This window comes from Apus apus, chromosome 10, assembly GCF_020740795.1.
Source record: "Apus apus isolate bApuApu2 chromosome 10, bApuApu2.pri.cur, whole genome shotgun sequence".
NCBI lineage: Eukaryota > Metazoa > Chordata > Aves > Apodiformes > Apodidae > Apus > Apus apus.
In genome coordinates, this window is record NC_067291.1 from 9,163,925 (window position 1) to 9,230,272 (window position 66,348).

Sequence of the window (66,348 nt, forward strand, 5' to 3'; positions counted from 1 at the left end):
TCAATTTCTGCTCAAGCAGCATTTTGTTCATAATATTTTTGTAGCTGCTGAATGAATCCTACGTCATCTTTGCAGCTTTAAAATAATGTATAATATTGACTATGTAATAATGTAGTGGGAAAACAAGAAGTGTTGATGAGAACACATTTCTCACAAATCCAGCTTTCGCTGTACATTTCTGGTTACTGTCTGCTGTTAGCAGTTAAGTAAAAACTAGGGGTAATTTAGGTATGTAGTATATTCATTCATGTGCACATTATAATGAGGTGTGATCAGTGCACACTACCAATACAGTATATATTTTGCTTTGTATTTTTCTTGATAAAAGTATAATCTGCAGAGCATGTGACTGTCTTGCATGTTGTGACAGTTCATCAAGCTAGAAAGATTAGCCACAGAGAGAGATTATCCAGCCTACAGATGTCTATATAGAATCTAAGCTGCATTAGCTAGCAGAGCAGTAGTGGGAAGCTTTGCACTGAACTAGAATGCACTCTCTCCTTCTTCTCTGTCTCTTACAGCTCTCTCAACCACAAAGATGGACCAGACCTTTTTAGCAGATGTATTTGGTCCGTGTGACAAGTGCTCCCAAGAGAAGCCCCTTAGGCCTGTTTACATCAAAGCAGAACAACTCAGCTACTGCTCACTATGTGTGGAAGTGGTATGTTATTGATTTTATCAGCCAGCATGTGGAAATATTGCAAAAAACGGGTTGGATGTGTTAATGGTCTGTTATGTTGCATTTTTCTGGACAGCAAATAAGCACTGCTAGGCCTGCAGACTGCCAAGCACACACCTCTGCAGACACCTGCTGTTCCCACGAGCCTGCAACAGAGGTGGCCCCAGGGTTCAAGGATCCTTTTTATGATACTTGATTGGAAAGCAGCCGTGAGCTTTTTCCATACGGGTACTGCATCCCTCAGCTGTGCAAATGTTATGTGCCTGTCTGAACTCTGTGGCATAGGTGTGCAAGTCTGCTTGGCCTATGGTCTGGAGTGTGCCCCATTAGCTGTAGCAGGACTTAACAAAAAAAGGTGAAACCACTGCAATAAACTCCTTCACTAGTGACTAGGGAACATGTCGATCATCCAGTCTGCCTCAGTAAAAACGAGGCACAAGTGCTGTCACAATGCCCGTGGGGCCCACATTTCATACTGAGACCGTATTATCTCATGCTTTGTGCAGAACTTGGGTGAGACCTGGGAGCAGCTACAATGAGAGCAAGGTGGGAAAAGGTTGCACAGCAGTGGAACGTCTTCTGTCACCATGTGTGGGCATCACAAGAGAAGCTGATAATGGGGGAGATTTGCAAACCTTCTAGCCTGACCAGCAGGTGCTACCAGGATACCGGCGTGATGTTGGAGGCTTTCTGATCTCCAGCAATTACTGGGGTGATGATATCCCACTCTCCTGGTAGGGAGCACTGCTCTTGAGAGGTCACAGTGGGGTTTTTTAGATGGAATACACAGCTAAGGTCATGAACCTTTGTGGCTACTGAAGAGCTGGTTTTCAAAATTGTAAACGTAACAAATTTGTTGTCCTGATTATACTCCAACTTGGACGTGTTTTGTTTTATCTTACTGAACCACTGTGTATTATCAGTTGGAAATGACATCCTGTACTGTTTCCTCCCCAGAACTGGTCTCTACCATGATTGAGTAAGGTCCAATACTTTGTTGCTTTTGAGTGTCAGATGAAATGATCTATGCAAGAATGCTACAAGGTTTAACAAGCTGTGTTTACAGAAAACATTGTATTACAGGCAGTTGAGAGCCCTGATTTGGTGGTTCTAGGTGGTGCAGTGTATACAGTTTGCTGGCTGACGCAACACACATTGTTTAGGAGGAAATTTAGATGTAATGACTGCAAGAGAAAAAACAGTCCCTTCCTGGTTTGTTTGCTCCTCCTGGCTTTGAAATTGCTGCTTTGTTCAGGTCCTTCTTGGCCAACAGCCTGTAAATAGCTATTTATCCAGTACATTTTTGCATTGCTTGATAAATGCATGCTGGAATTGCAGGAAGCTGGCTGTTTGTTATTTATAGTTCCTGCAACTTTCTCCTTATAATGCATTGTGGAAATTAGACTCCCACCAGCTAACTGAAACAGCTGCTAGGTGGAAGCAGACTGAGCCTTCAGGAAATTGTGTCAGAACCTGACAGCCTCTTAGGCTTCCTATTAGCACTGCAGGAGGATTTTGGGCTTTCTGGTAGATTGGCTTTAGCTTGCTGCTTCATGTTTATTTTGTAAAAGATTTAAAAACAAATATTCAGAACTAAAATGCATATGGGTAGAGAAATCGTATCCTTTACTTTTCTGAATTGATTTTTCAGAGCTGTGGGTGTGCTCTGGCTTGTGTCAAAATGCACAATATATCCTTGCCACACTTGTGCACGTGTTTGTGGATACATGTGCTAATGTGATGTATAGTTGGCTGATGCTTTTGCAACTTCCTGATTTGCACATGCAGCTCCTAATTTCAGTACAGCAGGTGCACACATGCATTTTCCTCAGCCAGTCTTTGTAATTTCCCTAAAATGAACGTATGCTGAGGAATAAAAGAATTAAAAAGTGCTGATTCCCAGCATTGAGATCATCCTCCTTCAATCATTTGCCTTTTAGTTTGGAGATGGGTGTGAATCAGTAGAAACTCAGTCAGTACTGGTTTGGTCTCCCCACAGAAGTATTAGTAAATTATCTTACAAATTGCAAAGAGATCAGCTGGTGAATTAGTGAGAATGAAAACTTATTTTTAAAACCTAACTTTTGAAATGGGCAATAGTTTATGACACACTGTTAGACCCTCCACTTGCCCCAGTGTCCTCATTAACAGAACAGTACCAAGTTTCTTCTGTGCATCCTCATGACTAAAATCTGGTGTATTTGCCATGTGTGGAAGGTAGGTTTAAGATTGCAGGAATGACTGTCTTTGCCACAATTCTTGGTGGTTAATGTTTCTGTAGCAGAATTCTCCATAGAATAATGCCCTATAGAAAGCTGACAGCTTTCAGAGTGGTTACTTCAAAATAGCCAAAAAATGCAGGAAGCCAAGGGTCAGCTTGCCTTGCTCCATCAGGAAGTCAGAGAAAATACTGTCTTATAAAAAGCTGTCCCTGTTGTGGGCAGGTTAGAAGCTCACTGCTGCTGAGGACACACAGCAGCCAGCCTGGAAGTGGTCAGCTTTCCAGGGAATGCTGGTAGTCAGTATGAAGCCCCAGCAACAAATACTTACGTGCCAGTTGTTACTGCACAACTAATAGATCACAGCATTACAAAGTGCAGTTCAGTCACTTGTTGCTGCTTTCCCATATATTCCGCACACTGTACCTCCTGTGCAGGATGTTTTCACAGCTTTTTGTCCTGTGCTGATGTGTTTTGAAACTCATCTGAAAACAGAGACCAGATTAAGAAGACCTATGCTTCACCCACCACTGCTGAGATCTGCCATTTCAGATTAAACATGTTTTTTGCATGGTTAGCTAACAACTGTACGGGTAGTTAATCAGCTTGGTCAGAGGAGCTAAATACTTCTCTTTTTTTTCAAAATTATTCAAACTGATGAGACATATTAGGTCACACATTTCTGTAACTCTGTTTGGTAGAGGTTTCTCTTTAACCTCACAGCTCTGCTTACCCCTGTTATCCTGGGACCAGTATGGTTCCCAAAGACTCTTACCTTCTGTGTTGTTCTTTGTAGACTTTTTAATTGCATTCCCCAAGGCAGTGAGACTGTTCACATCAGTAAGGCAAGAAAGCCTGGGTGTTTCACTGTCAGAACTGTGCCAGCTACCTGACATACAGGTGTTAGCTAAGCTAAATTCCTTAGAGCTGTTGCTTTCCTATCAAGGCAAAGGAATGTCCTGTGGTTTTTGTTGGATTTAACTTCTGGACCCCTTCACAGTGGGAAATAGAGCATTTGTCACAGACATTGTTAAAAAATTAAGTTTCTTCTTCAGAATCTTCCCCTGCATCTCTCCAGGACACAGCTGCATTATTGAGTGTAATGGAAGTAGGTTTAATATTTCAGACACAGAGCTAACGCACTAGAAGCTTCTTCTCCCTTTCGTGCTACAAGAAGCTTTTTTCTTGTTCTTTTGGTATCACTTTAAGATCGCTGAATTGTTACTTCCTTGGCATTGTCAGGGTGCTGAAAGGCATTTCCAAGGTGCTCTTTGCTCTGAGGGGCTTTGAAGCATGATCCCGTATCTGGCAGTATGTGAACTCCATAGCTTGTACTGCCTGCTTCGTTGCATTGAATGTAACTGGATCATTTCGGTCCGAGGTTCAAAATCAGGTTCCACGTTTCCCATGTGGCCATCAGGCCGGTGGGGGCCACTAGTCCCTCTGGACAGTGAGAAGACTGGAAAGACATCCAGTGTGTTTGACTCCCCAGCGAAGTAACCCAGCTCCTGCCTGCAGGGACAGTGACTAAGAGGTCTCTACCTCGAGCAGACGGGGCCTGCCTGCAGCCTCCAGCAGAGACAGCAAAGAGCTCAGCAGCTCTGCCCCTGCATCCCGGTCGGACAGTGACGCTGCTGCTAAACCCAGTGTGCGAAAGGACTTTTATTTTCTCCTGTGTCCCGGATGTGCCCAGAATCTAAACAACACCTGCAAACATGTATTTTCTTATCTCCCTTTCCAGTCTTGGCACATCTCCAGGGTGAACAATAGCCATTGGATTGTCTGTTTTCTGGCGAAAGGGAGACAATGGGAGTCAATGTGAGCAAAGTTACTTCTGTAGATCAAGGACAATGACTGTAATAGAAGAGAACGTTTTCAAGGAACTCCCCTTCCAGGGAACAAAGAGCCACAAGGCCATGTGCTACAGCTTTTTCTCTGGAAATACCAGCTGCTGCCTGTGCCCAGCACATGCTCCCAGTCTGCACCCGAGCAGGGCCTGCAGAGACATGGAGCTGTGCCCCACCAGCACCACACTGGGGGGTTCTTTGTTCCCTTTAGGGTTTTGGAAACTGGTCCCTGTCAAGGGCTGGGAAAGGCAAAGCCCCTAACGTGCTTGTCTGTGTGCAGGGAAACGAAGTAGCTGGGGGTTGGAACTAGATGACCTTTAAGGTCCCTTCCAACTCAAACTGTTCTCTGGGATTCAGGGAAGCTGTGGAAGCCCCATCCCTGAAACTATTCAAGGGCAGGTTGGATGGGGCTCTGAGCAACCTGATCTAATGGTGTGTGGTGTTCCTGCCAACACGGGGGAGTCAGATCTAGATGATCTTTAAGGTCCCTTCCAACTCAAACCATTCTGAATCAATTATGATTCTATCATTTCAGGAGTAAAAGAAAAGCAAACCTCTGTTAACACAAAATTTTAGAATGAGGAATTAAAACCATAGTAGAGAGATGGGTTCACATCACTGCATCTGTCCTGCTGGCACAAGAGCTGGGCCAGGGATCTTCTGAGTGACCGAGACTTCTAGTCACCCCTGTCCATAGGGGTATGAGGGAATGATGGAACTGAGCTGAGATTTCCTAAGCCTGGGCAGGATCTGTCTTCCCAGTCTGGTATTTTAAAATGCTGTCGGGGTGACTGATGACTTTTTTCTCTCCTTCACCCACAGAGTGTGCAACTTCTGGTACAAACGGGTTTGAGTACAAAGCTGAAACACCCTTTTGCATGGATTTCTGGGGAAAAGCAGCCTTTGGGGCAGTGAAAATGGCTTGGGCTGTACAGGCAAATATCTACTAGCTGCTGGTGGAGGCCTGTGGGTAGGAGCAGGGTGGGAGTTGAGGCCGCTGGCAGCTGCCTGCCTGGGGGCCAGTGGGGATGCTGAGCTTGCCTTGAGCTCCCGGGGGTGTTTTTACCCCCCGGTGCCTGCTCAGGTGTTGGAGGAAGGGCTGGAGGAGCGTCCACTCCACACGGGGAAGGGGAGGGAGCCTGGGCCAGCTCCGGCGCCGTTGCTGAGGCAGCAGGAGCCTCAGCAGCATCCCTGAGAGCCAGGCAGGCAAACTCCTCCTCCCTCCCGCTCTCATCTCGCCTCTCTCCCTGCTTCCTTTGCAAAGATGGCAACCGAGGGGCTGCGGGAGAACGAGACGTTGGCATCGCTGAAGAACGAGGCTGAGACCCTGAAGGGCAAGCTGGAGGAGGAACGGGCCAAGCTGCACGACGTGGAGCGTGAGTGGGGCGGGGGGCGAGGGCGGCGGGCGGGCCGGGGGCTGGCGGGGCCGGGCGGGGAGCGGGAGAAGGGGCCGCCGCTCCGGGGGGAGAGCAGTGCTGGGGCAAACCGCGCCGGGGCGGGGAGAGCCCCGCGGCGGGTTCCCACGGCGGGTTCCCACGGCAGCCGAGGCCCGGCTGGGAGCGCCCGGGACGCGGAGCCGCGCGGAACGGGGAGCGCGGGAGGCGCAGCCTCCGCGGCCGCGCAGGGACACGCGCAGGGACTCGCCCCCCCGGCCCCCCCCGGGGGCTGCTGGCCCCGCGTCCGCAGCTGCGCTTTCTGCGCTGCCTTTGGTGCGGGAGGCAGGGATGGGGAGAGGCCGTGGGAGATCCCCCCGCGGTGCCTCCCGGATTTATTGGCATCCTTTCAACGCACCGGCTTAGTGGCAAAAAGGAAAGGTTAAAGCCAGCCTCGTTGGGAAGTTGATGGGAATTCGCTTTAATGAGGCCAAGATTTCACGCCAGGTGAAAGGGCTTAAAACGGAGCGTTGTTGCCAAACCCAGCTCCTTCTTCCCCTTTTCCCCCAAGGGGACGACTTGCAGGGATCCGGTGCTGATTCAGAGGTGCGGGCTGAATCAATCAGTGCTCGGGCTGCCGGGGCCTGACGCGGTTCCCAGCTGCGGTTTCCAGATCTAACAGCAACGACATGGACAGATTTCAGCCCTGCCCTCCTTCCCCTCCACCCCCCCTTCCCTGTTCAGGGGAAAAAAAAAAGGTTAACCTTATTTTAATAGGGCATCTCACATAGTTATTCATTCATCTGGCCTGAGATGTAAACATAATTTTATTTTTATTATTTCATTTTTATAATCACAATGATACAGTAGAGTTTTAGGGGGTTTTTTTGAGAAGAACTTGTAAATTACTGTATTTGTCTGAATATAAACCAGTTTATTAGAAATATGAGTGGGTTAGTAAAACTTTTATTTCATCTGTTTTAATGCCTTAAATGTCAAAAAGGAGTCTGAGCCTGTAGGGACTGATTTATCTCTTAGCATTTGGTAAGACCGAGGGACTGGCAAACATTCTTAAATTTTAGGTGGGGGAGGGTTCAAAGATGGCTTTTTTCCTGGAGTAAATAGAGCATTTTATTGTCTAAATTAGACAATCATATGTTACATGGGTGTTCTATTAATAGGAATCATTAACCAAATGGAGATGGCCTCATTACAGAAACATTACCAGAGGTCGTCATATTCCTACTGTATAATTTCTGTGTCAGAAGTGGTGGAGCCTCTGTTTAACAGACCCCTTAAGCTTAGGCTCAAATCCACTTTTGCTCACAAAGAGTTTTATCTATGATTGCAGTGATGCTGTAACTGTGTGTGTCATCAGCAGGACATTTGGTTTTGTCATATGTAAAATCTGTAAACTTTTGTTGGAAGGCTGGGTTTGCAGAGCCATGACATGATTTCTGAGACAAAAGCCTGATGCTGCTGTAGAACAATGCTCCCTCCTGATATTTTATATAATTGATTCTGTATCAGAGCTTTTTTGCACTTACATCAGCCCTTAGCCCCAAAAACTATTTCTGCAGAGATTGTAAGTTTCAGAATAAAGCAGCTCTGCTGGTTTGGTTTTGTTTTGCTTCTAATCTGAAGTTGTATCTTTCACATGTTTTTGCTGTGATCATGACTTTCCCTCTATGGCTCCCAAAACAAACAGCTGGCTGAGCTGGGATTGCCCTTATTTGTTCAACTGGTTTGGAACAGCAGCTCTCAAAAATGTGGATGGAAAAGGAAATACCAAACGTGCATTTGATCTGAGGTCTTACCATTTTAAGGATTCAAATCTGTAGCTGAAAATTTTAGACGTAGATAAAACAGTTTGTTCTGTTTGTGCAATCCATGGATTTTAAGGCCCAAAGAGGCCATTAGGACCAACTGATTTCCAGCACAGAAAAGGTGGAAGCCCGAATGCTGTCTGCATCAAGTCTGCACCTCTTGCTCAGGCCAAACGATGTGTTTCAGAAAAATAGCCTGTTTTGTCTGGACCTTTGTAAAACCACTCGAGCTACTTACTGGCTTTAGCTGATCTACTTGCCTGAGTGGATAATTTTCAACTATCTTGAAACAATATGGGAGAAAGCATCAAAAGAATTATCTGACTCTAAAACCTGTGCTAGGCTGGTGCAGGATTATTATGGCTGTGGTTGGAGATAAGTGTCCTCAGAGAATCAGTAAGGCTAAATCAGACAATTCCACAGAATCTCAGCTGTGTTGACATACTGGAAATGCTTTGCCCATTTTCTATGAAACCTTTGTTTTTTTCAGATATGTTCTGCACACAAGCATCTTTCCAGCTGCCATGATAACCTCCTGTCCTGTGTTTTCATGTCTTTTGATTGGGTCACTTGGCAGGTTTCCATGGGCAAAAGTGGGAGGAGGCAAAACTTTTCCTCTGTGGGTTTATATGGTACTTTCTCAGAAACTTGCTTCTGACCTCCTGTTACAAATGGTATGGACAAATTGTCAGGAATGGTGGACAGCACCTGTCCCCTGGCTGGGTGAGGTTGGTCAAGCAGAGATACCAGGTGAGAACATTATTCTGGCACAGCTTGCAGGGCTGGTGGTTTTGAAAGACGACTTTTCAGAAGATAATCCACCAGAAATCAGTCTCTGCCTGCTGCAGAAAAGCAAATAGGTTTCCTCAGATCATGTTTTCTCCCAGATATGTGCAGATGTCCCCAGCATGAGGCATCAGGGTCACATGAAACACCTTTTAGTTGTGTCAGCTGCAATGAGTGAATTTTATGTCACAGTGAGTTTGCACAATTGGAAATGTAAATTTGTTGGGTTTTTTAAGAACATCAGCTGGAAGTGCTGCTATTACATGAGGTATGGAAGAACTTCCTCCTCCTCCACCAGAGAATGCTGGTCAGGAAAGTTGCTTGCCTGCTCTCTGTGTTTCTCTTTCCATAAAAGAAAAAGCTGACCCACTATTGAGTTCTTGATGACTGTAGACACTGTTGAGAAGCTGGGCAGTGCAGTCTTACAACAAACGTCAGGCTTCTCTGCTCGCTCAGAGCCGTGTCCTTGCCCTCAGTGCTCCCCTGGCCACTAAAAAGGATGACACAGCAGAGAGGTCTCCAGTGCCAAGTGGCTAGTACCTGTATCACACTGCACCACAGCTGTGGTGCTGACAGCCAACTGTGGCTGGGAGTGTCACATCCAGAACAAGTGTTTTACCATTGAAAATTTGGAAATTTGGTGCTTACCCCCTTCTTTTGTATGATTTTACTTCTAAGACACAATAGTGGCCTTCACTCCTGCTGAGTACCTTGAGGCATGTCTTAGACTGGAGGCTCTCTGAGCACTTTCAAGCCTCTGTCAAACTGAGGATTTCCCAGTAAGATGAGGCAAGGGCATAATCTATTTTCCAGTTATACTTGGGTGTGAATGTCTGGAAGAGCTTCAGCTGCTACAGCCCTGGAATCCAAGCCCTGAGTGAATTAATCTGTATCGTGATCTGGTGAATATGTTTATACAGTGCCCACCTTGGTTTTACCACCCGCCAGCTCTGAAGCAGTTTGTTGGCTTGCACCATAGACTCCAACTTCACATCTTAATTCCTTCAAGTGCTGTTACTCAGAAACATTGAGATCTGCCATGGCAGAGCTTTGATGCAGGGCTTTCTAACCATCAGCTGTTTGCAGTTCATCAGGTGGCAGAGCGTGTGGAGGCACTGGGCCAGTTTGTGATGAAGACCAGGAGGACCTTGAAAGGCCATGGAAATAAAGTTCTCTGTATGGACTGGTGCAAAGACAAGAGAAGAGTTGTGAGCTCTTCCCAGGTATGCTGTTGGGCGGGGGTTTTTCAGAACTACTGCTGGGCACCACACAAATCTTTTGGCTGTGCTGTGTGACACCCTTTGCGGGTGATGCCTGTGTCTGTTGGAAATGTTTTCAAGATGCCCTTAAAGCAGTTTGTTGCCAATGGATTTCTTCAGAGAGCATAAATCCAAGCTTCTGATCACTGCTACACCTGTTGTAGCTAATAACCCTAGTATTTCTTGTCCAGTTGTATGCAGATTTTTCCCCATATTCCCTACTAAAGTAGAAAAGAGAGAGAACTCATCTGAAGGCTACTTTTATTGCCTTGTTCTTTACAGATAAAATATTTAGTAATGATTTCAGTTTATGTGTTCAGAGAAAATAATCAGGAAAAAGGAAAGGAAGAAATGTTGATTCTTCTCAAGATTTCTGAGCACAGAAATTTATTCTGCAGTCTGGATGATTGGTGTGACCCTGAAAGCCTGAAACATCCTGCCAAAATTACTGCATGCACTTGGCCATTTTGAGAAACAATCCTAACACCTGCTCAAGACCAGTCTCATGAGCAGGAGGAGCTAATGAGATAATTACTTTCTAGATCCCCTGGTCCATCCTGAGCCCAGTATGGCAGTGAGTGAGCTTGTTGCATCTCACAGCTGTTCATTGACCTATAGGAAATCTGTCAGGGGTCTCACTTGAGGGATAAAAATAGGCAATCTGCGTTGCAAGCCACCTTCAGTAACTGAGTTTTTACCATTCATGGTGATCTCAGCAAAGAAAATAATTTTAAATAATTAATGTCACATTTTTTTTAAGTGGTTAAGCTGTCAGTGTGCAGAATAGGAAGCTGAATAGGAAAGTTGTAATGCATTTTTTTATTTTTTACTCTAAGAGCTGTAGTGAGTTCAGGTACAGCAACGATTGTTGCTCAGTAACAAACACTTTGCTTTCGTGATACAAGGAGGATAACGGTATTATGAGCATAAAGTAGCTGGCATAAGTGTAGCTGGCATGCACAAAGTGCTTGTGTTGCTCTGTGTGGAGTCTTCTCAGGATGGCTATTTACATCAGTGGATAATTTAAGGTTAAGTGTAGCGAGAAGTAAAGGGAAAATGAGGAACAGATGAATAAAGAGTGCAATGTCCATAGATAGTCCCTGTGAGTGCTGCCAGCTCGGCAAGTGATTTGTTGAACAGGCCACCTCTTGTAGTGTTAAGGCCCCATTCTGAGCCACTGACGTATCTGACCTCTGCTTGGAAGAGATCACCAGCTTTGCAGGTGGTGATCACGGGCTGGGAGAAACACATCATGGCGAAAAGGAGGCAAGCGAGGGCTTAGTACTGGTAGTTTCTTGAGGAGAGATGGTTCTATCTGTGGCATGTGCTGGAAGGGAGGGGATTTCTCATAAACCAACTAAAAAGGGAATAAAACAAACAAACAATCAGCCTTTTAGGCTGACTTCAGTCATCTCAGTGAGGAGAAGATACGCTTTTCTTTTGACCAAAAGTGTAACACACTACTGAGGAGGGTCTCCTTGGTGCTTTGCTGTGACCATTGTGCTGTTGTTAAAATGGAGGAAAAAAAATAATGACATCATGACTAGGGGATGGAAATGAGCAGCAGAGTTTTCCCCAGATCTGGGAAGCAGGCTGACAGCTGTGTTTCTGGAAGGCCTCAGTTTCTCTCTCTGTTTGTTTACTTTCATTTAGGATGGGAAGGTGATTGTGTGGGATTCCTTCACTACCAACAAGGTAAGTCAAACTTCAGCAAAAGTCAGATTTCTGTGCACAGGGCAAATGATGATGGGATGAGCTGGAGGGCTGACGGGTTCACAGGTGTCACAGGAGGCAGTGGGATGATGGGATAACATGGCAACTTTCACCAGTACCTCAAACCAAGGGGCCTAGGGCAAACCACCTCCCTTAACCTGTCTCTGAGCAAAGTCCCTGTCAGGGAACTGGGGTTTGTCATGGTCTCCAGCAGGAGGCTCTGATCCAGCCTCTTTGCTGACAGGGAGGGGTCCCAGCTGGGGGCAAAGCCCACCGAATGAAACAGAGTTCCTCTCTGGGTAACCCAGATACCAGGTGCCTTGTGTCGTCACCTGGGATCCTTCAGCCACGGTGGTCACTGTGAAATGGTGCTGCTGCTCCTCCAAGCCCTGCCAGGGCTGCCTCACAGCACCCTGCTCTACACAGCTGAGAAAAAACAGCTTGTTTGTAACTCACTTTTACACCTGCAGCAGTGGGGAACTTTTACAACACTGACTAACCCAAATAAAATGTTCTCTGTGATCACTTTGGGGTGCATGAATAAGGTGGAAAGTGTCAGGGGGGGAGCAGTGATCCTCCTGCTGCTCTGCTGGGTTCTGCAGTAAGGGCTGTCCCAGCCTTACCTGTGAGTTATGGCTGGGGAAGGCTGTGCCACAGAGATACTGAACTGGCTACTCTACACTGTTTTCCTTGCACTGACTAGAGAAAGAGTGAGACCTGGGTTTAAAGAGGTGCTGTGTTTCAGGAACACGCAGTGACGATGCCCTGTACCTGGGTGATGGCGTGTGCATATGCCCCATCTGGATGTGCCATTGCTTGTGGGTAAGTTCCCAGTTTCCACAGCTGCTTCCACAGAGAAGCTTGATCTGTAGTGGTGTCCCAGTGCCTTCAGAGGCTGACAGCTACAAGTTCATGTGCCTTTATTGTGGGTGGAAGGACTACATTCACTGCCTCTGACTGTTTCCATAATGGCTTGTACTCATCTCCACTGACTTCAGTGCAGTAACATTTGTTGTGTAAGCATGGAAAATAATCCTTTTTCAGCATTTATATCATGGGTTAGGAATTCTGCATGCATGCAACTTCTTGTTGCTGTGTGTTCCAGTTTGGTTGTGTGTGTTGGATGTATCTTCTAAGGGAGAGTGTTGTTAACCCTGTTCTTACTTTGCACTCTCTCTTCTGTGACTTAGAGAAGGTTAGTTGTTAATGATTACCAGCACATGAATAGATCTTGCCAAGACGGGGTGGGGAGAAGTAACCCCATCATTGATAATCTTCTCCAAGTTTTCTGAGGCCTCAGGTTTGAAAAAAGTTAGTTTATGCAGGGGAGAAAACAAAGAGATGAGATGTTGGCAAAACATCTTTTGAAAAGGGACTGGGTGGATCAGACAAAGTGAGCTTGGGGCAAGAAAGGAACAAAGGGAGACTTTATTGTGCATCTTGCAAATCTAGAAAGCAGCAGACTGAGACAGACAGGCAGACTCCATAAATGTGTGTGGAGAGGGAGTCTGGAAACTGTATGATTTTGAATAAAACTTGAAGAATGACAAGATAACTGTCTTCACACTTACAAGGGAGACAGGGAGGATATATGTGCATTGCACTACCTAAATCTGTATTTCTGTTGTGTTATCCATTGAGTGCTCTGCACATGATATATGGCACAGAACCAGCAGCTGGTGGTGTGCTGGGACCTCAGGGATCAGGGCAGGGCTGATTGACCCTGGCTCTGGAAAAGGATCAGACACAAGTCAGACCCTTTAGAAGTGAGTCCCACATCTGGCCAGGGAAACACAGCTTAACTGGTGCAACTGTCCAGGAGGGACACAGCAGCTACAGAGGTCAGTGATTCTGTTGCCCTTTTTCCCAAACTTTTCAAAAAGCCTTGTCTTCATATCCACAACTTGCTGTGCTGTCTCTTCCATAGGAGGTAGGTCAAATTTATTAAAGCAGATAAATAATGATGCTTAAATACTGATCCTCACCAGGACGGATATCAACAGAAAAGTGGCAGTTTGTGTGTGTGTGAAACATTAACCCTGAGGTGACTGCTGTGTCACCTCCCAGTTTGTACTTTCATGAGGTTTCATTCAGTGCCATTTATAAACTTGATGAGGGTAAAATATCCTGAGGTGCAGCTGTTGAAGCTGAGTAAAGCAGCCAAGCTGGGAGGCAGCTGGGGCTTCCCTGTGCAGGGAGATCCCGCTCCACACAATACAGGGAAGTCGGTGCTTGCAAGGGTTTGGCAGCACAGCACTGACAGGTGGTTTCCTTCTTATCACCACTCGCCTTTTGTCGTTGCAGTTTTAACCGGTTCTCCTCTCTGTTATTGCTATTATTACTCTCCGTAGCGGCCTGGATAACAAGTGTTCTGTGTACCCTCTGACATTTGAGAAAAATGAAAATATGGCTGCAAAGAAGAAGTCGGTCGCAATGCACACAAACTACTTGTCTGCCTGCAGCTTCACTAACTCAGACATGCAGGTAAATGCATCCTCTCTCTGCTGCTCCCCATCATCTCTCATGAGCTGCACTCGTGCTGCAAGGGACCTTCCTTGCACCTGGGGTGCCCAGGGCCATGTCCTGCCCCATGTAGGGGCTGCTGGAAAACCCTTCCTGAGGGCGAGGAAGGTGCTGCAAAAGCTGCTGGAAGGAAATGCTTGTCACAGCCCCATGGCAACTTGTCATGCCTGCACTCTGTCCCTTCTGCAGAGGGAGCTCGCTGGTACCTGTGTGTGCCCTGCACACTGGGTCTGTGCTGCCTTGTGCTTTTAGGAGCTCAAGCTAACACAAATAATTAAAACCCCAGCTGAAATAGGACTAGGTTGGATATGTGCTATGGCAGCTGGTGGAGACCGTCTTGTTTGCCTGCTTTGTCCTGGATGTCCAGCCAGCTTTGTTTTGCTTTCATTTGTAGTACTTTTTGTTTGTACCAAGTGAGATATTCGAGCTTGAGGATGGCCCCACAGGGCCAAACATGTTGTCTGCACATGCAGTGGTGTGTTCCCTCGAGGGAAAGGAGTGATGCTATCCCTATCTCACAGATGGGGGGTTGGAGCACAGAGGGCCACAGTGGCAGACAATGGCAAAGCCAGGAACTAACTGCAGATCTTCTGAAACCAGGCCAGCCTTCTTCTCTAGTGAATATGTCAAAGATCTCTTTCTCCAGGAACATGAAAGATGATGAAAGGAGCTAGGATAATCCTCTTGTCCTCTCTGTTTTTTTTTTAGTTTAATTGGAGCTCTGCTCAGTGCAGCTCTGCAGCAAAACAAGCAGCAGAAGGGAGGATTTTCATTGCTCTCTGTGTCAGCAGAGCTGCTGGAAAGGGAATACCTTGTCCCCTTCTTCCAGATATTTGGAGCTCTTCTGAAGGAAATAGCAGCTCTCATTGATTCTATTTCAGGACGTGAGATGCCCAAGAGTATGTTGTTGTTTGTCATTCTCTGGTTTCTGTAATGACTCTGAGGTGCTAATTTAAGTCCATTGCCATGGCAACAAGTGGTGGAGGTACCCAGTGCTCAGGCTTGCTTAGCCCTGACCTTACTGTGCAGGAGCCCTTGTAACCAGAGCAGTCTAAATTAAGTGGAATGTTTTTGATGAGATAGAAAACCAGTGTTCTCTTTTCCTGTCCATACCTATATGTATTGTGATTAAAAAATAGAAGAATAGTTGCTTATTTTTCACCAAAAAAAAGTTGGGTCTTTTATCTCCATATCAAATACAGCAAACTGCATTGATACTGAAGGTAGTGTGTTACTGTTGTTAGATAACATCGCAGTGGATTTAGGTGCTTTACATTCAGTGAGTCAGAGGTTTTTCTGAAGACTTTAGAAAGAAGTTTTCTTGTGGTTGATAAGCTTTATAGCACTGCATGTTAGTCCTGAAACAAATGCAAGTGAGTGGGCCAAGCTTCTGTTAGAACACTGATATGTAGAGACTCCTGGAGAATCCCAGATTTCTTACCTCTTTCTTTTTACATAACAGCCTCAGAATTACAATTACTCAGTAACTCTGAGGGAACTCAGTGCCACAGGACACTGCGCAAGAGCTTTCCCAGCTGCGTGTGGAGCAGCTCTGCTCTCCCAGTTCATGTCACTGAGGAATGTGGTACCTGTCCTGGAGCCCCTTAGCATGTGGTGCAGGTGTCCCCCAGCCTTGTGCCCCTGCAGCACCCACTGCTAGGTGCTGTAAGTGCTGTCTCTGCCTTGGCTGCTCTCCTACACCACAGCTCAGTTTTCCCTCAGAGGACTGAGGGACAGGGTAGGAATTCAGGAGTTGATGTGCCCATGGGCAGTGCAGTGGAAAGAGGAGATCTGAGGGTGGTCCATCATTGCATAAAGCCCCTCTCAGGCTGTGTGGGTGCAGAAGGAGGTCCTGTCCTTGCTCCTCATCATGTTTCCACCCTGGATCAGGACAAGCAGGGCTGGGCAACCCGCAGACCTCGCTCTTGGTGCTCCAAATCACTCTTGCCAGAGAGAGCCTCCCCTGCCTCAGCGCGCAGAGCCTCGATTCCTAAATTAGGTATCTGCAGCTCTGCAGTGTGATAATGCTCCCCACGTGGCAGTGCTGCATGTGTATTAATAGCAACAATTAATTGGGATCTCAAGTGTTTTGCATAGGGCAGGCAGCCATACTCCCAGTGCAGCAGGGCTGCGGGGCAGGATGAGGCCCATGGCTGTGGCAGAAGAGGCAGAGGTGAGGGTGGCCTCTCTGCCCTAGCCATGTGTGTCCTTGCTGTCCCCTGCCCTGCACAAGTGCTGCCTCATGTTGCCAGGCAAGAATCCACATCCAGCACTGCTGGAGCATTTCATGCTACAAGTCAGCATCTAATAGCAAAGATTGTCCATTTCCATCTTGGTTTGGATATTTGGAGTTGGTTTGGTTTGGTTTTCAATAGAAACACCCTGAAGCTGAATCCATAATGTTTCTCTTTAAGCATTAGCTGGAGCTCTGGATTGCCAACAAACCCCTTAAAAAACCTCTTACACCTTTAGCTACTCTTACTCTCCTCATATCTTTCTTACACACTATTACAAGAGCAAATCCTCAGGGCTGAAAGTCTTCATTCCTCAGCCAAGTACAAATATTCCTCAGAACAGAGAAGTTCATTGATCTAGGCTCAAGAGCTGGCCAGAAAGACAAGTCAGGACTTTCTTCTGCTATTATCATCTCTGAGCATTAGCGTCTGTCTACTGCAGGATTCGGAACAGTCTGTTCTGCAGCTTTACATACCTCTCTTTATGGGAGGAGTTTCTGGAGCATCTGTCAAACATGTTCAGTGTTTAACCTTTTGTAACTCTGTGAATGGTTTCATGATTTTGCTGTGATTTTCTTCTTGAAGAATATTTTCTTTTTAACTTCTAACTACCCACTGGGATCCCTTGAGTTTCCTCACTGACCACGAGGAAAACCTGTGTACAAGACTGAGAGCCCTCCTAAGGTCACCCTTGCCTCCTTCCACGCCAGTGCACAGGGACCCTTTCAACCTACAGAATCTGTGATTGCATAACAGCCCCGGGTGCCAAGGGGAAGTTTTGAACAATTGAGCATCATCAGGATTTAGCCACAATAACAAGCACTGATCACATGTGCTTTCTGCAAGCCCTGTAGCAGCTGAGGGAAGCTGGGAGCTATGGTCGGTCAGTGTCATTTCAAGCCCTTTCACACACAGATGGTTTTGGACAAGTGAGAGGCAATGGACTTATCAAACAACTGTCTAGACAGGCTTACTTCCCTTTCAGAAAATCCATGTATTAAGCCAAATTAATTGTGTTTAACCTCACTATTTCAAGCAGAAAAAAAATAATTCAGAGAGTTAAACAGGTATACTTAGCTCTAACACTTCTCCTTGCTCGGGTTGAATTCCAGCAACCTAAATATGGGTAGGGTTAAATACAGGGGCAGACAGGAATACCAGTCTGGTTCTACCTCCTTTTTGGAGGATATGGAAATTCCATCAGATCCTTCCTGCCATCAGTTCTCCAAAGGCCACTGCACAAAACTGACCGTTACTGAACCACTGGGTAGGTAGAGCTGAGTCAATACAGCTCTCCTTTCCTCTCTAACCCCTTTCCTTAAAAATGAAAAACATAAACTGTGCTTAGATTCACACTGTTTTTATGGCTTTGATTTATTGCATATTAAAGCAATATTTGTGAACTTGAAGATCATCTGCTGATTTGTGTATTGTGACTCTTCTTGCCACATCCTGTAGATCCTGACAGCAAGTGGAGATGGAACTTGTGCTCTGTGGGATGTTGAGAGTGGGCAGCTTCTACAGAGTTTCCATGGTCATGGAGCTGATGTCCTGTGCCTGGACCTTGCCCCTTCTGAAACGGGAAATACATTTGTCTCTGGGGTAAGCAGGAGCTTCCTATCGTAATATAAAATTAAGGAATGTGGAAGGGAAAAGGCAGCAAAGCAGGAGGCTTGTGATCTTGTTGAGAGAGTGCTGGAGTATGTGTTGGAAGCCCCAATGAAATCCACTCACTGCAAGCACATTTTCCAAGCTGGAGCAAATTAAACCCCTGACTGTGGGGTCAAACCCACCCAGCCAGTCTGACTGCAGTTCTGCTTACTTAGCAAATTCCACCCCACACCAAAAGCAAACCAGCCCAAGATCATAACAACGCCTCTCCCGGGAAGGGAAAGGCTCAGAGTTAGAGCAACAGGCTTGTACTGCAGCGGAGGTGTGAATCCCTGTGGACAGCAGACAACTTCCCACATTTGGCTTCTTTCTTGTGCCCAGCTCCCTGGAGCCAAACAGGCTGTGCCAGGTGGCTGCTCAGGGCATCAAAGTGGGGCTGCAAATAACGTGTGTGCTGCTGTGTCCCTCAACTGTTCCCCAAAAGCCAAGGGGTAGCTTGGACCTTGGCTAAACCCTCATACAAGTTGCAGCAGGGAGATGAGGTGTGGCCACATCTTCAGCTGTTGTTGAGTGCCCTGTGCCTTCCAGCAGTACCAGAGGCATTTAAAGCCCCCTTCATCAGTTGAACATTGTCCACTCCCTGTCCTGACCCAGAAGGACACATGAACCTCACTGAGGCTGCCAGAATGGTCTGGGAAAGTACCCGGGGCATCTTCCAAATCTTGTCCTGCTGCTGAGGGATCACTATTCCTGGGCAGCAAAGCCATTGGCATGCAGCCTGGCAGCGAGGCAAGCAAGGTGCAAAGGTGAGTAGGATGGGCCTCAGCTACTTTTTGAGGTGGTCCTGGTCTTTCCCACCTCAGAAATTGAGTGTGCAGGAGAGAGCTGACAGGAATTAAGAGATGACCTGTCTTAATGGAGGCAGGTTGCTACCAGTAATTTTGTTGAAGGTTCCTGGTTTCTAAGACCCACCAGTGCTGGCCAAGAGCTGGTCCTGTGCTTGCTGATGGAAATGGCCCTCGTGCCAGACGGTGCCAGCCATGGATTAGGGGATACCACTTGTGCTTGGAGTCATGGTCCTATCCCTACACAATAAATCTGGACCTCTTCTGTTATGGTTCTTTTGGTGAATTTGTCTGGCCCATCAGGAGCAGAGCCCAGCACACTGGCCCAGTTCGCCTGCTGCTAGCACAGCTGCTCTGAAGCGTGACTGAAAGCTAATTCCATCCAAGTGCATTGCTCCTCCTGGGCTTTCCTGTCACTGAGCTTGCTTCCCAGAAAGGATAGATTCATTCTCCCTGGGAACAGCTTAGCTTATTATAGGGCAAAGAATTGCAAGCAGCTATGCTAGTGCTAAGAGAATATGTCATACTTGTGTTGATGTAGTAGCTTGGGCATGTCCATGCTTACAGGGACTTGCTTAATTCATCACATGCACAATGCTACCTCAAGTGAAGATCAGACTCGTACCATGTCAATGCAGTTATGGCCAAAACAGTGCAACCAGAAGGTAGGGTAGGATAGAGAGATTCCCTCTGGATTGTGCCTGTGTGATACAGTAACCTTGAGCTGGAGTCACGTACATCAGTGTGTACAGTGAGTGCTGTTACATTTAATGGCTGGAAATCCCAGCCCTCCTGGATGAGCTCAGGGCAGTGTCCCAGGCTCTTGTGCTCAGTTTCCACTGAGCACAGCTCTTTGGGTCGAGTTGGGTAGCACTCGGGGGCACAACTCTGCACAGGTGGTTGCTGGTTTCTCCTTCAAAAACTTAGGAGTCAAAGCACCTGCTTGTCAGATTGGTCTTTCCCCCAAACTCCCAGAGAGGTCAGTAAGAACAGTGCACATGGAAGCAATACAAAGGGCTGGGCTTGGGCTGTGCTGGGGCTTGAGAGGGAAATATGCTGAGTCCAAAATGTCCTCTATCCTATTTGGTTTCCCCTGCACAGAAACCACAAGTTGGTACAGAGGAACTTTACCTCTTATAAATAATGACATCATTAGTAAAATAACTGGCATTTCATTCTAACCAGAGAATCCCACAAAAAAAAAGAAAAGAAAAGAAATCTGTGAATTGTGAAGAGTGTTTAATTTCACTAGCAATCATATTTGCTTAGAAATAAATACCATGTGTGGCACGGTCTGCTGCAGGATGTGCTGGCTGAGCAGAGGCAGCAGCCGCCTGGCCCTGCCCTGTGCTGCCCACCCAGCCTCAGAGAGGCTGAGCCCCATGGAGCTGAGCCTACCCATAGCCTCCCCTCAGCAGGGTCATACTAATGAAAGTCTCCTGTCAGTCTTAGAAAAAAAGCCTGTGCTCTTTTTCCTGTCACCCAGTTGTGCCAGCAGGGCAGCACTGCAGCCAGGAGCGTGGCCCTGCTGTGGCTCCTGCCCCAGGAACACTGCAGACTCCATGGGCCCAGCCCCTTGCCTGAAGCAGCTGGGTGCTGAGCACCTGGCAGCAAGCTCCAGGTGTGAAATGACCTTTCCAAGGCAGAGCTTGGGAGGGCAGGTTAGAGCTCAGCAATGAACTGAAATGCTGCCATGCTGCTTTTTTCATCCCAGTGACGCCACTGAGCACATGGGTTCAGCGCCAAGCAGGGGTTAACTCTGGCAGGAGCCCCTCCAGATGCACTCATTGCATTTGCTGTTTCAGTGTGTGAAAAGAATTAGTTATAAAACTTTAAATGCCGGGTATGAATTTTTCATACTGGGCATGTTAAGTGGTAAGGGAGCGAGTCAGTTATGCAGCCCAGTGGCCTGGTGGGACTGGGGACACAGGTACAGCAGCAGCACAGGCAGAGCAGGGCTGGGAGTGCTGCTTAGTGTGGGACTGCCCGTGCAGACCCCTGGGCTGCCTGCACCCCTGTGCTGCAGGGCAGTGCTGTGCCCTGCTGGTCTGTGGTACCAGAGGGGCTCCAGCCTTCGTGGTGTGCTCTGCTCCTGGCACCACTGCACCCATACACCTGGTCCTGGGGCTGCTTTGCTGGTTAAATCCCCTCAGAGCTGTGATGTTCAGAGCCTTTGAGTGTAGCTGGCCTTGATGATGTGTATTGGGCACGCGAAGGGTGAATGTCATAATTTGAACAACTGCAGTGAATTATTTTGTCTTCTTAGGGATGTGACAAGAAAGCCATGATCTGGGATATGCGCACTGGTCAGTGCATCCAGTCATTTGAAACCCACGATTCAGATATCAACAGTGTCAGGTCAGTATATTTCTGGGATAGGACACATTTGCGATGTTGAGCAATGTGCTGGTTCTATTTTTGAAGGCTGACCTCATCCAAGTAATGTAATGTGTTCTGGTCTTTTTTTACCCATGCACAGATATTACCCAAGTGGAGATGCTTTTGCCTCTGGCTCAGACGATGCCACGGTACGTTAATTCAGCAACCTAATGTCAGGAAACTCTCTTCCTTCCCATTTCAGATTTTCCTAAAAGACTATGTCACGTCCACAGAGGACCTTGAGTGACTAAACTGGACCTGTGACACCAAAGTTGCAGAAATAATAATGCTATAATATAATCTATGTTAAGTACTATATATAATGTGATAGGAAAATCTAGTAACATTTTGTAGGTCACCTCTACAAACATTTCTACAGGAGGTACTGTCCAAATATTCATTTCAGATTTTCTATGTTTTGAAGTTTCATGATCAAAATTAGTTGTCTTACTGGAAGAGATCTGGCCTCATACAGTTGTTGGGAAGAACAGATGAAATGCTGCAGTTTGTGTCAGAAGGAGCAGCTCAGTGTGAGCACAAAGGGAGCCTGCACATTGGTGAGCTCATCCCAGCAAGCAGAGGGGCTGTGGGCTCAGTGTGGAGCTGGGAAGACTGAGTTTGCTGTCCCCTGCAGCCCCCAGCACCCTGAGGGCAGCCCCAGGGTGGCCTTGGCCACATGCTTCTCCTTCCTGTCAGCCTGACTCACTGCCAGTGCTCTTCACTGCAATGAGTCACTGCATCCAGGTCATCCTAGATGATACAATTGCTATCACTTGATCTTCCTTATCTATGAGCAAGCTGTTAGGAAGGGCACAAGATGTACTGACAAGAAGTTTTAGTCAGCACATTGTTTGCAAAATGCCACTTAGCTCCTGGTGCCTTCAGGCCCCTGAGTGATTCGCATGGCTGGTGGCTGCAGCTGATGGGTCCCCATAGGGGACCAGGCTCTGCTTGTACCACAGCTCTGCAGGGACCAAGCTGGCAGTTAAGTGTAACTTGAGAGCAGACATTTGGGAGGCACCTGGCACCTTGTTTCTCCTGTTTATTCAAACATCACACCAAGCTGCATGAGCGTGAAGACTCTTTCTGAAGTACGCTGCTCTCAGAGCATGCTTTGAATCTGCTCCAGTACTAGCTAAACTCAGTAGAAACATTCCCTTTGTCTTCACTGGATGTGGAGAACTTCCAAAACTCTTCTGGAGAGATTGTACCTTGCTTTTGGGCTGTAAAAGCTGCGATTATAAATTAATACCTCTCACTCTGTGGTGAGCCCAGTGCCTCTCAGCACATTTGGATGCAGTACTGTTAGCACTTGAGATGCTGAGGGAGTGAGGTGGAGAAATTGTCCATCATTAAATTCCAATGAGAGCACTCTCTTTTTATGCCCAGTACCACAGACTCTGAGCTCCTGTGCTTATTAATTTATTTGATGGGTTTTTTCTCTCAACTATTTCTGACACCTTCATCTTGAACAGGAGAATGGGAAATTCCATCTCTGTACTTTTGACAAAGGTTTTGGCAGTTTCCATCTCCTTAATTCTTTAAATGCAGAGGTTGGTGTTTTCAGCATTACGGACTGATACGCTGAGCTGGTATCCTTGACCTGATTTGTATACTCAGGGATGTCGAGGAACGGATAATCCTGACTATCTGGAGGGAAACCATAAAAGTGTGCTCACATGGCAGAGCTGTCACCTGCGGTGACCCTGACTCCCTATGAGGACAGTCTGCTGGAATTATTCATCAGTGTGGAGCAGTGGGAGACCTGGACTTCTCATACCTGGCAGCTCCCCACTGCCCTGCAAATGAAACAGCCTCTTCTTTATGTGCTGGCTTGAATACCAGCCATTTTTCATTAGTAAAGTCTTAATGTTAGCAAGCCCATCTGGCCAATGTTTGCTTAATTTATTGAGGAAAGTTTTCAGTTCAAATAGTTTCAAAAGTGCGTGTTGATTTCAGGGCTAACAGACTGCCTTTCTGCCTGGCAATAGAGCCTGGTCTGTCTATACATGATTCCCATGTTACACAAGCCTGAGGATGCTGGAAAATGATAAAAACAGGAAGCGCAAGTTGTAGGGGTGATTGGGGATTTTCCATGAGAAATGAAAATCAAAGCTCTGTATAAAAATCTGTTATTTCACTTGACTTATTTTCAGTTAGGTCTGTCAGACAAAGAGGCCTCACGGAAGGGCAGGGGCTGTTTGCTATCCTGCCTTGCTCAGAGCAAAGACTTCCATCTAGGCTTCCCTGTGCCATGCAGTCCATGTTCTCAAAGATGACTAGAGATTTAGTCCTCAGTCTCCCAGACTCCAGGTGTGGCCAAACTGGTGTCTTTAGAGACTGTCTTCTCACCCTGCCCCAAGAAGGAGGATGCCTTACTATGTAGGAAACCACAGTGGGGCAACAAGAGGGTGGGAGGACTTTCAGTGGGTATCCCTGCTCCAAAGCCCACCACACATCTCTTTAGAGCAGGACAGGCGTTGAGAAGTGGTTTGGAAAAGCCAAGTCCTCACTCAATTTATACAAAAAAACCTTGTGTGGCTGAGATCCCTGTTAGACTCCAGAGGAGTCCCAGTTACAGCAGGCAGAAATAGTAGAAGGAAAGAAGCCAAGCAGCCGCTTTCTGTGATGCTTGTTAGGCTGCAGTCCTTCCCACTCCCAGTTTTTCAATGAAATGTAGTAGCTATTGACTCCAGCCTTTATTGTATTTTGTTTTTTTTTTTAATCCTAGTGTCGTTTATATGACCTCCGTGCAGACAGAGAAGTAGCAATTTATTCCAAAGAGAGCATCATTTTTGGAGCATCCAGTGTGGACTTCTCTCTCAGCGGTGAGACTCCAACTTTGGAGGTTATCTTAGTGGTGGGATTTGAGGAGAACTGTAAAATTTTGCCAGTTTAATTTGAGAAAGCTTTTGTTATTAACAATTATTAAAGGAAGTACTAAGTATGAAAAGAAACATGCATGGGAGCCTTTTTTTGCCTCCGAATAACCTAGCTGGTTGTTGCTTCATTGTAGCAATGAAAAGTATTTCTGGCCCTACAGAAGGCAGGAAATGCTTTGCCATTAACTATAGCTGGGCTGGAATTTCAAAACAATGATTAAAAACATTTCAAAGGAAACATGAAATGTAACTAGACGATTACGCACACTTATATGAATAGTTTATAAAAGGATAATAAATGATTAATAAAAGTACGTTAGAGGAGCACGAGAGCAGAGACATGACCATTTTTCAGTACAGATCTGGAGACGTGAGCTTGAGTCTTCTCTCTCCTGTCCCAGCACAACTTCTTGTAAAAAGTCTGAGCAAAACATTATTACCCTGCATAAGCTGCTGAAGTGCTCTTCAGCCTGTTGTGATTTGGAGCCGTGCCCCATCTCTAATAACTGGGCAGATTCTATATAATTAACTCAATTTTAACTGTATTTTTAACTAAGAAATCGTAATTGGTGCAGCATTTGTGTGGGTAGCTCAAGAGTGGAGCAGGGGTGTGCAGCAGGAGCACATCTGGGCTGAGGGCAGCAGTGGTCAGGGCTCACCCCGTGCAGAGGGTGGCACAGGAAGGCTGGGTTGTGGCTGGCAGGCTGGCAGATGTCCTGCGGGAGGCCTTTGCTGTGGTCAAGCGGTGATAACCTACTGAAGACCTCACTTTGTAAAATCTCATTCTCTTGGTAGGTCGCCTCCTGTTTGCAGGCTATAATGATTACACCATCAATGTCTGGGATGTGCTGAAAGGGTCCCGTGTATCCATCCTATTCGGACATGAAAATCGTGTCAGCACCTTGCGGGTCTCTCCGGACGGGACGGCGTTTTGCTCGGGCTCCTGGGACCACACCCTCCGGGTGAGTCTGGGAGAACCTGCTTTGGCTCCTTTCTTTCTTTCTTTGTGTGAAAAAAAGGGGGCGAGGAGGAAGGGCTGTCACAGGAAAATTTGCTCTAAAGGATATAGAACCACAGTGTAAAACATGAGCAGAAAAAAAAAAAAAACACCTTAAAAATTCCCCAAAAAGTGCTAGATGAACTGTTAAAGTTAATGAAATTTTGAAGTTGCAGGTTAAATAACATCATTGTTGTTGATACATCATACCACTGACCTGGCTGCCTTGCCAAGTCTTAATTAAACTTCTGATAGAATAGTCAATGTCATAAATTATTGTTCTATTCTCTCTCTCTGCAGATCTGGGCTTAACCTGAGATCCCATGTGCAGACTCAAATGAAGACTGATACCCCGGGCTACAAAAACTGCATAAAAAAGCTACCCCTCAAAAATCAAATACTTGCTGCAGTACAAAACAGTGACACAGAACCCACAGACTAACACAACTAGGTAGAAAATGTAATCTGCTTGAACACATAGCAAACATCAACTTCTAGTAAAATGAAATGTTTTTAATTATGTTTTGGATTTTCTTTTGTTAGAACTAGTTTAGATCATTATAAAAGGACTTTCTCTGAAGTCACCTGCATCATAGAATCGAGTATTTCAGTGCACATTATGTATTTATTTGCATGAATTGAGTTCCTTTTTAAAGTAAAAAAAAAAAAAAGAAGAAAAAAAGAAGAAAAAAATATTCCTGATTTTATCAGGATGTAGCATAAGACTTTGGAAACATTCCATAGTAGTGCATTGAATTTTGGTGTTGGAAAGTGGAACGAAAAACAATTCTGTTACTCCAATGGTGTTATGGATGACTGAACCTTGGTAGTAAGGAGAAGAGCAAAGGATCTACTGTGAAGGTACTGGCTGTTGTCATAAAAGTGTATTTTTTGTATAAAAAAAGGAATCCTTTCAATCCCTGTTTTTTCCTACTGTCTTTTTAGATAGAAGTATTTCATCTCTGTTACCTTAATATAAAGAACCTAAATATATACAAAATTATAAACTGCAAAGATGAGGGATATGAACATGATTTACGTAATCATGAGGTAATACTTAACCAGTAGTTTCTTAGAAATTTTTAATTGTATCACTTGGTGAGTGAATTTTCTTTTACTTAAAGGAATACTACATGCTAAGCACTAAGGGGTACTACGCTCTAAGCTCTAAGCACCAGTATACTGATGGTCAAATCTTTTCCAAGTCAGTCATAGTCATACTATAGTCATGATTCTTCTTTGCATTTCAAGCAGTTCATACCACTTGTGTCAGGGCAGTGTGGCTTCAATGTGTGTTAAGGCAGTATGTGCCCATTTTAAGGGCCTTCTGCAATGTCAGAGCAGTGCAAGTTCATGCAAACGTGGGTCAGATCTTATGAGCCAAATCATATGATCCTTACTTTACCAGTCATCTCCCATTGGCATGGACACAGTTTTGTTGTTATTGCACTTCAGAGTGAACAGGAGTGAGATGTTGAAAACCTACTGTGAGCCACACTCCTGCCAGTATTTGATTCTGTGCTCCCCAGAGCCTGCAAGCCCATCTGATCCAGGATTCTCTGGGTTTCAGGGGAGCAGTACAGCAAACCACATTGCTGCAGCACCCTGCCCTCTGTGCGAGCATCGTCATGCAAACAGGCAGGACTATCCCCCTGTGGAGCTGATGCCATAGAATTAAGATTTAATCAGATAAAGCTGAGATATAGTTAATTATAGAGCTATTGGGAAAGTAGATCTGCATGTATGCATTGAAAACAATTAGGACTGGAATGTGTGACTTCTGCTCACACTGACAGGTACTGGGTCTAAGCTGAGCAGGGGCACGTAGGAAGCAAAGTGCTGGAGTAGTGCTGGGAGCTTGCACAGTCTGGCCTTTGAAATGCAAGTGGTGAGATACACCTCTGAAAAGATAAAATATTATTTATATTTAGGTTGAAACAAGAAAACAAGCTTACTTGAGTGAGCTTGATTACAGGCTCCGTGGTCACTGGAGTTGGCTTTTCGTGTAAGTTTAATAAGAATCTTCTAATTCTATTTATAAGTGGGTTTTTGTTGCAATTCTGTATAAAAATTGTATTACAAGCGAAGTCTCCTCATTCCTGAAAACATTAGGTGCCATGAATCCATGACTGATTAACCTAGGACACTGACATTTGTATCAGCCTTCAGTCCCTAAAGAAATAGTTCAGCTGTTTTCACTTGGAAAAGTCAGCTCTGATGCTTTGCAGTATTTGTGGCAAACTATCCCTATACAGACTGAATGCACTATGGAAATGTCATATAGAGCTCACTGTGCAATACTGAGTCAATACACTGTACACATTTGATCAAAAGATTAATATTAATGTTTAGATAGTATTTATTGGTAAGATGTTTGTTTCAAACCTACTACATTGTGTTGATATTATGAATGGCCTAAATACAATAAATTGTATTTTACATATTGAGAACATATATATAGTCATTTTTCCCATCCGTTAGGTTCTTCTAATGGTAGCTATTGTTTATGTTTCTTTGGCATTTACTTTTTGCACCATACGGTTTCTTAGATCTTTCGTCCTGCAAAAATCTGGGACAAAATCCAGATCTACCAGAAAATTGCTTCTGGAACATCTTCTGGAAATAGCCAAGGTAAGCCAGAGCAACGGAGAGTGAGCAGACTGTGGCAGGTACCTGAAACTCCATCTAAGATCCTTCTGCATTCAGGAGGCCAGAATTAGGTTTTGTTTCCCTGCCCAGAAGGATTGCTGTCTTTCTAGATCCTCATTGCAACACCCAGGAATGTACTGGAAAATGCTGAGTATGTGTTTTGGGTGTGCACAGGGTTCTCCTTGCACTGCAGTGGGGACACCAGTGAGCGCTGAGCACCACAGCACTGTTGGTCTTGGGCTGTCACCGGTCGGGTAAACTAGATTTGCAGATCACCTTGAGATGCAGCAGTTCAGCATTCTGCCTTGTCAGTAGAGAGCTGTTCTGGGGTCAGCTGTCCTCTCCACTTTAGATTTTGTGGTCAGCATGAAGGTTGTTGGTGGAAGTGCTCAGTTCAGACGCTGAAAAGAGCACCTCCTTCATTTGAGCACTCTGTTTCATTTCCTTTCCTGAGGGGCTGGGGAAAGTGCTGAGACAGTTTCTTCTGAGTGACATCAGTGCCAAAACTGTCACCAGTTCCAGTGAGAATTGGGCTGACATCGTATCTTGCACTTCTGCTCTTGCAGGGAGAAATCTGGTGGTTCTTGCATTTCAGGGCCACTGCCTATGGACTCCTAAGTTGGGCTGCCTGGACTCAGCACCTGTGAAAATTACCTGTTTGTTCCTGAGATAATGATGAAAGCTGTGAACCAGGGTGGGCCTCAACTTCCCATCAGATAAATGAAGGTAGAGGAACAGAGCTCTAAAGTATCCATTGTTTTTCTTACAAAGGGAGACAGGGAAGCTTTGAAAAACTCAACATTTTGAGACATTCCCCCCCCCTTTGATACATTAAGCTATTTGTGTGGGAAGTGCCTTTGTGCCTTTCCTGAGGGGAAAGGTTTTAACCTGCTTCTTGTCCTTTCCCCATGGTGTCCCTGCACCCACCACAGCCCCAGGAAGCAGCAGCAGGGAAGCAGCAGTGTCACATCAGAGCCCTGGCACAGGCCTTACCTGACCTGCTGCTCAGCTCAAGGCTGGAGGTGAAGGAAAAGCCATCCCAAAAAGGCTACAAAAGTGGACTGTAACCAGGTTAAACATATGGACAGCAAGGGAGCTATAGCTAGGGCAAAGTCACTGTCAGACAGCCCTGTTCTGTTAAACAAAAAATTTATAGAAACAGGAAGGGTGGAAAAGGATATTACTAAAGAGCAGCCTCTCCCTCTTGCTCTCCTGCCATGAGGAATGCAATAGGAAATTCCTGCTCCGGGATTAACAATCGTAAGGAAAACTGCAGTTAAAAAAGCATGTGTGTAAAGCACTGGTGAAAAGTAAAGATGTAATTCCAGCTACTGCTCTAGCACATAAACACAGGGTAGATTTCCCTGCTTAAAAACGAAACAAAAGCCAAATATGGGGATGTAAAATGAGGAGTTTGCTTTAGGAATAGAGATCAGGCCAGTTCGTGATAGTGATCTGAGAAATTGCAATGGGATTGATTCCAACCATCTATTTTTAGATTTTTCTAATGGGGATGTAAAATGGAGACCGAGAGCTGGAACTCCCGATGGGTGGAGTGAAGCTGAGCAGTCTTGTGCGGGTGTGTTGGGCACCTTGAGCCCGTTGTGTGATGAGAGGCAGAGCCGTGACCCAGTCCTGGCAGCTGTGGCAGCTCCTCTCCCTGGGCTGGCATGGGGCTGCGGGGTGACAGCCCAGCCACAGCCACAGCCACGCTTTGCACAGGGCCACGTCTGAACCTCACCCGCAGACGCACTGAGCAGGAAGCACAAGTTGGGTGTACCTGTGCTGGGCCTGCCATAAATCTTGGGGTGGGTTTTATGGGAGTTTTGATGATCTGGTGAGCAGTTGATGGTACTGGAGCTCGAAGGGCACAGCTGGGGCGGGGGGGAGGCCTCTCCCTGAGATGTCTTTCTGGTGCTGTGCCCTGAGCGAATGACACCAGTTGGCTGGTGTTTCCTCAGCCTTTTCTTTTACCACCAAAAGTGGTGAAGGGCCCAGCCTTTGCACCGCAAAGGTCCTCCCTGGAAATTTTGTCCAAACGTCCGTCAAAAAGCAAATGTCACCGCGTTTTCTTGGTAAATACAAAATGCTCTCATCCTACAGTCTTAGAAAACCTGAAGGATCTCTGATACAAAGAACACGGGCTCGGGCCACTAATGGAAGGGAGGGGGAGAGAAACCCGGTATGAAAAGCATCTCGCAGCCAGCACCCGGTAACTCAACATTCCGCTTGGCTGCGCAGGAGCTGGAGCTGCCTTCCCCGGGGATGCAGCCGGACCCCTTGGGGACCAGCGCTGGCTCCTCGCCCGCCACCGGGGGGACGTGCCGGCCCAGGGGCGGTGCCCCCCCCCGGGCTCCCCCCCGCCGGGTCGGGCCTTCGACGGCGCCGGGCCCCGCCCCGGAGGAGGGAGCGCTCCCCGCGCCCCGGGGTGGGCCGGGCCGGGCCGGGCGGAGGGGCCGCCCCGCCTCTTAGTCGGCGGCAGCTGCTGCTGCGGGGCCGCAGCCGCCGTGGGCCGCCGCCATGCCGGGCTCGCTGAAGGAGGAGACGGCGCTGCTGCTGGAGGATTACTTCCAGCACCGCGGCGGCAGCGCCGCGCTGCCCCCCAGCCCCACGGCGGCCACGCTGCGGCGGGCGGCGGCCGAGCTGGAGCGGCGGGAGCGGCCCTTCTTCCGCTCCTGCGCGCCGCTGGCGCGGGCCGAGCCGCGGGAGGCGGCGGCGCTGCTGGAGCGGGTGGCGGCGCAGCTGGAGGCCGAGGGCGGCCTCAACTGGGGCCGGCTGCTGGCGCTGGTGGTGTTCGCGGGCACGCTGGCCGCCGCGCTGGCCGAGCGGGGCTGCGGTGACGGGCCGCGCTGCTTGGCCGCCACGCTGGCCGCCTACCTGGCCGAGGAGCGGGGCGAGTGGCTGGAGGCGCACGGCGGATGGGTGAGCGGGGACGGGGCGGGGGCGGGGGCGGCCCCGGGAGGAGCGAGGGTCCGTGCCGGGAGGCCGGTCCGGGAGCGGCCTGGGGCGGGGGCCGGCGGGCCCGGGCCCCTCTCCCCGCCGGGCAGGGCAGGGCAGGGCAGCCCCCCGGTGTCGTTCCCTGCCGGCGGTGATGGGCGTGCGCGGCGGCGGAGCTGCGGGCAGGGCTGCAGACCCCGCAGCGGGCCCTGCGCGGTGGCTTAGCCGGGTCGGGGAAGGTGCCGGTGGCCGGCCCGTCGGGCTGCCGCCTCCTAGAAATGCAGGGATGACGGTGCTGGCTCGGGAGGTACAAGGTTTCCCCTCTCCCCACGCCCGCAGTCTTTGCCTTTTGCAGAGCAGGCTGGCACAGCTCTTCCGAGCGCAGACACAAACCACCGGTGACCTGTTCTTAAAAGACGCCCGTGTGTGTATGTGAAGCCAGCCGTCCCCTAGACCTGCTGCTCTGGTTCCTGCTCGTCCTGAAACTGGTCCGTCGGGGCCTGGGGAAGGTGTGGGCAGCAGCTTTAATGTACCCGCGGTGGGAAGCGGTGGCTGCTGTTGCTTTCTGCCCCTCCGGACGCACGCTGGAGGTTCAGCTTTGGAGCCATCCAGGCAGCTCTGAACAAAACGTCAGCTATCCTGCAGAACTGCACGTTTCCTATTTTCATTCCTAGTGGAATATTTGATGCCAGTACAAATAAGCACTAAAAATAGAAAGGTGTGGGGGGGAAGCAGCCGCTGGTTTCGTTGACTTTTCCAGCGGCCAAAATGAAATCGGTTTTCCAGTGGTCACCGGTTCATCTGACTGCTCAGAGCAGCGTGGTCCTCGGCCACAAGGTGCAGTGTCACTTGGCCGAATCGCGTTGCCGGTTTGCACAAATTAAAGTGTAAAGAACAAAGTTCCGGAAGAAATTAAGAGTATAACTTGTTTACATAGACATCTGCAGAGCAGAGTTCAAACATGACCATCTGGAGTCGTATTGCTGCCACTTCTGATTATCACAAATAACGATCTGGGAGAGCAGCTGCCAGCTTTGCTCTGTCATAGGTCAGCTCTGAGCAGTGTCCACTGGGCTCTTGCAAGACTGTGTAATCAGTCCTCTGTCCACTGAGATGGGACCAGCTTTGGGCTTCTGGGTTGGAAATTTCCATATCCTGTGTTTCACATACTTTCTGAAACTGGAGTGAGGAGGAACAATGCTGGCAGCTCCCCTCAGAAACTTGCCTAAAAGGGCAAAAATAACGTAATGACATGCTGAGCATCTTGATAGGAAGTCCGCAATTCTCTTTTGAGCAAAGCGTGCAAACTTTTGGAGCTGCTGCTCTCGGTCACCTTGTGCAGAGGCTCTCACAAAGCATTTTTGTGTGCCCAAGGCAGCAGGCTTGGGCTTTCAGGATGAAAACAGGGACTTCTGCAGCTGACAAATGCCAGGCTGCGAGTGTGAACTGAACTGTGCTCAAAGACTTATTAAAAGGAATCCGGTTAATTGTAAGCCAACCAACTCAGTGTTCTTTCTCTTGTGTTTCTAGGAGGGCTTTTGTCGCTTCTTCAGCAGTCACGGCTCCCAAGCAGCTGACCAGAGCAGTACCATCAGCAATGCCATCATGGCTGCAGCAGGGTTTGGAATAGCAGGATTGGCTTTTCTCTTGGTGGTGCGGTAGGCTGATGAACAGATCTTGCCATGGGAAAGTACTCAAAACTGACGATTTTCCAGATTTCACTCTATTTTCTATAGAACAGACCCTCTAAGAAGAAGTTTATATTTTTAAACTGGCTCGGAAAACTGTCTCACCAAATCCTTGGCTATAAACTGCTTCACTTGCTACCCAGTAACAGCACACACAAATGTGTACTAAACCACCATTTGTGCATGTTCAAAACCTGTCGTCTCCAAACATCCTCTGGACTTTCTTTTTGAAGGTGTAACCTAAACTTTAGCGTGGTTCATTGTACTGTAACTTCTGAGTGCTTGATGTTATGCTAGGAAAACCTTATGGTGGACTTGCTACTAAACCCTCTCTTGGAGCTGACTTACCTATGTGGAGGCAAGTCTTCAAACCCACCTTCCATTATTACTGTAAAGTGGGCGAACGTTGACTGTGATTTAAATGGCTTATGGCTTCACATACAGTGCACAGCACTTGTTACCGAAAGGCAACTTGTTGGTTGATTTAGAGCAATTAGAGCCCATGATGCGAGAGGCATTGGGGCTTAATATAACATAAGGCTGATTTCATTACACTACAATAAGTATTGATACAGTAATGGCTGCAGTCCTGTTCTTACTGAAAGGAAAGGAATTTAAATATTAAACCTTAATTGGTATATTGAAATCCAGTGGAGGCTGGAATTTCTCTGGATTTCCTTGACAAAACGAGAATTTCCATATATCTTAATATATTTTTGAAGTATTTATCACTGTATAATACTTGTAGCCATGACATCTTTATTTTTGTTTAAAACTTAATGATGGTTCTTGTCACTAGTGTGTATCAAGCGTTGTCTTGTTTGAGTAATATTTCACTCTGTTTTCAACATGCTGTGTATTTCTTTCCGTGGTTGTACAAATTGCCTTATGTTCCTGCTAGCTTTTAATAACGTTCCTGGGTTACTCATAGCGTGTACAATTTTACTATGGTGACTTCAAAGGTGAATAAATGTTAAGTATTTTTATTTTAAAAAAAAAACTTCTGCTTATTTGACCGGGTGGATGATGGTACTTGGACAGCGAGTGTTTTGGTGGTTACCTGGATGCACCACCTTCCTGGTACTTTGACCTGAAACGAGGAGCTGTGCAGCACCAGAGCAGTGTGATGCTGCTCTTCATTGCAGAGGAGTCCTCCAGTCAGAACTAGGGGTAAGGAAAGTCTAAGGGGAAAATCCAGTCCAAAAGGCCCATCTTCACCACTGCAGCTGGAAATAACCCAGTTGTTTTGTAGTCCAAAACTTTCCAAAATCTACTGATATAGCTAGTTTACAGGCAGGCTTCTCGGAGAGCTGCTCCTGCTTGTAGAGAGCGACAGAGCTCTTGTTTCTTCTCTGCCAAGACTTGCTCTGCCTCTCGCTTTCACATGTGCACAGTTTTTTACTGAAACTGGAGTTTCTGATAGGAGTTACGGTAACAAATGTCAAATAGGTTCAACCCTTCTCAGATTAGTAATACTGAGCAGCTGTAATTTTTGAGGGTGTTAACACTTTTAGAAAGCAGTCTCATGTTCCCAGCTCCAGATCAGATGTTCCTGTGGCAATGGTGGCTCTGAGGCCTCTTAAAGGGTGCAAGCCCATTATCCAGTCTCCCTCCCTGGCCCCCAGTCAGCCCATTGCTCTGCCCTTCAAGAGGCTGTCTCCCTTCATGGGAAAAGCACCCACTGGCAGCAGACTTCCTCTTGGGAAGGATCAGCCTGGCAGCTGGCTTGGCATTGCTGCGGCCAGCAGTGGCCACTTGTGGCCACCCTGCTTCTGCTGCTGACCACTGGGCCCTGGGGAGGTGTGTGGCAGGGCTGCAGCCTGGCGCTGGACAGACCAGCGTTGTGCCGACTGGCTGCAGATGCAGGGAGGACAAAAAGGGACATTCAGGGATGGTAAGCCCCACGGAGGCAGGAAGGAGCTGGCGGTCCTCCCCCTTGCTGCCTGCTCTGAACAAACGTCTGCTTGTTCTCTGACTTCCAGTTCTCTAAACTCGGCTTGGCTCCTCTCAGCAAAAGGATTAAGAGCCCGCAGCGTGGGGCCGTCATGCTCAGTTCCTCTCTCGAGTTCCCACAGGGATGGTGCCTGCTTCTGCAGCAGCTGGATGCTCTGGGGCATCTGCCATCAGTCCTCCTGGGAGGCTGCAGTCCCTGAAACTGTGGCTACGGTGAGTGTGAACTGGCTGGTGCTGAGAAGTGAAGGCAGTTTCCAAAATGTGAGGTGCTTGGTGGGATGTGTGCTGTAAAGCCTGGCAAACGAGGGGGCAAGAAATGCTCTTAACAGAGGTCAAATGCTGCATGGAAGTGTCCTGTTGCTGATCTCAGTGTTTCCCCATTATCAATCAGGACAAAGATAAATTACAGTATCTTGATTTCTAGTGTAACCTGATCTGGCAGGCCCCACAAAAGGAATAGTAGAGAGGATGTTATGCTGGTTTTTAGAGTGTGCTCTGGAAAAGAGAAGAAAACAGTCTGGAAACCTCCTTCAGTAAAGTGGTATTAGTCTCTGGTGTAAACCTGAAGCTTTACAAGGTGCAGCTTGAAGAGTGTCTGCCACTCTTCCTTGGCCAGGGGTAGGCTTCCTAAGAGCTAAAAGAACTGGGGGTACTTTAGGAAAGCTGTAAGGCTGAGTCAGGAGACTGCAGTGCAGCTCAGCAGGGTAGCAGCAATGCTGTCTGTAGCTTCCTGGCACCTGGAGCCAGGCTGTTCTGGTCTCCACTGGGCAGCCTGCACTCAAGGGTGCTCTGCTCAGCCACCCTGCGAGCAGTGGGCACAGCCCAGGCCACCAGAGCTGGGCACAGGAGGATAACCTGCCTGATCCAGCTGGAGCTATGCTGCCCAAGCCACCCTTGCTGTAGGGACTGTGGAGATGCAGGATTGATGACCAGGGTTTAAATCACTGGAACCCCGCTGATTTTAGGGCAGTTTAAACTAACTTACCTTTGCATGACTCTTCTGATTTTTTTCTTTTTCTTTTCAGTTTCAGTCTGACTGTTTGTCTCAATGAAATCCTGTATTTCAATTAAAAACTGCTGCTTATCCTCTTTTCTGCCTCAGAAAAGGGAAGCAAGCCTCTGCTGTTCCTTTCTTCAAATGCAGAAGGAGAGTAGGTGGTGTTTAAGCACAAGGCTGTGTCTAATCCTCATGACAGCTTTCAGATCTTCAGTGCTGGTGGACTTCTCAGGCAAGTGGTGGATGCAACAGGCCCCATCCCATCTAGTGATTAGCACACAGTAATTGCTGTAGGTTCTGCTGGGGCCCCAGTGTGCCTACAGCTGCAGAATCCATCAGCTGTGGGTCACTTCCAGGTCCCTGAGTGGAAGGTGGCATTCCCAGCTCACCACAGTGTTCACACTGGTCTTACTGGAGCCATTAGCGTTATCTGCCAGCACTGCACCTGCTCCCCATGCTGGTCCCATCCATTGTAACCACAAGCAAAAGCTGCAGTGCCATTGTGGGAGCCCAGCTGCCTTCTCATTAAAGGAAAGAGAAATCTGTTCTTCAGGCTTCCCAAGAGCCTTGAACTAGCTAGTGTGTTTCTTCTTGACTTGGAAAAAATGAGATGCAGTTAGAGCTCAAAAAATGTGAGTTGCAGAATGTTGTTATAAGGCAGTTTGGGAGCTGCTTTGCTGTGGTATGCAAAAAATCTGGTCTGGCACGTCTCACTGAAGGAATGGGTGCTGCTGCTGGGTCCTTTTCTGCCCATGCTGCTGTTGTGAGGGGGTGCAGCAGGGTGGGGGTCTGACCTGCAGGGTGGTACCCAAGCCCAAGTAGGACGGGAGAGCCCCATTGCAAATGACTTACTAATTGAGCAGCCAAAAAAACCCCAGAGAATCACTGGAAGGAAAAAAGATCAAGCATGTGACATTTTATTCACATAATTTCACTTCTTTTGTTCATTCAGTTTGGATAATGAAAACAAACTTCTGGCTTTCACTTCTGTTTCTCTGGCTGCTTTCTGTACCAGACTTGAGCTGGGTTGTCCTTGCAATGACTAGATGTGGTGTGGAGAGAGCAGGCGCAGCTGGGAAGTGACTTTCAGGTTTAAATAGTCAGTGTAATTCCTTCATAAATGCTGCTGCTATTAGGAGCACTTAAAAATATTGCCTTCAAACTTTTAACATTTAATCCTGTCACAAACTGAAACTCTCAAATAGAACCGAGTTCAAAAAAAATAAATAAATTCCTGATTTACCTGAAGTCAAATGTAGGAAGTCTAAAAACCAGCTCTGTGCTGCACTAGCAGGTGTGTTACATTGGAGTTTTTCTCTGCCTGGGCTTGGTCTATTTGTTTTATTCAAATGAGATGAGGAAGAGAGGACCTGGCTTTCCTTGTCAACTAGGTCTCCTTTCAAACAGGCCATTTGTTTCTTCCTGACCTGTGATAAGTTTCTACAGTACTGTACTTTAGTACTTTCTAAAGTACTAGAGCCTGTATCAGATACTTGCAATTTGGCAATCTCATAGTTTCTAGATGTTCACCCATTTTGTCAGAGCTGATGTGTGTTATGTGGTTCTGTTAAGAATTAAACCTACTAAGATGGCTGGTTTAATTCAGGACCACGCCAGCTAGTGGGGTGAGTGAAATCATGATGTCCTGTAGTAAGAGCCAGCACAGGGCATTAGAAAAGCCTGTCTGCAGAGAGCCACTGCAGGCAATGCAGAAAGCTTGTGCTTTCTGGATTTAATCCCTTTAATGAGTCTGACCTGTGACAACAGTTCACTTGAGGGAGTTCCTGTGTTTGACCCAACCTGCTCTTTTGTTTGCCTCTGAACAGCTGAGCACATGGTGAGTAACAGCAGGAACCCCACACGCTGCTTACAGCTTTTGGTTACTGTCTTTTTTTATTAATACTTTTTTTTAGATGTGGTTTGTACCCAGCAGGGTCTGTGGGGAACGATGGCCTCACTCAGTCTAGCCATGGGGAACTGTCCGTGCTGCAGTGCACCTTGGGGAGGGCCAGGCATGGTATCTGAAGCTCTGCTGTGGGCAGCCTGCTCTTCAGGCTGACACCAAAGCCAGGAGCTCTTGGTGGTGCTTTAGTTTGGAATGTTTAATACTGAAAGTGCAAAAGCGCTTGGCTTCTTCAACGTGCTAGAAAGAAAGCACTGTCTGTAGTGTGCTGAGCTAATAGGCTGGTTGGCTTCTTCCTTGTAGCTATTAGTGTCTTCAGAAGAATCCCCGACTGTTGCAATGAATTTCTAAGTGTTAATCATGAAGCTTTATGGTAAGCACCTTGGAAACTCCTAAAATACAGGCAGAGCTGCGTGGCTTCAGTGGGGATTTGGTGCAGGGCAGGCAGTGATAATTTGCATCTCTCCAGGAGCTGCCAGCAAAAGCTCTCTTGGGCCTGATCTCCTGGTGCATAGACTGGACCTTTCTACTGCACTGCCTGGACCCAGCTGCTGTGTGCCCTTGCCACCCTGGGGCTCTCCCACCTCTCCCCAGGCAGAGGATATTCTCCCAGAGGTCCCAGCAGCCTGCCTGGGGGAAGCATGGCCGCACAGGGATGCACCCAGTGTTGTCCTGCCCTGCTAGCATGGCCAAGGTGCCAAGCACAAAGCTGAAGGAGTGGTTCTATTGGTGCTGTGCTGGGTGGTGGTGGTGGTTAGACTTTCTAATGATTGTAATGTATGAGCAAGAATGAATTCCAGTAGTTGGGTGTAAAATATCCTTGTAAAACAGTAGTCATGAGACCAACTGCAGCCAGGAGCTGATGGTGCTTGACATGCAGGACAAACACTTCTTTCCTGATATCCATCTTATGCACGGTGGGAGCCTCGGTACAGAAAAGTACTTTAAATGCCAAACCTAATTACAATGGGAGCCTGCAAGGGATGTGGGTGCTTAAGCATCTCATAGCCAAGCTGGATGGTGGCATTTTCAAGCAGAACATGGGATGTGGTCCAGCAGGTGCCAGCTCTGGATTCCTCCCTGGGCTGGAGCATGATTGGAGAGGGACAGTGTCGCCTGCACTGAGGCCGTGGGGCTGTCACGCAGCCGCTGCCTGCTGCGCTGAAACCCGGCCCTGCAGACTCACCCACTCACTAAGTGGTTTCCATCCCAAAACTCCACAGCAATTCCTGTGCTTCCTGGCATGTGAAAAGTCTGTAAAACAAGTAGAGGGATTGAATTCTTTCTCTTCTAACATTTTTTTCACTAACCACTGGCAGCCCCAGCACCGCTCCCGCACGGCACAGGCTGTGCTCGCAGCTGCAGCGTGGAACACAGTGTCCTTCATGCTCTTCCTGCCGGCTGGGTAGGCAGCTCTCTGCTATAGCACCATTTCCCTTCCCCTGGTGTAGGCAAAGAAAAATCAGTTCCCCGTAAAATCTTTTTGAAGAGCACAAAATAGCACAAAACTAGCCTGAATCTTGAAAAAGAAAATAACCTCTGGGATCTTGTGTGTTGTCCTTGGTGATGTTCAGAGCAGAACACCACCTGCTGCTCTGAAACCCTTCCAGGGTTCCTGGTTGCCTTTTCCAAGAGAAGGTCTGTTCCATGGGAGGAAAAGGTTAAACGTGGGAGAGTGAGTAGGGCAAAAGATTATGTGAAACAGAAATCCTGGTACTGTTTGTTCTGCCATCTGCTCCACACTTGATCCAGGGCTGTGGGTGGTTTCCCATAGCCCTCCCTCTCCCCTCGCTGCCTCACGCTGGCGGAGGGCTTTGAACTCCCTGGGCTGGCGCTGCAGAGCCGGGCAAGATCTGCAATTCCCATCTCCAGGGGGAGCTGCCTTTTGGCAGGGTGCAGGGTGAAGCCAGGCACTGTGGCCTGGCCGCTGTGCTGGAGCTGCTGCTGGGAGCCTGCTCTGGCAGCAAGCCAGAGAAGCAGGGACTTCGATGCCTTTGGCACTGATGGAGTGAGTGCTGGGATCAGCACACCCCAGGCTGTGCCTGGAGGGAGAGCTGAGGCAGGACAGGCTCTGCTTCCCTGGGTGTGCTCAGTGCTCTGCAGTGATGTGCCAGCGGTGCAAGATGCTCCCCAGCAAGCGGTCGTGCCCATCACCCGGCTGCTGCCACTGTCCCTGTGAGCCAGCAGCAGAACAGGCTGAGCCCCACGTGGCTCTGTGCCCACACACCCTCCTGCTGGCTCCAGGGCCTGGCATGCATGCCAAAGCATGGAGGACAGAGGTGTCACTTGTCCCTGCTTCATGGATGAAGGACCAGAGCACAGCGATGCGGAGCCTGCGAGCGGGCAGTGCTGGGGCTTGCCGGGAGCGCGGTGCCTGCAGCTCACCCTCTGCTACAGCCAGCCAAAGTAAGGTGAAAACATCTTGCCTCTGACCTCCAGCTCCCCTTTCTGCTCTGCCTCCAGCCCCCTTTTTCTGCCTTCCCCTGGTCTCTCAGCCCGGCTGTGCTGGGGCTGTGGCTGCTCACCCCTCCGCACCCCAGACCTCCTCCCCCTGCCCACCCACCCTGGGTCTGCTTGGGAATGTGACCTTGCTCTCTAGATTATTTACAGACAAAATATTGCTGCAAGCCTGTGGAAGGGGTTTTTATTGTTGGTTTTTGTTGTTGTTGTTTTATTTTATTTTTTTAAGTGACTGAATTCCACAAAAAATGAATTATTTGGAGGAGCCTGTAGAGGTTGGTGGGAATACTGTGCTGGGTTGGGAACAGGCTGCTTGAAGCTGTCCCCTGGCCAGCACGGAGGCGTGAGAGGCTCTGCCTTTCCCTAGCTGTAGGAAACCATCTGTCTCTGGTTTTCATTGAGAAACCCACCCCCTGCATTGGGAAGGCTGCCAGGAGGGGACACCAGCATTAACAGGGCTGTGGCATGCACGTAGCCAGGCTGCCCTTCCTGCACCCCTGGAGCCAGGGCTCTCTGCTTTCCTGTGCTTGGGAGCTCCTGTGTCGGCTGCAGCGCAGCCTGGGTTTGCTGAGGACCTCAGACAGAGCTGTCAAATCCGATCGGAAGCGGTCATAGGCTGATTTCTCCTTTTTTGTTTTTACTGGCAGGACCAACAGCTGGCCTTTTCCCTGCTGCTGACAATTCTTCTGTCTCACTGAACCTCTGAAAGCCTCGTGGTGGTGGTTCCCCACTGTGCAGAGACCTCACGCCTCTGACCTCGTGCCGCTGCGGTCCCCTTTGCGTGGCTGCCCAAGGTACAATGATGGACATGCTTAGGGTTGAGCAGCGTTGGCTGCTTCGGGTGGGGCTGTCCTGGGGTCCCTGGCCAGTGCTGGTTTCCTTACAGGGTCACTGTAAGCCTTCAGATGCCTACAGCCAAGTAATTGCCCTGAATAAGTCTGTGTGCTCTGCTTGAATTTAGGAGTAAGCACAGTGATTGTCAAGAGAGCTAAACCTGGTCACAGACAGTGACCCTTTCACTGTTGGAACGGTGCTTACACCAAAATACCTTGGTCTGGCTCAGGCTGCACCTTGGCTTGATCTCCCTGCAGACCAAGCTGGGGCTGCTGATGGGCTGGTGGAGCTGTGCTCTGCTCCCTGCTCCAACAGAGCTGCTGCTGGGAAATCGCTCTGTAAAAATGTGGCCACAGAGGCTGGCCACAAAGCAGGTGCCTGCAAGGTCATTCCCTGCCTGCTGCAGGGTTAGTGCTGGTCCTCCAGAGCACTCCAGTCATCCCAGCTTGTGGTGGGTGATGGTCTCACTCAGGCCCTCATGGAAGTTTTGGGTGCAGGATGCACATTGAGCAGGGAGAGGATGCTGAGGGGTGTGCAGGTGGTGCGTGTTGAGGGACCTTGATCAACTAAACATGTTCAGCCAACGGTGGTGGAGGTCCATCTTGCAGCAGATTTGTCTAACTGGTGGAGCAGTGGGAACCACTCTGGTCTGTGTGCTAGTTTGGGTGTTCCTGAGTTACGGAGCGCTCAGCAACTCATAATTTATTAGACTGGTTATAAATAAGGACAAAAATCAATGGATTTTGTTCTATGAAATTCCAAAGTTTCCCTTGTTGAGAAGTCATGGAGATGAAGGCTGGGACAGGGAAGACAAATGGAAAAAGGTTTATTATTTTAGTCAAATCCTTGGCTTGGCTTCACCTTCAGCAGTGTGGTGGAAATGTACCAGGTGAGAGACAAACATACCCTCTGAGATCAAGTGCAGTGGCAGCAGGCAGAGCTAAAGGGCATCGCCAGGCCATGTCTGTAGGGGCTGCTCCTTATCGACCCCCCTGCTGACCTCTGCAAAAGCAGCCCCTTGCTACCTGTGCCTTAGGTGGTTGGGAATTCTTCTGAAGGAGCCACATGGGGCTCTGACTGTGCCCTGCTGGCACTGTGATAGGAACAGCACTGGAGCAGAGGGGGCAGGTAGAGCTGCTGGGAATGCCTGCTGCTCTGCTGCCAGGTGAGCAGCGTGCCAGGGCACTTGGGGAGACCCTGCAGGAAACCCTCTGTGGTTCTTCTCCATGTAAGCTGCCTAGGTGGGACTCAATGGGCTTGAAGGACAAAGTGTGACCAGCCCCATGCCATGCAGGGGTGCAGACCATCCTCAGCAGGTGCCTGGGGAAGGGGTGTGGTTGAGCTGCTGGGGCGCAGCTCTCCATAGCGTCAGATCAGTGGTGTTCTGGTTCTCTCAGAGCAACTCTGGGGCTTTGATGGATGCTCATGCCTCCTTAGAATAGAAGATTGGGCATCGTGAGTGAAACACCTTCTCCACCTGGGTGTCCCAGAGGGTTAACAATCCCCACAGTGGATGGTGGTAAGGAAATTGATTGCCTCCTGCAAGGTACATAAAGTCTCACCCTCCTTCAGAAACACTTGGTCAATCAGGTAAATAACTGGTTTAAAACTCCCTCTCGAAGCAGCTGACCCTACATATGTTTATCCAAGTGACTGGAGTTGTTCCAGTCTCTCCGGTAAGTGACCTTTCTCAAATTTTTCTTTTCAAGTTGACATTTAAGAAGGGGGGAAAAAGTCACAGCAACAAATGGTGTTTTAACAGTGATAAAGCTGTACCCGTCAACAAAGCCAGGAAAGCCGCTCCAGAGCCCGCGCTGGCGGCTCTGCTGTCCCTGCCGTGGTCTGCACGGATGGTGCTGGCTTGTGTTTTCCAGCTTCCTTGGTTTTGCATGAACCAACATCAGCCGTGCCTATGGGACACTTTTGCTGGCTGGGCTCTGCTGGGCCAACTCTGCTCCCCAGCTCCCGTGAAATACTCCTGGTGCAATTTAGTGCGAGCCAGCTGCTGGCAGCTGGAGGCACTCACAGTGTTAGTTCATTACTGCAATTCAAATGAAGATGAGCCTTAAGTCTTCTCTGAAAAGAATCTGGGTTTGGCAGGCAGTGGAGTGCTTGGCTTAGTTTGAAAATTCCTTGGACAATTTTGGTAAATGCTTAACAGTGTTTTTTGGGGAAGTAAAATTTACCCCTAGTTTTCCTTTTCCTTGGTTCTCAGCTTCAGTACTGCTGTGACTCACCTCCCATCCCCAGAGTGGTCATCTCCCAAGGAGATATTTGAGCAATGAGGTCTCTGTACTTGACAAGTTCACCTCTTCAGCCGAGATGACCAGCCCATGCGCTCCCAATTCCAGGCAGTGGAGTGCCAAGGTCATCACAGGAGGCTGCTCAGCAGCTGCAAAAAGATACGAGGCAAAGGCTAGAGGACTGGGCAGGGGCAGTGCTTTGTTCATAGGGCCACATGCTGCTGGCTCAGGGTGATGCTGGGCAGCCCCATGCTGCAGCCCTCCTGAACACATGGGCTGCTTTCAGCACACCACTGTTTAGTGACAAATTTCAGCTGAGAAACACTTCAGTGGCTCTGTCAGAACAGGCCTGATTGACATGCCCGGCTTTGTGGTGATGCCGTTTCTTGGATTTAATCTATTTGTGCAAGAGGAAAAAACAATAACAACCCCCTCCCCAGATAACTCCAATACCAAAGATGCTTTTGGCAAGCTGACAGCCAAGCCTTGCCTTTGTGGTTGGCCATGTCCCTGCACATCTCCAGCTCTGCTGCTGTGCAGCCAGGCAGGGCACCACAGCCCCCAGGCTGCTGGGAATGGGGCTGGCAGCTCCCAGATCCCCCCGTTAGGAATGTCGCTCTTCCATAGCTCTCCCCGCTCCCCTACTGTCTCCGAGAGGTCTCTAGCCCTGAATATTAACATGGGACAGCCAAGCTTTTCTGCTAGGCTGTCCCTAGAGTGATACTTGTGTGATGCTCCACAGTTGCTTGGGAGTGATGGCAACTTTGGGACCTCACCCACTAAGTTATCTCTCATCTTTCATGGCAAGAATTCTGCTTTTGCTCCCAGCAAGGCTGGGTGTTGGCTGGCTGCAGGGCCGGTACGTGAGCGCTGGAGCGGGACTGCCTGTATCCGGAGCCTTCCTTCTCCCACGGTAACGTCAGCACTGGCGAGCAGGCAGCTATTTTGGTCCCAGGCATGCCAGCGGATGATTTCACTTTTGTTTTGTACCCGATAACCTTTCCCATCACAATGAGAGACGACGTCCGTGCTGCCTGTGCTTCCGTGTGCAAGGGGAAAGCCATTCAAGTGCCTCTTCAAGGGAAAAGAAAAAGCCAGTTTAAAAATAGCTGCCCGATTGTCTGTGGAGCCCGGGCAAAGGAAGGGCAGAAGCCTCTCCGTGCCACACTGTGCACTGGGACTGGCTTTGCTGGCTGAGACAGGAGACAAGGATGGTGGCCATGGGAATATTTGCTGTGCTGGCTTTTCCCACAGGCCTCGCAGGGATGGGAAGGTCTGGGAGGAACTTTCTTCTCTGTGCAGAGCAGTCCAGATGAGGGCTCCAGGAGAACTACAGCAACCCCTTTTTCCCCCCACCTGCCCATCTCTGTCCCTCCTGTCCTCCAAGTCCTTTCCCTTCTGGGTTTAGTGGCTGGGAGCTCAGTCAGGAACAACGCGAGACAAACCCACCCCGGGCCCCATGTGAGATAAGTCTGATCAAACCTAAATTGCTAAAACTTCAGTTCCAATTTTTATTTCCTGTGGGGAAGGAGCTGGCTGAAGTAACTTGGTGGTTTTTTTAAGCTTTCAGCCTGCAGCTTCCCACGCACTGCTGACGCACCATGTGACAGGAGAGCGGCAGGGCCACCCCAGCCAGACATCGGATCATGGCTGGTCCAGCTGCCCAGGGCTGCAGTGGTGGGCAAGGGGCTGCCAGTGTCTGTGTGTGCTGGGGCATGGGCAGCTCCCAGGCACCAGCCCTCTGAGAAGAGGTAGACCCCAGTGTGCTTCTGGAGGGAAGGCAGCAAGCCTATTTAATGCTGGACCTTTCTCCTGTGGAGAGATGTTCCCCTGGGGCAGTGTGGCCCCTCTCGCCAATGTCCACCCTGCCCTTCAAAGTACAGGGCCATTTTGCAGGCTGTTGGCTAGTGGGGTGGTTACCTGGGCTCCTGCTTGACTGGTCTCTTTGCTCAGTGGGAGGTTTTTGCACAATCCCCCAAGCACACAACTGACAGGGTGGCTCCAAACCTGCTCTTGCCCTTCCTGAGCGGGAGCCTGTTTACAAAACAACAGCTGAAGGCTGCTATTTATCCTTACATACACATTACATTCTGAGTTGCTAAACAGCCAAAGCCAAAATGAAAGTCATCTGAGTTTTCTTTAATTAGAATAAGATCCTGATGAATCATGAGGTTCTTTACCTCAAGGATGCACCAAGAATTGACTTTGGCAGCAGACATCAAGGTACAGCAGTCGGCAGAGCTCGCTCCCTGCGTTGACATCTGCTGGTAAGACTTGTTTTTCCCTCCCAAGTCACATGCTAACTTGTGATCTGATCATGAGATACAAAGGATAACCTTCCAATATTTATTTTCCTCATCTGGAATTTTAAAAGGCAGAGGAAGAGTAAAATGCAGTGTAAGGGAAAAAAAAAAAGCAAACCAAATGACACAACAAAACAACTCCTTTACTCTTTTGGTTTGCATTGCTCTAGGCTCTGTGCTTGCTACTGGGACAGGGCAAAAGTGTGGCTCTGGTGTGATGGGCTTCATGTGTGCCTGCTGCAGTCATGATGGAGAGCATGGGGTGGGGACAGCATCGGTGCTGGGGTGTTCAGCTACCTGGGCATCCTCCCCTCCAGCACCAGCACACCCCTGTGCAGGCTGAGGTGGGCAGGGGCTGCCTGTGCCAGGGTGACCTGTGTGGGGGGAGTTTGTCCTCCCCCAGTGGCTGCCCAGTGCTGGCCCTGTGCCATCTTTCAACTTTAAACTTGTATGTTTGATTATAAATGTCAAAGTAACCCTTTTTATTACAGTGTCCCAACATCATCCGCTATAAATGCAGTTGTCTGATACATGCTCTAGTCCAAGGTTTATGGTAAGCCCAGCTGCAAGATTAAACAGGAATCATCCTTGAATAAAATCCCCCATATAATCTTTGGGGAATTTTGCTAGTTCAGCTTGGGTGTGTTTACTTCTGTGAGATAATGCCTGTCAAGCACCAAAAAAGCCCCAGAAACCCACCATGGTGCTGACACAGGGCTGTTGGGAAGTGAGCACTGAGGTTGCTGAGGGCTTTACTGTGACAGGAGTTCTCACTGAAGAGAGATCCAGGCAAAGCAACAGGGCAGGGTTGTTTGTTTTCTGGGGCAGAAGGGTGTGTACCATTGACTACCAAATGTGAATAAGGAGGTTACTGCCCACGGTTTGCATATATGCAGGAAACCTGACTTACATGTACAGTGGGATTACTCTGGCAATGGCAGATTGAGATCAGCAGTGTGTGCATCTGTCTGCCCATCTGATCAGAGATGGGAGGTGCAGCCTGCCATGGCCATACTTTCCAAAACCCCATGGCTATGGAATGCCCCTGGCTGCATGCCCACCAGGCACCTGTGTTCAGGGGCAGAGCTGAGAGATGACAGAGCCAGCACCATCCCCCAGTTACTCAGTGCTTCACCTCCAGTGCTGCTGAGCCAATGTGCACTGTGCCAGTGTTCTGTGCTGTGCCTCTTGTGGTAGTGGGTCCCCTGTGGGGTCCCTGCATGCTCAGGCTGGGGTTGGGGACTGGGGAGCATGGGAAGGCAATGACTGTCTGCAGCTACAGCTCAGAGAGTGAAGGGGTTGAAGCAGAAAGGCAGTTGTGGTTTCCTTCAAAACTAAGAGGCCCCGTAATACTTCAGGAGGCTGGTGGCATCAAGGAGCTGCTGCAGAGCACTCTGTCCCAGGTGCCGTCGGTGCTTGCTGCACTGGCTGAGCCCCAGGGCCTTGGGAGAGTGCAGAAACTTCATGTTCTTCTGGGGGGGAAGGCCTGTCAGTCTTGTACCTTCCTGGCTAAAGCCTGCTGGTCTCCTGGTTCTGCCTGTCCAGGGAGAAGCTGCAGGTTTGTGGGGTCATGGGTGGCCGGACCCCACTTGCACCTCTGGCGTCAGGGTGGACAATGAAAGGTGACATGCTCTGGGCAAGGCCAAAGGTGCTTCACCTGTGTGTGGCACACTGAGTGTCAGCCTGACACAGGGTGACAAACTCCACTGTACCTCCCCTGGAAATAAGTAACCGCGAAGAGGAACATAAAGGGGTGGATGTCATGCTGGAGGGAGGCAGCCAGAGCAAACCAAGTTACGAAAGCGCTGCCTGCAAGAGCAGCCAGCCCGGCCACAGCCCGGCCACAGCTATTTCAGTGCCGGGAGAGGGCTGAGAGCAGGGGTGCTGCCAGGAAAAACGCTGCTGCCAAGCGGGGAGGGGAGGAGGCAGGACAGAGGGGTGCAGCCAATGGGCACCCCAGCTGACAGGGAGGGCACGAAGGGTTGGTGTCTGCTGGGGGCCTTTGATGAGGTGAGCGGTGTTTGACTGCGGTTGGAAGGCAGACTTTGGTGTTTCGGGCAGGATTGGCTGAATGATGGGTTTGCAGTGAGGAGCGGATAAACTCCATCCTGCGAGGCCCAGCTGGACCCTGTCCCGTCTCCAGGATCATGGAATTCATAGGAGAGGCTAAGGACTTTTAATGGTTGGACTGGATGATCTTACAGGTCTTTTCCAACCTATGTGATTCTAAGGAGATCTGGGACCCAATATGGTCCTTAGACTCAAAGCTGGGGGAACATGAACAGGAGATGAGTTTAAAATAAAACCAAAGCAATCCATAATACAGAGCTGTCTCTAGTAAGCCTTTATTTCTAATTTCAGGTTTTGAGAAAAATTGAAACTCTTTAGGTCCAAGCTGTGTGCCTCTATTACATGAGCATTTTACTGTGCAGTGTCCTAACCCACCCTTCCATCAGCCCACTTAGTGCAAAGATCTTTTTTGTTATTCTGAAAAGTGCACTATCCTCTTTCCTTAGGCAAATATTTCTGTGACCTCTGTAACAGCATTAGCCAGAGAAAGTTATAGGCATGATGACGGGCTAATGGGGGGTTGGTGTGCACTCATCAGTGTTCTCTGCAGCAGAGCTGCCTGCAGCTCATGACATTTGGAAGGAGTTTGGGTTTTCTGGAGCTGGCTGTCCTGTCTCTGTGCCCCAGGGACATCTCTGAGAGCTGTGATTTCTAGCTCTTTTCCTGCCCCTAGCAAAATTAGGGCAGGCCTAACTCAGAAAGCTGGATGCAGAAATGATCAATAGGAATGGTAATTGGTGGGCAGTGCTGCCTGGAGGCACTTGGTGTCTCAGTCCCAAAATAAATAAATGGATTTTAAAAAAATTGTAGGCAGTCTGACTCCCCTTGCTGGGGCATCAGCTGGAGGGGGCTTCAATCTGTGGTCCAAGGACTGCAGAGGGCAAAGCTGCTGGCAGGGGGCTGAGTTTACCCTTCCCCATCCCTGGTGAATGACTTTGGTCCCTCCCTCACTGGTGATGATGTGTCTCCAGCAGGTTTTGCTGTGCAAGGTGCTTGTTCCACAGTAGCAGCACACAGAAGGCTTGGGCAGAGGGGGCAGCCAGGGCAGGTGCCATGGGAGGGGCACATGCTGACATGCAATTCTGGTTGCCATCACTCCAAGTGTGAGTGCCTGGGGAAGAAGATACTCCCTGGGTGCAGTGTAGACACTTGTTCCTGGACAAGAAAGCAGTCCCTGTTTTTAAGGAAATAAACAAATCTCAAATATCCTTTGGAGAGGCACCCTCCTGCCTGTTCCTGTCCCCAAGGGACAACGAGGGCTTTGTAACTGCCCAGGGCTCTCGGGAACCAAAACAACCTCAGTATGAGCTCAGCAGCTGTAAATCAGCGGGCTCCGCTGGCTGCTATTGCTGGGGTAAATTTAGTGCTGATTGCTTTGATCTAAAATGCTTTTATTTCATACCCTCCACAGAGATAGACACAAGGTCAGACTAATGGCTGATACATGAAAAACGTATGTGGCCTCTATTGATTTTGCAGTGATTAATGATTTGAAGGTAAGGCTGGTGATTCATGCACACACAAACGGTGCCTGGGAATGAGCAATGCTGACTGAGGCAGCCTTTTAATTCCAGCAGCCAACCTGCTTCCTGCTGCTGGGGGTGCCACGGATGTCCTTGCACTGGGCACACACCTGTTTGTACACGGTGAGCTCGCGCACCAGCATCTGAGTTCTGCTTGCCTTGCTTTTGCTCGCTGTTTTGGAAACTACACCAACCTAAACCCTTCTTTTAGTCTTGCTGACAAATCCTCTTGAAGCTTGGACCTGCTGCTGTCCCAGGTGGTCCAAGAGGAGTGTCCTTCAAAAGGGAACGGCACAGCGCCTTGCTCCAGCTCGTGGCAGGAGCTGTTGTGGGAGAGTCCCTGCAGAAGGCATCCCTGGGTTCAGCCCTTTGGTTACCAGCATGTGAGCTCTCAATAGAGGAGCTTCAAAGCTGTTGCTGGGATTAACCTTGAAAGCAATGTTTTTTGAAATGCTTTTCCACCCATGCGAGCATGTGGGACTCCCCAGAGGCTGCCGAGCCATGGGGTGGGCGACCTCCTCCCGCAGCCCCTGTCCCAGCCCACCCCAAACCTCCTGGATCACTCTGTGCCACAAATGCAGCTGGTAACTGCAGGGGGAAGTCATCTTCATTTTGGAGGGGGAAATCAGGCCCTGTTTGAAGGCTCTGGGTGGTAGTTATGCAATTTTCCTATCTGGTATTTGAGAACACTTCCCCCTCCTGGCTGCTTTAGCCTTGTGACTATGACTAAAGCCATTGGGTTGCTACCAAGGCTCCTTCTGCTGGGCTCACTGCTTTTATGCTGACTGTCTCGCCAGAGACCTGCTACATGTCTTAGTGCCTGAAGGTTGCTGCTGTTTGGGTTCCTCTTGTTGCCAGCTCTAAGATTTGCTTTTGTTTTCTTCTCTCTTGCAGTTCCCAGTGGCTAAAGGCAAAGATGTGCTCTCTCTTGGCCAGTGTCACGGACAAGGTGAGGCTTTGCTGTAAGAGCAATTGCTTGGTGATGGCAGTCACCCTCCTGGGACCACACATCCATCCTTACCCTCCTGGAGTGGTGAGCACAAAGGGACAGGCAGCAGCACGGAGTTAAATGCAGCACATTCACTGGGGATGAGAAGTAAGGCAGGAGGGGAAACACTACCATGGTGGGGGGTTCTTCAGCTTTGTTTCATGTGGATGGATTTGGGGGAATTCCAGAGGTGGGGAACGAAATTCCAGAAGTGGTGGTGATACCCATGTGGTATATACCCCTGTGGGCCCAACACCCTAAGGTAAGGGCAGGAGAAAAGGTTTCCAGCAACAAACCAAGGTTCAGTGCTGTCCTGTGCAGTGCAGTGCTGTGCAGTGCTCATGCTCATGCTCTCGCCCTCTTTTTTCCCTGCCCTTAGCACAGATGCTGAACAGCCCTACACGCCTGACACTGGCTCCAGGTGTAATCAGTGGCAGCCTGGTGGGGTCTCTGTCCCCATCCCCCAGGAGCATCTGAGGGCTGTTGAATCCCTCCAAGGGACACTTTGGGGACACAGGGTGTTGGCCCCAGTGCTACCCCACTGCCTGTGGCACATCAAGAGAGGGCGGGAAGCACCACAAGGAGGCACATGGAGAGACACTGTCTGCTCCCAAATTAGTTACCAGTTTGGTTTTCCTGTTTACTCCCTAAGTGGAAAACAGGGAGAGAGTAAAAAAACACCCTCTTCCCCTTGGCTATAAAAAGATCTTGTGTGGGCACAGGAATTTTACCTCCTTTTCATTTTTTTTCCAGTCTGGCAGAGCCTGGGTGGCGCCAGGTGTGCAGCGTGGGCTGGAACAACAGGAATGCAAACAGAGAGGGAAGCTGGGAATAGCAGCTCCTCGATAGGAGATAATTCTTCTCGGGCAGGGAACTAGGCTCATTCACCAGTCTGCTGGTGAGCAGCTGTACTGGGTTTCACAAAGCACAAGGGTCGCAGAGGAGATGTGCCGGGTTGTGCTGGGGACACACAGCCCCCACCACATGTAGCCAGCAGTGACCCAGCCAGGGTGCAAGGCAGCCAAGGGCCACTCAGCTCCACGGGGTGGGACAAAAGGTGAAGAAACCACATCATCCTTGCATTGTTTCTTGGGCAGATTGCAATGAAAAGGCTGGGTGGGTTTGGGCAGCAGGAGGTCAGGTCAGAGCAGATAAGATACTGCCACGCTGGAAAATAGGCTGGGCTGTGTTTTGGGTTGATGGCATCAGGGTAAGTTATTGGTGTCTTAAACCCTGCAAGCCCAGAGAGGCTGCTAACTCTTGTTTGCCTCAGATTGTTTGTGCAAAAGATACTGAGAAATGAACTCCTTTCCTTCATAATTGGCCATAATCTTATCTGAAACCTCCGAAGTGTCCTAGCGACTCCTCAAGGAGATACCAGCCAAACAAAAAAGAAGTCCAAGAACATTTATTTCTGAGGCTTGAAACTGGACAATGGCACAAGTTTCTTGGCCAGCTTTGGTCATCCTTATTTATCATGTCTTGCTTTGGTAGCACCTGAGCTTTCTTGCCTCTTTGCTTCTCTGGATAACAGAAGCTGCTTTAGGAGTGAAGTTTCAAAGTTGATTTAGCTAATAACTAGGAAAAACTACTGCATGGGAGCAGCAAGCTGCAGCAGCCTGAAAGTTCTTCTCTGACAAAGTGTCTGCTTGTTGCTGGTTCATGACATAGAATTAGTTTTCAGACCTATGAGTTGGCCAGGTTTTGCCACAGCTACTATGTGCTTTATTAACTGTTGCATTCTTCCCCAGTTTTCAGTCATGACTCAATTCCAAGTAAGTGGTGTTCTAACATGTAAGCATCCTGCATCAGCACCACAGCAAGTTACTGTGACCAGATCTCTTCTCTGTCAACCTTTCTTGATTAGCAGAAATAAACCATTTAAGGGAAGGGAACTGAATTCATCAGCATGTGCCTGGGCTCTGGGTCATGGTGACTCTCTGGCATTACCCTGCTTACGCCTTCAAAATACTGGCCTCTTCCTTTTCTTTCAGATGAGTCCCTTGGCAGCTGGAGTGACGGTGGGACACACGCCTGCTCCCTGTGCCCGTGTGGATGCCCTCAATTCATCCAGGTACAATGTGGAATTTATGAGTGAAGAAAGTGGATGCAAAGGGTAGATAAATGTTGGGTTCTGAGCAATACAAGCCAACTGGGGAAATGAGCAGTTTGCTACCCTGCTGTAATGATTTTATTAATAGAAACCAGTTCACAGGCAGTAAGGACTCTGTCAAAACAAATTGGGGTTTTTTTCCTGCTGTTTTGCTCACCCCCTCCAAGCCTTTGGGCAGCTGCTAGCAAGGCTCTTCCCTGGCTAGCCAGCATGTCCTTCACCTTGCTGTGCTCAGCACTCACTCCTCTGGGGCTCATTGCCCTCGGCCTGGCTGTGAGGTTTTACCCCACAGGACCAGGGCCAGCAGCACCACAGGTCATGTCCAAGGCAGCCTGGCTTGCCCCATGCCACAGGAGCAGTGGGGCCAGGCATGGCGGAGTTAAAGCCCTTAGCCTGGCTCTGCTGAAACCCGAGGTTGCATGGTTTGTGTGCACAGCCTGTCCCAGTTTGCCTGGGGTTTACCACACACATTTTCGTCATGCTTGCAAAATGCTGTTATCACAACTTGCAAAAACCTCATCCTCATCTGATCAGAGTGAAACCAGCGTGGCTCTGCACCACGTCTCCAGCGTGTCTGGTCTGCTGAGCGCTCCAGCAGGGCACACTGGTGGAGCTCAGAGGTGCTTCACTTTGCTGCTTTGGGATTTTTTTTTTTTTTTCATTTTAGACTCCCTGACCTATGAAAGCAGTTGGTCACCACTGCAGCCAGGGTACTTGCTGCCTTAGCTACTGGCCATGACATGGCTTTTTTTGGAGGACTGATGGAGCCTTTCCATAGGCAACGTGCTGCAGAGAAGCTGAAGATGTCAGGGAGCCGGTGTTGGGATGTTCCTGAGCAGAGGGCCCAGGCTGCCACCAAAGCCCTGCTGAACAGAGACACAGATGGACCTGGTGGTGAAGCCCATGACAGTATCTGCACTCCCTGTCCCACCGGGCAAGCAGCGCTCCTCTGGGGTCACCATGTCCTGCTGGGGTGAGGTGAGCAGGGCACAAGCTATCTCCCCACTGACAGTGCTCCTGTTTCACCCTATCTCCTTCTGTCCTGGTTGCTCCTCATGTCCTGATAGGTCCTTCTGTCCCAGCCCTTGTCTCTGCAATGGGATGACAGTGCAGATGAACGAGCGGCTCCAGCAGGCAGGCAGACTGGGAGGCTCTGGAAGGAGCAAACTGCTGGATAAATTAATGTGTTTAATAATCATTCCAAGCCCCGGAGGCTGTTTAACCTTTGTGGAGGACATGAGCTGGAGGCACCACCAGGATGGCCAGCACCAACCCCCATAACAGACCACTTTCATGTCCTGCTGAGCTGTGGTACAGCTGGGGTGGAGGGTGAAGTGCAAAATGCTGGGGAGCACTGCAGATTTGTTCCACTGGAGCTTACCAAGGATCTTTGTCTGCAAGTGGACCAGGCTTGGAGCTCAGACCCCACCAGTGCCTGCAGCCCCACCGGGTGAGCCACCAGGTGGGTGCTGTGGAGAGGAAAGCCCAGGTAACTTGCACAAGAAATTAGGGCATCTGCAAGATGCTGTAATGAATTGCAGCCCCAAGTTACAGCCATGCTCTGCCTGCGCCCACAGTGTGCTGCAGGGACAGTTACCCAGAGCCACCCCACTGCCACCAAAGTGGCAGAGTGTCTGTGTCAAGGGCCAGTGTGGGGTCACAGGGCCACAGCTCCCCACCTGCGAATGCCGTGTCATGTGGCGGGGTCATACGGTGCATCTTGCACCAGTAAACAAGTGACTCTGAAAATCAGGACATGAAAGTGCTTTGGTAATGCCAAAGGCAAAATATTTTCCTCTCCTTACTCCAAGAAAGTTCACTGCTGCACAGATGATCTGAAATTTTTTGAAGTGCTAAATGCTGGCTGTGGGAAATAAGTATTTTGGATTGGGTAGAGGGATCTGTTGCTTCTAAAATAGGTGAGACACTTCAGAGAGGAGTTTTCAGACTTTCCAGACAAGAGATAAGGGCAGAAACCTGATATTGTTGGAGGCTGGCTGGAGGAAATGCAGTTGCTAATGGCTAGTCTTGATGTTCTTCTGCACTTTGTACTTTGAAGCATGTGCTTTATCAGGACAGGTGAAGGGAAGCTGAACATGAAAGGCTTGCCTTGCTGTAGCAGGAGGCCTCCAAGAGGATGTCTGGCTTGACTCCAGACCAGGTCATGGTGCTGGGCAGAGGCTGGGGTGGTCCCATGCCCTCCAAAATTCTTAGTTTTGCATCTTTTATTTTTTGCAGGTTTTAAGATTTTGTTTACGAGCCACAGCAGGAAGCTTTCTGGAGTGCTGGTCCCAGGGAAGCCAGACCTCACCCTGCTGCCTGGTTTGCACTGGCTGGGGCACCTGAGCCACTTGAGTAAGCAGGTGGGTACACATGCCACACAGGGCAGGAACAAACCAACACTGCCTTGACACAATTTGTGTTTCTAAATTAACACTGGGCTATTCATTAAGGCTCATATTTCCATTCCCACCTGTCAGCAATGTCAACTCACTTCTTGGTGACACCAGAGAATAACTAAACGAGGAGAGTATTTGGTTTGGCGTTACAGAGCCAGCCAAAGCAGCAGCTGAGTGTGGCACTACAGGGCTTTAAACACCTCTGCCCTTGGCAGAGCTGCTCGGGCGTGGGTGAGAACCAGCTGCCTGGGGATCAGGCTTCTGAGCTGTACGGCTTCCTGAGGGCTCTGGCTCCACCTGTCCCTCCCTCCCTGCCTCTCTCCATCCCTGCCTCTCTCCATCCCTGCCACTTTCCATCCTTGTGACCCTCAATCCCTGCCTCCCTTCTCTCCCTGAGACCATCTCCTCTGCAGCTGGAAAGTGCAGGGCTGTGCACCTGCTGTAAGTGAGCCAGAGCCAGCTGCTGCAGCTTGCTTTTCCTGAACAGGTGACATAAATAGCTTGAACTGTATGTAGAAACAATTTATATTTGCATACACACATCATTTATATAGAAACACACACATACATATATAAACACACACATAAAAACATGTAGATAAATCCTATACCTATACATGCCATACAGACACACACATACGCGTGCATATGACGTGTGCAGTGTATACATGCGTTCAGTGGACATAAACAGGTAGATAATTGTGAACAGATTTAGAAGGTCGCGCTGTTTAAGCCTGGTCCCCCGGCCCTGCCCTGCGGCCCCGGCCCGGCAGGTGGCGCTGTTGGCTGCGGCAGCGGCTCGGGCTGGCAGCGCCCCCTGCAGGCGGGAAGCGGCAACTCCGGCCCCGCGCCTGGGCTGGGGGGTTAATGTGTGTCTGTCTGTGTGTATATACATATATATATATATATATATATATATATATATATATATAAAAAAAACATCGCGGGGGAGGTCGGCTTTAACATAGATAATGGTGACATGGGAAGACAAGGCCTCCTTCCCGAGGAGCACACCATTTTCAAGTGACTCTCTGTTAGAACGGAGTTTTCACATACAGGCATCTTGCATCGTGTTAGGGTTGCTCTGCTTATGATTTCATGGCAGATAATGTCCTAAGAGCTGTAAAACTGAAGTAATTTGGGAAATACTTGCTATGCCTGGGAAGAGTGAGAGGCAAAAGAGCCAGAGGTAAAGCAGGGGCAGTCGTGGGTTGGACCAGGACCCTGTCACTGTAGCTTGTCAGCAAGTCGGTGCAGAGCAGCGTTAGCCTGGAGCAGCTTAGTGTGGTGGGAATGGGCACAGCTCCTCAGCCGGGAGTGGCGATTGCAGAGCTGCCCCTTGCCTGCCCCCTCCCAGGCTGGAGTTTTGGGCTGCCAGAGGCACTTTAGGTTGGTTTGGGTGAGCAGCTGCAGGGTGACAAGAGCCCTGCCTTGCAGAAAAATGGTAACAAATGATTGAGTTTGATCTCAGTTCAACTGAAACAAGCTAAAAAGAAAAGCCAACCCCACACAGCATAGTGCAGCAGCCATGGATCTGTACCTGCTGCTGATTTCACAGCACCATAGGAGTGTGGAAAAGCTGCTTGAGCTCCTGTGTGTGGGGCCACAGAATCACCCCCTTATCGAAATCCCCACCAAACACAAACCCACCCCGTCACTTCAGCTAACACTGTCCTCCTGAGAAACAGCTGATCTTTGCATGCCTCGGCCTTTCCCAACACATCCTGGTTCACAAGTTCAGCAGCTTCAAAGCTGCATCTGATCATTAACCCTGAAAGATCAGCGATTACTGAAGTTTAAACTGCGTGTTTGAGATGGTTGAGAGGCACAAAGTTCAGGCATGAAGCTGTGCCCAAATCCTGAGACAATCCTCCCAGCGTTCAAGAGGCAGGTTCAGACCAAGGGTTTTGTTTCAGCTGAGCCATGACTGAGCATTGTACAGGTTTGTGTATTCATTCCTTTTTAAAGCTTCTTTGAAGCAGCTGATATTTATAAAATGACCATAAATTTTGGCTGCTTCTGGCCTTACAGTCTGTGGTGAGTGTAGCTGGGCTTACGGCTCTTGGGGGACTTCAGCCAGAGAGATGAGAGTCCAAGTAAAAGCCCTCAAGTCACAGTTCTTCATTTATGCCAGAGACTTTGCTAGAAAATTATTCCTTTTTTTTGTGCATTTTCTCTATCACTTTTATTCCCTATAGGATACGTACAGAAGAAAGTGCTATTTGTGACCATGTTGTACATAAAAACACCAGCAGAAGACAGAAGCTCCATATGTCGGGGCAGTTTTATTTTCAGTTTGTTGCTATTTCCATGAGAAAGGCTTTGGTATCACAGCATCACAGGGAAATCTGGTTAGGAAGATGCCTCCTAGGGCCACCTGGCCCTCCCTCTTGCCCCATGTGGGTCCAGCTCCATGGGGCTGCTTAGTGGCCAGTGGGCCCCATGAGCCTGCACAGTGTGAACCACAGCACTGATTGCAGGAGGGTGTGAACAAGTGCTGAGTAGCAAAGCCACCCATGTTCTTGATGGGGTTTCATCTTAATGCAACTCATGGTGGAAGACTGATGGTGCCAAATGATTAAATTAAATTCCTTAAGTATCACCTCACAGAATGAGAAGTGAGCAATGAAGGAGGCCCATGACCAGCTCCTACTGCAGGCAGAGGTCCAGCCCCAGATGCTCCCAGGGCAAAGCTGATAAAGGGCCAAACCCTTTGAGCCCTGTTGGTCCTCCTGGAAGTCAGTAAGGGCTCTGCATGCTTATTGCACCCTTCAGGAGAAACTACCAAGTCAGCCAGAGTGAAGCACAAGCTGAGACTGGTGCCATTTTCTTTTCTTTTTCCAGCAAACTCAGCCCAGCAGCAAAGGCTGGAGTCCTGCAGCCCAGGTGCTCTGAGAGAAGCTGTTGGAAAAGCAAGCTGAGCTGCCCAAGGACAAGAGGTGCCATTTGGTGACCAAGAGACCATCTCATCTGCAACTGGAGGCACCGTCTCCTGCAGGCTTCCCAGCCCTGGGAGCACCGAGCCAGCCTCAGCATCTCGCCGCAGCCCCTACAGAGCTCTGGGCACAGCCCTGCTCACCTTCTGTCTTGCAGCTCCTGACATTGTCCAGCATTGCCCAAGTGGGCTGGCAGGTTTTCAGCACTGAAAACCAGATGTTGCCAAATTTCCAGTGGTTACTTTTGGTGCTTTAGGCTGTGACTTTAACAGAAATATGTATGTCATGCCTCTTGCAAAAACAGATAGGATTTACTCCTTAACAAGGGTTAGCTCTGTTTTCAGCTGCCTTCCTCTCTGCAGAGATGGCCATCTAGCTCAGAAATGTTGCTGTCAGCTTTCCATGAGCATGAGTTCTGTAGAACCCTCTGCAGAAACACACAGGCCTCTCCCAGCCTCTTACTATTTGGCCACCAAGCAGCTGCTGGGTTTGTACCTGCAAAAATAATCACCTGAATATTTTTACCAGTAAAATGACTTATTTTTTCGCTCTGACTGAGCAGAGTTTTTGCCCTATCTTGGTTTCCTGTATACTTTGATGCTCCTGTTAACAGAACCCCTCAAAGCAGTCCTAGAGCTGCTGCTGCAAGCTGCACTCCCTCCAGCACCCTACCTTTCTGCAGCAAATCCAGAGCAGTTTTTGTAGCTCAGGTGTATGGAATGGAAAGAAAGCTGGGAAGGAGCACAGTGTTAAAAATAAGCTAAGAGAGCGCAGCAGGAAATGTGTGCTGATTAACCTGAGCTGTCACCCAGCAGCCAAACCAAGGCCTCCAGCCGGGTCTTGGATGCGTCCAGAGAAATGGTGCCGACCCTCATGGACCGAGGCTCCCCAAGGGTGGCTGCCAGGAGCTGCTCTTCACCTTGGCTTGAGCTTCCATGAGTGTGGCTCATAGTCTTCCCTACATCTTCATGTAGAGTTTCCTGTCACCTAGCTTCAAAACAGGAAACAGAAGCAGAATTCTTCCAGCAGTTTTCTTAGCATCTATTTTTTTTCATACTTACTGGAAAAATCAAGTGGCAGAGGAATAACCATCTTCTCAGAAATATAGCAAACCAGTGAAAATGCAAGGGGTGGAGTTTTAGTGACAGCTTAGTTTTTGTGGGCCAGTCGAATGTTAGTTTCCTTGCTTAATTGTAAGCTCAAATCCCAGTAAGGAAAGAGATTGCTGCATGTTTGCAAGCACCACACTTGATGCTGCCTTTTTACCTTATTTTAAGAGCCCCAGAGAGCTTTTCTGGAATGGGCATAAATAAGGTGTTATTTGAATGGAAATGCTTATGGCAAAGACATAAATTATACTGGTCTGTTGTAAAGATACACTGTAGAGGAAAAAATGCATTCTTGTTTCTTATATTTATGAAAATGTATCTATATGTGTGTATAAACAAGACATGCACATCTATACATACCTCTATATATTTATATAGAATTCTGTGCATGTATTGTACAGGTTGGCAACTAAAAATACTTAGCAATACTTAGTACTCTTCCCCTAAAAGCAAATGGTTGGTGTGATGCACTGAAGGCTGTTGTGCAAGGTTTGACTAAATATATTTCCCATACCTAAAAGTTGTATCGTAGCAACCACTGTTTTCTGCTCAGAAGATGCTATTGCCCAGCTAATTGTCTCCAGCCTTATTAGTGGCTGCTGTCACAGCTCCTGATGCTGCACTGAGGGGACGAGAAGCCCAGCAGCTTTGATCAGCCACAAGCTTGATGAAGCTGGCCCTGGAGAAGGCCGTGGCAGAGACCCACTGCCCCAGGCTCACCCTTGGCTGGCACAGGCTGTGGTGAGGGAGCTCATCAGCTGAAGAGCCTGAAGGGTTCAGATGGCCTCGCTGAGATAGCAAGTTGTGCCTGGATGTGGCCACTTGTGGCCTCCGCTCAGGAAGAGCCCACAGCTCGAGGCCATGCCACAAACCCTGAGCTGGAGGCAGGTAGAGCACACACACATAAATACACATATATACACACCCACACATGTATATGCACACACATCCCTCCATGCATGCAGGGGTGAAGGAGATACCCAGCTCTCCTGTTTAAAACAAGTTACTTTTCCTGAGGGACCAAAGTGGTTGACTCCAAGGGACAGTGTCTGCAGGCTCCAGCTGCTGAGCATGGCTGATCACCACTGCCACGGTGCTGCTGCTGGAAACTGGGGGTGTCCCCACTGCCACAGGGACTGACACTGATGGAAACACCATGGGAGGCTCCTGTGATCAGTGGCTCCTGTGTTCAGTTTTGAGCCTCCCACTACAAGAAAGACATTGAGGTGCTGGAGCAAGTCCAGAGAAGGGCAAAGCTGGTGAAGGGGCTGGAGAATGAGCTCCATCAGGAACATCTGAGGGAACTAGGGTTGTTTAGCCTGGAGAAGAAGAGGCTGAGGGGAGACCTTATCACTCTCTACAACTACCTGAAAGGAGGTTCTAGTGAGGTGGGAAGGTTGGTCTCTTCTCCCTAGTAACAAGCAACAGGACAAGAGGAAATGGACTCAAGTTGTGTCAGGGGTGGTTTAGCTTGGATATTATTATTACCATCCCTGGAGGTATTAAAAAGATGTGAAAATGTGATGCTTAGGAGTATGGTTTAGCACTGAACTCAGCAGAGTTAAGTTAATGGTTGGACTCAATGACCTTAAAGGTCTTTTTCCAACCAGAATGATTCTGTGATTCTGAGATTGCTGCTGCAAGTGAATCCCAAGCAGGGAGAAGGAAGGGACTTCAGCCTGAGCAGTGTCAGCCCAAGCATACCTGTCCCAGCAGGCACTGTCCTTGGAGTGGCACTGGCTGGTGGGATGGCGACAGGATGGGGATTGGGCTGTGACCACAGATACCAGTGCAGTCCTTAGCCCTGCCAGGCAGATACCCACACCTGCACTCACACCCACACCTGCACTCACATCCATACCTGCACCCATTACTGCGCTCACACCCACACCTGCACTCACACCCACACCTGCACCCATGACTGCGCTCACACCTGCACTCACACCCACACCTGCACCCAGCACCAGTGCCTGCTGGGCTGGAGGCTGAGGGGGGGTGTGGGCTGCAATGCCAATATAGGGTTAAATAGAAGTAAGGCATTTTATATAAGCCCATTTTATCTGCAAATCATTTATATTTAGAACACCTATTTCCCCTGGAAACACTAAAACCGTGTTACACAAGAGCTTGGTTAAATCCTTGGGCTTAAGGTGGGGCAGGGGGAGGGGCTGGCGCAGGCCCGGAGCCGCCACATGCAGCCCAAAGCTGGTCCTGAGATCCTTCTTTGGGTTCACTCTGCCCTGACAATAGCAGAACATTTCGCTGGAGGGAAATTTCCCTCTCCCTCAGTGCTGCCTTCACATTTGGAAACGTTCATTGGGAATGCTGTGGGTGTGCTGCCAGCGCAGCAGAGGCGGCAGCTCGCGCTGCCCGGCCAACTTCCTCAAGTCCGGGTGGTCGCTGCGGGGGGAAACGCTGCCGACATCACCCCAGTGACTGCAGCTCCTTTCTCAGAAATTAAATGAAAAAAATAAATCAAATAAAAAAGCACCAACTGGAACTGATTATTTAGCAATACGAACTGACCCACCTCGGCATTCATACAACCAAATTTTCTAATGAAGTAATTATTCCCCAAGCGCTCCCCTGAGGGGAAGGCAGGAAAGATGGTGACAATGGCCATGGAGTACAGCTGTGGCACAGGCAGTTGAACCACTCTGGATTCACTGCCACGTGCCTGCAGAAACCTGCCCCAGAGCCAGCTCATGCTGCTGTGCCGTGGCCCTGAGGAGGTTTGTTTGCCAAGAGATGCCAGAGCAAACTGCCTTGCTACAGGGTTGGGGGAGGACTGCAGCGCACGGGGCTGTGGGGCTGTGGATGCACACAGCGTGGGTCTGTATGTTACAGCTTCCTCACGGCATTACAACACAGCTCCTGGGGAGTTGCAGAGGTTCAGAGGTGCTGTGGTGGTACCACCAGCAATGTGGGGCTTCAGCAGCACTATGGAAAATGAGTCCTTGGCCAGCAGTTGGATGCTGGCCCCACCTTGCTTCCCCAGTATGAGAAACACTAAAAGCGGTGGAGGATCCCATCTCACAGTGATGATGCCATCCTCAAGACCCCTCTGTTGGTCCAGGTCATAAATGCTACCATGGTAAACAGCACAATTTCAGTAATAACAGGCTTACCTCATTTTTTCTCCCTTCCAGTTGATCTATACCAAATCTTATGTCTCCTTTACCCCCTCCATGTTATCCCTGAAAGCAAGGTCAGGAATTATTCTGGTGTTGCAACCCTCAGCCAAGGAAAAAGAGAGGGAACAGCAGCTGTTTGCAGCAGGGCCCAGGCAGAGGCACAGAAATGCCACAAGGGAAATGGCAAGTGGTCTTGGTGAACACTGCCATGACAGCACAAGGTCACTGGGCTGGGGCAGCCAGCCCTGCACCCTGAGTTCACACCCCCCAGCACGCTGCTGGGCAAGGGATCCCCTGAATCCCCACAGCAAGAGCCTGGGGGAGGAGGGGATGGAGGGATTCCCACAGAACTGGTGAGGGATACTGAGCAGCTGAGAGCCTGGGAAGAGTCTCCCTCCCTGCCTTCCAGCACCACCCCACAGCTGGGCACAGCACACACTGGGGGCACCGTCCCAGCCTCCCAGCACCTCCCAGCCAGCCCCAGCTGCAAAGCCTGCCAGCAAAGCCCACCAGCAAAGCCCAGCACTGCTCGGGATCCTCACTCTCCTTCCCAAGGTGGCACAGCCAGAGCGCTGTCTCCAGGAGGGATGTGCTGCCTCTGCAAATGGCACCGCTCCCGGCACCGGCAAACGTTGCTCTCTGACAGGAGCACAGCGCTGAGCTCCCCCACCACTTTCTCATCCAGATGCTACCTTAATCACCACCACTGCTCCAATTCTCCCTGCAACTGCTCCATATTCAGATGACAAGGTTCATTAGTTTCTATAAATGGCCAGGGCATTGCACAGATTTTAGGGACAAATGAGAAGATAAAGCTAAAAATGGCTTTTTCTCCTTACCTTAAGGCTTCTTGAGAGGTGACTCCATCATCCAGCAGGGCTTATCCCACTCCAGTCAGCACCCCGCTCTGTCGAGGCAAGGCTTAACCACTCCATCTTCAAGTGTCCCTGCTGTGAAGTGGAAGAAACAAAAGGGGTACAAGAAGAAAAGCAATTAACATCTGAGCCTGCTGTAAAGCCTTCTGAGACTTTCTTTCCTTCACCAGGAAGCAAAGGTGGCTTAAACTATTTGAAAATTATCCCATTCCCAAATTTTTGTGAGCTCAGCTGGGCAAGCAACGGGGCTGGCAAGGTATATGGCAGCGAGAGGGCAGCACAGTGCCCTGACACCTGGAGGTAACACATCCCACTAGAAAACCATTCAAGGGCATGAGCAGTGAGGCCTCCAACTTGTTTTTTACAGCAGCTTCCTGAGTACTTTAAGGAGAAGGTGAGGAAGGACATAGCTGGTCTGCCACCAAACTGCTGCCACTCTGTCCTTGCTGCCAGTGTGCAGGGTGCCTGTGCTGCAGAGCTGGCCCTTTCCCAGCCCCGGGCTGCCCAACCCCACCTAGCTGCTGGGCCACTGTGCTCCCAGGGGTCAGGGACTCAGTGCCAGGTGTCTACCCTGCCCTGCCTGTCCCCCTCCCCACCACCACACATCACTGTCACACAGCTTAAGCAAATTCTTCTCATACTTCATTTAGCCAGACATTGTAAATTGGATTAAAGTGGTGCCTGGAGAGATTTCTAGAGCCAAAATATTTAAGACTAACATGAATTTGAACTGTTTTCTAGGCTGCCATAGGGGTGCCCCCACCTCCCCCCTACCCCGTGCTGGAGGATCCCCAGCTTTGTGGGTGTGGAGCTGGCTCTCCTGTGACACTGCCTGCAGACGCCATAATTCATGTCAAATCCAGCAACAGTGAAGAAGTTCAGCTTAATAACGTATGTTCTCTTTTGCTTGAGAAAATAAAATGTCCTGGGGCTGATTGTTAAAGGAGCTGGGATTCCCCTGCTCTGGGGAACTGCCTGAGCTCCTGAGACAGGCAGGCCCCTAACTCCAGCCAAATCATTCACTTTAAGCAGCCCATTGCATTTGCTTTTTTCTCACCTGTCAGGAAAGGCAAGTGATGCAGTGAAGACCTGTGATGTTCATGGATGAGCACAGCATTCCGACCTTTTATGGACCTGGAGAGCAGATCTGTCTCACTGAGCACAGAAAAAGAGAAACCGAGGTTGGAACCAGCCTCTGGCACCCAAACTCTTCCCACTCACAAAGGAACAGAAGCACGATGGGTGTGTGAGGGGTCTGATCAGCTGCCGAGCACCAGCCAGCAACCCATCACCAGCTGCAGCAAAAACCCCTGATGGTTCTCAAACTGCTCCTGGTGATGGGAACCAGCTCCTCCATCTGCAGGGACCTGCCGTAAATCCCCGCCGGTAACTGCTGCTGTCAGCCCCTGAAAGGAAGAGTCAGTTAGCTGGAGAAAAACAGTTTGGTTTTTATTTTCTTCTAGGCTGGAAGGGAGCCATGAATCCCAGCTCGGAGAGCAGGCTACCATCAGCTGGGAGAAATACATCTCCCTAGGGACAGCCAGGCTGTGAAACTGAGCTTCATTTCACTGCTTGGCAGTGCCTGCAAGGTCATAGCAGTTAAATAAATACGATGCCAGGCTGATGAATCGTAAGGAATGGTTTACAACCCTCATCTGATGAAACAGAGAGCAGGCAGGTGCTGAGAGAAGGTGAGTGACCACGTTTGAGAAGCAGCCATGATCGGTCAGTCATGTTTTGGGGAACACAAGAGGCCTCTGCCTCAGGGGTTTGGTGTGGGCCCACAGACACATCAGAACTGGGTGTTTCCCCCCAAACAGACCCTGGGTGAGAGCATCCCTGCTCCCAGCAGCCCTTTGCAGCCAGCCAGCCCTCCCTCCACAGCCAGCCAGTCCTGCAGCCCTGCTCCCTTACCCGCTTCCCAGCATCCTGTTTTCACCAGGGTTATTTTCATCTCCCTGTTTCCCAGCATATTTTTCCTTCTGCCCATGCCAACGCAGACTGTAATTCCTGGCAGGCAGGGTGGAAATATCCCAAGACCGCGCCAGCTTTTTGGAGGATGAGCTGGACTCTCCTATGGCTGCACCTTGGCTCCTCTCTGCTGCCAGTGCTGGTACCTGCTGCTGGCCCCAAACCCCTACCATGGCCAACTGCCCACCTCACCTCAAGTCATTTTGAGTTCATGCAGCCACTAAATCACTCACACAACTCTCTGCTTCCGTATTTTGCTCCATGATGGCTGAAGAACAAAAAAAAAAAGAAAAAAGAAAAAAAGACTTCACTGCTGACATAATTACACTTTCATCATGACAAGAAAAATTAGGCAAGGCACTGATGAGCTATCCAAGAGCCACACAGGTATGGACAGCCAGAGTCCTGTTCTTCCTAGGTAGTGGTGAATTTTTGGCAGCTGCACACTGTGAGTCACCCAGCTTGCCATGGCTCCTCGTGGGCTCTCAGGGCTTGTTTTATTCATGAGTTTCCTCTGTCCTGGACCATCTGAATCTCCTTGTCCTGTACAGATCACAGGGAGGTTTTGTGCCTTGTTGCTCTGGAAATCAATGCCGCATCTCTGGGTGATGCAGTTAGCAATGTCAATAGAAACATGGATTAAGTGCCAGCAATACCCAAAGGACATTACTGTCTACTCTGCACTCCAATAGCTACTGGTGGGGCTAGGGGTGATGTAAAAGTAAGAATCAAACAGCCAAGGGTCTCTGCATAAAGCAAGAAAAAATAAAAAAGAAACATGGAAAATCAGTGAAATAGCATGTGTAAGGGTCTGTAAAATAATTTAGTGTGTAGAATTGACTTAATCTTTCAGTATGTGTCAACAACAAATTTGCTAAGAGACTCTAGCACTAGCAGAAAAGAATCTGAGGCAGACGTAACACAAAATAACCCATCTGCTTTCTTAATCATAGGCTTTAAAAATGTATCTTCTGGTTATCCAGCTATTTCAGAACTGTAATGTTTACAATCTATATCTAAACACAGTAGTCACAATAAATCTGTCATTCAGGTATTCAGATCTATGGCTTTAAATTATTAAAAATTATAAAATTCAAGGAAGACATTAAATTTAAACATTGTCTCTCCACAGTATCTAGCACAGGAGATGTAAACTAATCCAGTCTGAATGGCATTCTCAAGAATGAGAATAAGTAAATGTGCTCTTACTGTCAGAGTCTGGGTTTGGAGCATCCATGGCTGAAGCCTGCACCACAAACCAGAAGTCTATCTAAGGATCAGTCATAATGTAAAGCAGAAACTCTACCCTGGCTACACTTATGCTGTGAAGACACTTTCTTGGGAAGAGGTTGTGGAGATGATGACACAGAAAAATGTCTAGGTTTCTACTTACCTTGCATCAGCTGAGGTGGCATTAGCATGACAAAGAAGCCTCCATGCCTTCCAAGCCAGCAGTACCATTGCTGCACTGGAGCCTTGGGGTATGGCTTGAACATGGCAAAATTCAGATTTAAAGGAAGGCCTGTGTTTTGTTAGGCCTCACACCTATTCTGAGAGTGTCCCCAGTAATCTTTAACCAAGCAGGTAGGAGATCACCCACAGGCCTTGAGCTGTACCCAGCCATCATTGCTAGAAGAATATAATAAGCCTAAACAAGAAGTTACAAGAAATTGAGAAAAATAAAAAATGTGAGCAAAGGCACAAGTACTGTGGAACTATACCGAATTAGGACAGAATGTACCAATCTCCTACCCATTGGGAAACATACTCCAAAACTGAAAAAGAAAGCCCAACAAGCCACCAACCACCAATTTAGTAATGACTCCCTACCCTAAAAGCACCAATTGATATTAAGAGTAAGTGTAGACTAACTCCATTCCCCACTAAGGCAGGAGGGGTCCTTCCCCATGTCTCTTCCAGTATAGCTGTCCTCTTCCCCAGCAGCTCTCCAGCTCAGGGGGACAGCAAGGGACCCCATCCCCCATGGGCACCCAGGACACACCAGCCAGGGTGGGAGCTCAGCCACCCAGCTGTGGGTGATCCCACCAGCACCTCTGGTTCATCAGCAAGGGAACCAAAGCTGGGGAGGG

The 66,348-nt window shown here is 48.9% G+C and overlaps 2 protein-coding genes across 3 annotated transcripts; both read left to right on the top strand.

Annotated features, from left to right (window-relative positions):
* Window positions 1–5,854: 5,854 nt before the first annotated feature.
* Window positions 5,855–27,629, top strand: GNB5 (G protein subunit beta 5). Its single transcript, XM_051628180.1, has 11 exons — window positions 5,855–6,121; window positions 9,817–9,953; window positions 11,643–11,684; window positions 12,448–12,524; window positions 14,054–14,186; window positions 17,918–18,061; window positions 21,182–21,273; window positions 21,395–21,443; window positions 24,026–24,122; window positions 24,972–25,138; window positions 25,474–27,629. Exons 1-11 carry the CDS (start codon window positions 6,010–6,012, stop codon window positions 25,483–25,485), a joined length of 1,062 nt encoding a protein of 353 aa, XP_051484140.1. The 5' UTR covers window positions 5,855–6,009; the 3' UTR covers window positions 25,486–27,629.
* Window positions 27,630–30,252: 2,623 nt separating this feature from the next.
* Window positions 30,253–58,802, top strand: BCL2L10 (BCL2 like 10). Of its 2 annotated transcripts, XM_051628183.1 has the most exons (8): window positions 30,268–30,744; window positions 32,290–33,617; window positions 34,430–34,613; window positions 40,408–40,554; window positions 49,628–51,795; window positions 52,502–52,812; window positions 54,073–54,197; window positions 57,078–58,802. In XM_051628183.1, exons 1-2 carry the CDS (start codon window positions 30,343–30,345, stop codon window positions 32,419–32,421), a joined length of 534 nt encoding a protein of 177 aa, XP_051484143.1. In that variant the 5' UTR covers window positions 30,268–30,342; the 3' UTR covers window positions 32,422–33,617; window positions 34,430–34,613; window positions 40,408–40,554; window positions 49,628–51,795; window positions 52,502–52,812; window positions 54,073–54,197; window positions 57,078–58,802. The 2 variants fall into 2 exon arrangements, with proteins under 2 accessions (XP_051484142.1, XP_051484143.1); XM_051628182.1 differs by having other exon boundaries at window positions 30,253–30,744; window positions 49,628–52,812.
* Window positions 58,803–66,348: the final 7,546 nt, after the last annotated feature.

Bases quoted from the DNA above. Each gene is read 5' to 3' on its own strand.
- GNB5 (XM_051628180.1), top strand. From the start codon at position 6,010: ATGGCAACCGAGGGGCTGCGGGAGAACGAGACGTTGGCATCGCTGAAG. The intron at 18,062-21,181 runs GTAAGCAGGAGC...TTGTCTTCTTAG, and splicing joins GAAATACATTTGTCTCTGGG to GGATGTGACAAGAAAGCCAT. The intron at 24,123-24,971 runs GTGAGACTCCAA...TTCTCTTGGTAG, and splicing joins TGTGGACTTCTCTCTCAGCG to GTCGCCTCCTGTTTGCAGGC.
- BCL2L10 (XM_051628182.1), top strand. From the start codon at position 30,343: ATGCCGGGCTCGCTGAAGGAGGAGACGGCGCTGCTGCTGGAGGATTAC. The intron at 30,745-32,289 runs GTGAGCGGGGAC...TTGTGTTTCTAG, and splicing joins TGGAGGCGCACGGCGGATGG to GAGGGCTTTTGTCGCTTCTT.